The sequence below is a fragment of the Kogia breviceps genome, chromosome 16 (assembly GCF_026419965.1).
Source record: "Kogia breviceps isolate mKogBre1 chromosome 16, mKogBre1 haplotype 1, whole genome shotgun sequence".
Lineage (NCBI taxonomy): Eukaryota > Metazoa > Chordata > Mammalia > Artiodactyla > Physeteridae > Kogia > Kogia breviceps.
The window spans coordinates 61,391,227-61,463,315 of record NC_081325.1 but is presented as its reverse complement, the minus strand read 5'-3'; the positions used below and the strand labels follow the sequence as shown (position 1 = coordinate 61,463,315).

Sequence of the window (72,089 nt, the reverse complement as noted above, 5' to 3'; positions counted from 1 at the left end):
GTATTTTTCTAAAAGATTGGAAATCGGGATCTCAAAGAGATGCTAACATACCTATGTTCATTGCGGTATTATTAACAAGATGTGAAAACAATGTAAATGCCCATCAACAGATGAATGGATAAAGAAAATGTGGTGTATACATACAATGGAATACTCTTCAGCCTTAAAAATGAAGGCAGTCCTTCAATATGGGACAACTTGGGTGAACCTTGAGGGCTTTCTGTTAAGTGAAACAAGCCAGTCGCAAGAAGACAAATACTGCATAATGCCAGTTGTGTGAGATATCTAAAATCGTCAGTCTCTGAGTGGCTCCCACACCAGTCCAATTCTAAACTCACAATCTCAGGTGTATTGAGGAAGGCTGCTCACCCACCCTTTGGCTGCAGCCAGAGCAGAAATAGGGCTGTCCGTGCAGGGGTGAAGCAAACCTGCAAGGCTGATCGTGTTCTGTGCTGGTTTCCATAGTGTGCTCCCCTAATTTGGCCTTGGGTTCGAGCAATAGAATGTGGTATATTATTACCTGCCATATGGGAGCACAGCTAGGTACCTCCAGCAGTCCCTTAAAATGAAGGACCTCACAAAAGACACACATACTTTAAATACACAATTTTCCCAGCAGATCATCCACTTCATGTAAGTTCCTGTAGGAATATTTCAGCAAGCTGGAAGATAAAAATATCCTTTAGCATCAGGCACTTCAAAAATTTTAATGAGATGTTTTTAATTGGCTCTTCAGCTTTCATTTTTTAAATAAGGCAGCATTTCCTAACAACTCAGAGCTGGCATAGCTTTTGGTGGCGAAATGTAAGAAATGCACGAAGTTCAACCCTTTAGTGTAATAAAGATCAAGTTGCTACTGATTTTCAAACCATTTGAAGTTATGTCGTAAAAACTTTGTTGATGTCTACTGCATACAACTGATCTTACTCATGTAATATTTTAAGGGCAATTAAATGTAATATTCATCCCTAGGAGAAATTGTGGACTAATTGTTGTAATTTTTGTTCGTTTTGAGACCTACAGTCTGGATGGCCCCACCCCCAACCTGGTGAGAATAAAATAATATTTTAAAAATGGAAGAACCATGGAAAATTCAATTAATTTTCCTGAGTCAGTTTTCTTCATCTTTAAAATATAAGTGTTGGATAAGTTGATCTCCAAAGTCTAAATGTATGAAATTCCAAGATTCTAAAATTCTGGGTATAAATTTTTATTTTCACCTTTGCTATCTAATAAAACCGGAAATTAATATTTTTCAGTGGTTAAGTTGATTAGCTAGTGTACTGAAGACAATTGCAGAGGTTCTCCATAGCACAAATCTGAATGTTATTACCACCAACATATTTTTATTGTTGTTCGAATTTACTGTGACTTCGAAATCATAACCATTTTACCTTAAAATGGTAATGGTGTAAAAAAAAAGTTCTGATTTAGTAATTTCTTCACTTTTTACTTTAAATATGTTAGAAATGTAAAGATTCTATATGGCAGGTAGCATTAATATTTCAGGTGTATCTTTGTACAATATGTTATGTCTGTCACTTTTAAACATTGAGTTTGAAGAACAAACGTTTAAGACATTTATGATAGTCAGGATATTTTAAAGGTGGAGGGGAATATATGGGTTTCTCTGATCCCCATGTTTTACAGGTGAATAAACTGGGACTTGTTTATGCCAAAAGAACACAGGCGTTAATGTATGTCCATTGTCGATTCAATTCCGGACATTGCTACTTACCAGCCCTTTGACCCAGTGCAAATTACTTAAACTCTCTGAAGCTCAGTTTTCTAGTCTCTAAAATAGAGATAACAAGACCTACCCGTAGGATTGTAGGGAGTATTAAATAAGAAAGTAAGTGTGTTGTCCATTTAGGTTGTGATGAATAGAGGCTCTGACAGGCTGATGTAGGTAACAATGCACGTGCTATCTCCGGATGGCCTGGTTCTCCCAACTGTCACAGCCCTGAGGAGCCACAGGAAGAAATCAGCCTGGCTTCAGGCAGGGCCTTTTCTGTCCTTTAGCAGCAGAAATTCCATAGCCTTTTGCTGGTGTTTTACCTTCAGCAATCTCTCTGACCTCTGTTCCTGCTTTTTAATTTTTCCCCTTATTGTTATTAACCAATCCAATTGTCTTCACAAATTTATTAAGTTCTCAGAAAAAAGAAACCGATTGACAGGTAATCATCACTTCGTCTGTTTAAATGAGGTTGTTGATGAATTAAGTCGGATACGCCCATTTCACCAAGCGGAAATGGGAAGGGAATTTACAAGTCAGACAACATAGCTGCCTCATTCAACTATACATACTGCGATTGAAGACAGTGAGTGTCCTCACCTCCACTTGTTTGGTGCTATACACCTGATCTGAGAAGATTTTTCTCATTCAGTCCAATTTTAAAAAGAAAAATTTATGTACAGTTGAACTAGCCATTCTTAAGTGATTCCGTTTTTTTCAGAATGATCTTTCTGACATCACTGCCATAAAAATCCACATGTGCTTTTTATAGAATATTGATATAATTTTTTTTTTTTTTTTTTTTTTGCGGTATGCGGGCCTCTCACTGTTGTGGCCTCTCCCGTTGCGGAGCACAGGCTCCGGACGCGCAGGCGCAGCGGCCGTGGCTCACGGGCTTAGTTGCTCCGCGGCACGAGGGATCCTCCCGGACCAGGGCACGAACCCGTGTCTCCTGCATCGGCAGGCGGATTCTCAACCACTGCGCCACCAGGGAAGCCCGATATAATTTTTTTTTTCATTTAAATACCACTCACTCTTTTTTTTTTCTTTTTTTTTTTTTTTGTGGTACGTGGGCCTCTCACTGTTGTGGCCTCTCCCGCTGCGGAGCACAGGCTCCGGACGCGCAGGCTCAGCGGCCATGGCTCACGGGCCCAGCCGCTCCGCGGCATGTGGGATCCTCCCAGACCGGGGCATGAACCCCGTGTCCCCTGCATCGGCAGGCGGACTCCCAACCACTGCGCCACCAGGGAAGCCCGATATAATTTTTTTTTTCATTTAAATACCACTCACTCTTTTTTTTCTTTTTTTTTTTTTTTTGTGGTACGCGGGCCTCTCACTGTTGTGGCCTCTCCCGCTGCGGAGCACAGGCTCCGGACGCGCAGGCTCAGCGGCCATGGCTCACGGGCCTAGTTGCTCTGCGGCATGTGGGATCCTCCCAGACCGGGGCATGAACCCGTGTCCCCTGCATCGGCAGGCGGATTCTCAACCACTGCGCCACCAGGGAAGCCCCAAATACCACTCACTCTTGAAATCAGCATCTTAAAGGTGAAGTATTGAATTTTAAATTCTCAAATTACTGAATCATAGGGCTTCAAGGGATCTTGTTTTGTTTTTAAATTTCACTTTTCTGGCAGTTAGGAGGACTGTACATAAAGTATCACAGTCAAATAAGGTTATATCCTGCTTTGAAAATTCCCCCAAAGGGCTGTAGTATGTAGCTCATTTTTTCAATAATAGACAGCTATTTGCCTTATCGGAAGCATAGGAATCTAGGATAATAGTTTACCATCTCGAAGCTTTTGAAGATAACATCTTCTGTCTTTTATTATTTAGAAATTTCTGTCAGCCTAATTATTGAACCCATGTAAATAATCTCTTTTTTTTTCTGGTTGCTTTAAATGTCTTGTCTATGATGGTTACTGTATAGATTCACTATTGTCTTTCATCCTCATCATCTATCTATCCATCTCTTAGCCTTGGATGGATCTTTTGTTCTTTGAGTCATAAATTACAATCCGAATATTTTATCACTTCAGGAACAATGTCAACCATTATCTTTTTGTGCAATACTTCTGTGTTCTTTTTGTTATCACCATCTAGAACTTCCATTAGCTATATGTTGGAACTTCTCATTTTGTCTTCTTTGGCTTTTAAATTCTCTTTTACTTTCCTAATTCTTTATCTCTGTGGTACATTCTAGGTAATTTCCTAAGGTCTGCCTTATCTTTCAGTTCAATAATTGTGTCTTAAACTGTGTTTTATTTGCTGTGTAATCTGCCTATTAAAATGCAATTTCTGTGATTATATTTTTCAATTTTAGAAGTTTTTTTCCGTTGTGTCACATTCTTTTCTTAAGGTTTGACTCCTCTTTTAATAATGCTTAAAATGTTATTTCTCAAGGATTTATCAGATTCTTTTTTATATAAAGTTTGCGGGGTTCTAATCTTTTTGGTGGTTGTCTCGGCTAATCATTGCTGATGGTGTAATATATATATATATACATATATATATATATATAAAAATATATAAATTTAAACCTATCTTTAGCATTGCATGTTTAGAGTACCTGTAAGAATATAGTGAACTTGGATGGAAATTTTAGCCCTCCAATACAGTTTTGTTTTTGCTTCTACCAGACACCCAAGAAGTAATCAGATGCCCAGGATCACTTTCGTTATTGTTAATTTCTTGGCTTGGGAGTTCCTAGATAACCTGGTAGAAGAATTTTGAAACCCAAACCCATCCAAGGTGCTGGCCCATGGTTTGTTTTCAAAGGAGATTTATTATGTTTTTAATTTTTTCTCCACCAAAACCCATGGCAGAGACTGAGTTTCCTTGTTATCTTGTGGAGTTTGTGAGTACATTTTTTTTTCTCTAGTCTACTTCTCACTGAGAATGAAACATTTGAGGTCCCAGATTTATGCAGGGGTTTTAGCTCTAATTTCCTACTTTGCATGGGCCCAAGACCTTGTTTCTTGCCGCTCATGGATACTTAAACCCAAGTTGTATGTTTACAAAGACTGTCCGTATCAACCACTCGTAGGCAAGGAGAGATACCTGTTGGTGTATTCACTTACTGCATTAGTTGTCAGTTCTCCTTTGTTTCCAGTTCCTGCGTATTTCCCTTTCTTAGACTTTCAAATATGCATTTAGGTGAATTTTATCTAGCATTTCTAGATGTTTGTGCCTGGATAATTTTTAGTATACCTATTCCACCATCTTGTCAGAACATGTCATATAGTTATTAATGGCTGTTCCCTTAATTAAGTACTTGAAAAGCCAAATGAAGCTTTAAAATTACCTCTTCTTAGGCAAAATGCCATGTTCCTTCTTGGCTTTTCTCTTGAAGTAAGTTAGTTGTATTTACCATTTATTGAGTTCTTACCACATACTCACTGCTTCAGTTATGTTGCTTTGGTTAACCGTTACAAAGTAATGAAAGGTTGGGTTTATATGCATTTCATAGGAGAGGAAATTGAGACTCGAGAGGTTAAATTTTCTAAGGTCACATAGTTGGCAAATGGCACAGGCAGGATGTCAGTGAAGGTCTATTGGATACAAGAGTCCTTGCTCTTAAAAACTTGTCTATATGGTGCACTGAGATGACCATTTTGAAGGGACAACAATATTTGATGTGTATTATCTGATATGCTTATTTAAAAAATTTTACCTCCTTTTATATTTGGCTTTAGAATATGCTATAAATTTGTATATGTATACACACATGTATCAATATATATTTGTTTATTTAAATAATGATCTTCTTGTTAATGTTTGGCTTTAGAATGCACTTTATTATTTTAAAAGTGTTCTCCCTAGCAATGTTTCCTAGGCAGATGTTAAAATCAATCAGTGCATATTTATCACTAATGGTAATTCACTAAGTACATTATATTCTTTCATTTACTTATATGACAAGGCAATGCTGGCCATGATTTAATGACTCATATCCTCATCTACAGGATAACGCCTATCATTTTCAGCCTGTCACTTAAAGCCTTCATGAACTAGTCCCACCCACCCCCACCACTGACCTCACCAAACGTTGTTCTGTGCTTTTGGAGTGAGAGAAGATGCAGGAAGAGCCCCTAAGCATGCCTCCCCTGATTCCAGTTTAGGGACTGGGTGGGTTAGGGCCAGTTGCTGAGGGAGAGAATGCAGGAGGTGAGGACCACGATTGGAGACAGAAGGAGAAAACGCATTCAGCATTGCGCATAGTAAGTTTTAGCTGCTAAGCTTGGGTGGGACGTTCAAGTGGAGATGTCTATGAGGCAGTTTGGTTCTGGAGAAAAGGAGAGAGAGTTTGGGGCTTCATCTTCTCAATCACAGTGAAGTTCCTGGGTACCAGGAACTGCATTTATATTTTTTATAATGTCCTTACTCTGTGCCTTGCTCAGTAGGTGTTCTCTGCCTAGCATTAGAATCTTTGGAGTTATTTACATTTTACTTCCATGTATTTCCAGAACACCCTACTTACCAATGCCTTAGCCCTTATCACATTGTATACCTTAGCTACTATCACACTGTACTGAAATCTCCTGCTTAATTTTCTGCTCTCCCTACTGGACTATAAGTTTCTGGAAAGCAGGGACAGCAGTTTCATTTATTACTATAAAAGGTACCTAGTGTTAAATACATACTGTGGAATAGATTAGTAGATACTTCCTAAGTATATTTCTAATTCAATATGGAATTAGGAAAACACATGAGGTAAGGAAGTAAGCCAGACAATTGTTACTGAGAAATGAGTAGTAAGAAATAAAGGCATTCTCTCCTGACTGGCCCAGGAGGAAAGTGCCATGAAAGTAGAAGCCCTCATGAAATGTACTTGTTTGGAATTATTTCTTACTCTTTACCCTGAGAATGAACCGGAGTAAGCTCACTTATTTCTGCTCTTATTATGCTTTAGTGCTCTATACACACCAGTTCCGTATTCATTTTTCACAAGGTTAAAAGGGTTATTTGGAATTGTACAGAATGTTCTTACACTGCTATGAAAGGAATGCATGTTGGCGACTCCCATTAGCATTTATCAAAGTTTATATGCACCTAACTGAATGTAAACAAAATGCTTCAAATTCACATTTCTTATAAACCTTGTTTATCATTAATAGTTTCACTATTTAAATGATAGGAACATGGACATGCTTTAAAACTCTATTAGTAGTTTAAAAATGTCAAGAAAGGTAAAGTTTATGTAGTCTGCCACCTGCTAATGCCTGTAAAATCATTCCTGCTGAAGATACCGAATTGTTTTCCATTATATTAACACTGCATGAATAAAAACCCAAGCCTTTTAAATCACAAGTTTCATAAGGTGTTGATTGGCCTGGAGTGGGATAAATTCAGACAAATATTTATGGTGCCAAGAGTTGTGTATATAAATATTCTCCCTTGGAAATGTTTCCAGTCCACTGTTGAACTGCCAAGGTGATGTAATTTAACAGGTAGAGCAATGAATAGAGAGCCAGGGGTCACTGAGTTTGAATTCTTTCTCCATTCTCACTTTAATATATGATCCTGAACCATTTGGAGCTTTCCAAAGTCAAATTCCTAATTTGTGAAATGAGGAAAAATTAGCCATACACTTGTTGGGGCATGAGGGCAGGGTCCATGGTTATAAAAACTTCTAAAGTGTTGAGTTATTAAAATTCAGAACTGCATAATATTGCCATTTATGAAGAAATTGGTTTGCATTTATGGTTAATCTTCACAGTGTATTTGAGAACTGTAATTTATAATAATACCAATTACCATTTATTGAATGTTTGCTGTCGTCCAGACACCATCCTGAGTGTTCTACATGCTACATTTACTTCTTGTAACAAGTCTTTGAAGCAGGTATTATTCTTCCCATGTAATAGGATTAACATTGCAGGATGTGATGTGCTCAAGATTGCTCAGTTTGAGCATAGAACAACCAGGATTCTAACTCATGTGATTCTGACGCCAGAAGGTTGGGTTCTTACCCTCTATGCCACATTGCCTTCATGCTTTACAAGTGTGGTCTCTGAAGCTTAGAAAGGTCAAGCTGATCGATGAAGATCACAAGTTAACCTGCTGGATGGTTTGAAAACCCAGAGTGTTTGATGAGGGAGCCCTAGCTGTTTCTATTATTACTTCTCTAATACTAATGTGCATGGTGTCTTTCGTACCCTTTCTCCATTGGACTACCAGGGTAATTGGAGTCAGCATTCTACTGAACGCCCTCACCTCTCTAATCTCAAAAATCCAATCTTGCTAATGAATTATACTTTAGTGGATATGAAGGCAGAACCAGTTGCATTTAAATCTCTTTGGAATTCAGTTCCTTGTGGCTTACGTGGGGGGCTAGGACAGTAGAGTCTCCAGGTTTTGAACCTTTGTTAGAGTGTAGCCTCTTTGAGAGAACATACTGATTTCATCTATTGAGGCTCTGGTGCCTAACTTAGTGTCTGAAACTTTGTAGATATACCAAAACTATTTGTAAACTTTTAATGAAGTTGCATCAAATTCATCAAGACTAAATCAAATAGATTTTCCACTCTACTTCAATGCTTACTAAAATGGCAAATATATATTTCCTTTATAAGATAAAGGGGATTAATTATAGTGCCCAAATAATTTCCTTGAATAGTTGATTACATCTTTGTTCATAAGACAGAAACGTGAGCTAGTGTCACGGCCACACTGCTTAGGGAGATACACTTAGAATCATCCATTTACTACCTTTTGAGGAGTATTTATGATGTGTTAGGTATCATGCTAAAGAGTGTGTGTGTGTGTGTGTAATCATCATGCAACAACCCTAAAAAACACAACAATGTTATCATTCTTGCTTCACAGATCAGAAAACTGAGGCCTGGGAAGTCTCAGTAACTTACATAAATCACATACCCAGTAAGTGACATAACTATTACTTGAAAGCAAGTCAATCTGGTGCCAAAACCCATACTGGGTCTACTATACCATTCATATACAAAATGTGAAGATTAATTGCCTTTATTAGAAGGAGTTCAAAGACAATGAAGTTCATGTAAAAAAAGACTTAGTCATGTCAGATCTTTAGTTATCTTAGATGTTAAATAATTTTCCCCTGCACAGTGCCTGGTGTATTATAGGCATTCAGTATAATGTAATTAAATAAGTGAAAAATCATTGTTGTTGAACAAAAATAAGGGTTATAGGTATATATTATTACATTTATTGTATTCCACATACATATTACTTGTACTGTTGATGCATATGTATAGGAATCACATTTTTTCTTCATAAAAATAGCATAGAGATGTTACTATTTGCCACAGAAATCAAGGATTCAAAGATTTCTTCTTCATTTATAACATTTCAAGTTATAATTACATATTATTTTTAAAGAAGTGATTTGTAGGTCATCTGCAGTTTATTTTTATATTTAATACCAGTAATGAGTCAATTTAATAAGGTAAAGAGATTAAAGTGGAAAAAATCTATATAAACTTTGGCATGAATGTTCTCATTAAAGTATTAAATGAAGATTACTGAACAATGCAAAGGAAATTAAATGACCTTTGTTTCTCAGTGTTTCATTTTCTTATTTAAATTGCCAGTAAAATTAGAAAGATAACAGCAACTAACTAAATCATGTTCTTTTCATTCACAAAAAGTGTCCACTAATATTTAAACACAAACTTATGAATAATAGTGCAACTTATTTATTAGTTAAGCTCCATTCCAGATTATTCCATTTTAAAATGATTCCTAGATGCCCTAAGGAAGAATATAGATGCTACAGGAACTTCAATTTCATAAGAAGATCAGTTACAACTAAATTGGTCCAGAGGACTGCAAATAAGAAATAAAATCTTCATATAACCAAAATAACATTTTACTGTTTATTTCCTTCCAAATCTTTTATACCTGTTTCAACAAAGACTCCTAAATTATACTGGTTCATTTTATTAATTTAAAAAACTAGTCATCATCTTTTTATTAAAATGACAAAGGTTAATATTTGGCAACAGTATAATCAGAGGAAATGGAGAATGTTATCTTCCATTTAGTAGAAATTTATTAAGTAGCTATGAGTAAGATACTTAACCATGCACTAAAGAAATTTTTTAAATACTTAGTTTTGATATTAATAACGTGTGAATTTATTTTAAATCTGTTAATATAATTACAAATATATGCATCCAATATAATAATACATAATTATGCAGAATTAATTATATATAATATAATATATTGATGCCTAAGTAATAAGCAATCTAAATGCAAATACTTAACTTTGAAGACTTAGGGGACAATTCACGTGTGTTTTATATCACAACAATCTAGACTGTAGCAGATGTCAAGTAGCCAAATGATTAGACCATTCAAACATTTTTTAATGACTAAATAGTCCCAATCTTGGGAATAGAAGGGGGTAGTTTCAGGAGAGTGAGAAACAGAGGAAATTTCAGATGGGAACAGCCATGGTGATTTGGGGAATTCGAGTCAGAAATCAATCATGGACCCCAGTCAGGTCCACAAAGCACCAGTGTCCAGAGAGTAGTTATCAAAATGGAAATAGGGCTTGGAGCACAGAGAGAGGGGTTGAATGCAAGAGGTCTCAAAGCACTTCCACATACTGGTGGCCAAGAAGGAGTGGTTTAGAACCAGAGAAGAAGACCGCAATTGGAACCTATGAAAAAGGGAATGTCTTGACAACTAGTAGCTAATTATATTTGTCTTCCTTTTCCCCCTTCCCTCCTATCTCTGCAGAACCATTGTTTCTCTGCATTTATTTCCAGGGTGATCCCCCTCAACATGAGTACAGGATTCTCACTGCTTCCATCTTCCATGTCTGGACCACTGCTTCCTAATTATGTCTTCTTTTTTGCATCTTTATCCTCACTCTCTTTTCTACCTCTGTCTTCTTTATTATGACAAAGTCAGGCCTGTCTCTGAAAACTCTTCCACAAGTATTCCTAATTTTAAAGGGAATCTAGTTTGATTCTTTTTTCATTCCCTGTAAATATCCACACACATTTAACTCAAAGTGCTTTATTATTTTCTGTAACTTCTGGTTTGCATAAACGCTAAAATAATGTATATATTAATCATGCTTTGCCATTTACCTATCTTTGGTTTCTGTGAAGGAAAATGCCACTATTTTTAGTTCCTGATCTTAAAATAACTCACTTTGAAATGCTGTAAAACCTTAATGAATATCTAAATTCATATAAATTATTTAAGCTATAATTTCCTATCCTAAACAGTCATTAGACTAACATGCATCCTTAGATCTCTTTCCAGCTGTACCAAATTAGCTTTTTTGAGTCCTTTTAGTTTATGATTTCAGGCAATGCAGAAAGTATTGCTTTCCTAAGTTGTATTCTAAGGTTACAAACAGCAATCTGACTTTAAAATGCATTTAGAATGTTTCCTCCAGTTAGCATTCATGTAATAAAAGCGCAGTTTTATTCAAAGAATTATAGAATGTATAACATCGCCTGATTTTCTTATTTAGAGATGACAAAACTGAAATATAGGAAATTGGATGAAGTGCTCAGGGTTTCAAACGGAAGTCTGTATTTTGGGATGCCCTCTTTTCTTTTCTCCTTTAAGAAATCAAGTGCAACAGCATGGTTTTGTTTGAATAGTAATGACTAAGAAATCAAGCAATCGAAATGGTGGCATTGTAAAATTAAAATATTACCTTAGATTTTAATTTTTTAACTACACAATATCTAAGAATTTATAAATTCTAATATATATTTTTCAGAGCATCCCTGGTTTTATTTTTCACTGCATTCTTTTTCTGAGGGTTTCAATCTCCAGCAGATAACAAGGAAGAATCATCTTCATCCGTTCCAATAAATGCATTTTCTTGTTCTTATATTTTCTCTTTCTAGCCTTTAGATTTGGGCTCTGTCTTTCTGTTTCTATCTCACATCTCTTAGAGATTCATTCCACATACTTCACTCTGCTAGTTATTAACGTTTCCTCTCTGACAATTCCTTATTTCTCTTCTCTTGAAAGGGAAACCCTGGTGCTGTCATTACTTGTTCTTTAGATTTCCTTCAGACCTCCCCGTTGCCAGCTACCCAATTCCCAGTTTGCAAAGAACCTGTGGATGGCAATATTTCTTTCTTCTTTTTATTTTTACTCAAAATGCTCAGAATGCTGTTTGCATAATAATGATGATAGGTATATTGTATTTATAAATTACCCTTCATTTGGTGATCTCAATGTAATTTATGTGCATAAATTCATTAATAGTCTCAATTTTCCCATGAGGTGGTGGATCAGTGTGTTTTTTCTCTCTATGAGTCAAAGGGAAAGGAATCAGAAAGACAGGATTTGGAACCACTGTTAATCTAGAAACACGATGCTGGTGCAAGGTCTAATAGGACAGGTTTTGGGGGGACAACACAAAAATCTGTGTCAAAACCAGACTTCACTAATTTTAAGAAAATGATACGAAATGGAGTAAAATTACCAGAAAATTAATTTCATTTCAAAAACACTCTACTTTCAGTTTCCCTTCCCCTACTAGCACTTCTAGACTCAGACAAGACATTTAAGGGGTAGCAGATCACTTTCTTCTTGCCTTTTTTTTTTTTTTTTAAGATGTTTTCCGACGTGGACCATTTTTTTTAAAGTCTTTATTGAATTTGTTACAATATTGCTTCTGTTTTATATTTTGGTGTTTTGGCCACAAGGCACGTAGGATCTTAGCTCCCTGACCAGGGATCAAACCTGCACCCCCGGCATTGGAAGGCAAAGTCAACCACTGGACTGCCAGGGAAGTCCCTTGCCATATTTAAGGTGGATTCAATTTAGTCTTGTTGGCTTATTACATTGCCCTATGCATTTGCATTTCAGTCTTTTTATCTCAAGATGGGTCCTGATTATGATTGACAATGAAAGAATTCTTGGAAGTTATCTTAGATTTCCTGAAAGCAGAACTTGAGATGGCAACTTTTGAACAAGTGGTTTATCGTGGGAGTACTTGCTGGAGAAAGGGAGTGAGGGAAGCAGGAGAGGGCAGGGAAGAAAGCGAAGCAAAAATTTCAGATGGAAACTAGCTTCAGTCTATTCCCAGAGGGAGCCTCGTGGAGCAGAATTGCTTCACTGAGTCAGTCCCACTCTGAGGCAGGGGCTTGGCTTGTACTCGCCTGTCAGTCATAATTTTGTGCACCGCCCTCTGGGGAGAGTGTAATCACCCAGGCAAGGAAGTTCTCCAGCGCAGGGGGCAGGTCTGAGCCCTCAGTAACCTCAAAGAAGCTGAAGAATGGGCACCCAAGACTGGGAAAGAAGATTAAAATATATGTATCATATAGCTTTTATGGTGTAGCAAACTACTTAGGGACTTAAAACTACAGTGAATTATTACATTTCACATTTCTTTAGGTTGGCTGTTTGGTGGGGACTCAGCTGGACAATTCTTCAGGTCTTGGGAGGTTTCAGCTGGCCTCAGCTGGGTCTTGCTCACATATCTGAGGCCTCTGCTGGAATGGCTGAAACAGTTGGGGTAGCTGCAGCTCCTCTTCATATAATTTCTCCTCATCTAGCACAGGGATCTGCCAGGTACACCCTGTGGGCCAAATCCAGTTTGCTGCTTGTTTGTGTAAATAAAGTTTTATTGGAGTACAACCACGCTTACTTGTTTACATATTGTCTGGGTCTGCTTTATTAAAATGATGGTGTTGGGGCTTCCGTGGTGGCGCAGTGGTTGAGAGTCCGCCTGCCGATGCAGAGGACGCGGGTTCGAGCCCTGGTCCGGGAAAATCCCACATGCCGCGGAGCAACAGAGCCCGTGTGCCGCAACTACTGAGCCTGTGCTCTAGAGTCCATGAGCCACAACTACTGAAGTCCGTGTGCCTAGACCCTGTGCTCGGCAACGAGAGAAGCCCGTGCACCGCTACTAAGAGTAGCCCCCGCTCATGGAAACTAGAGAAAGCCCACATGCAGCAACGAAGACCCAACGCAGCCAAAATTAAATAAATAAAATAAATAAATTAAAAAATAAAAAAAATAAATTTAATGATACAATCAACATCATTTTCCCCTAGTAATTACTATTATGCTCATTTAAGTAGATTCCAGTGTAGTTGTTTTTCCTTTTACATTATGCTTTGTGTATAAATATAAGTGAGATGGGTTAGTTTATGTATAACAAGTATCTAGCTAATAATTTACTTTGCCTGTTATTTATCTCTGTCAAGAAGAATGTCTGCCTCTTTCCCATTCTTGGTTCATAGCCATTATTCTAATAATGTTAGTTCTGCATTTTAAGAATTCCACATGGACTTGTTGAAAATTGCTTAGAAGTACTTCATACCAGAAGGTTAAATCTCAAAGAATTTTGGTCTTGGATCTAGCAAGCTAAATTACTCCTAACAACATTATATTAATTAATGTCAGGTCAAACTATTTCCTTTCCTTTGTGCTCAGTTCCAAGTACCCCAGCAAGTGATCTCAGCTGTGCCAACCACAAACTTATTGGAATGGTAGAGGTTGAATGGACTTAAACTACTTGGTATTCTGAAAATAGCTACTTAGTTACAGATTTGACAACATTTTATCAGCTTTCGGAATCACTTTTAACAGTAAATCAACTCTTTCTTAAAAAACCGGTTTGAAGTTGCCTGGATACCGTTTATTCCTCTTTTCCCCAGATACTTGTATAAATGTGGTAGGATGGAATTAGTTTACATTCAGAGACAGATTAGCCCTGGATGATTTTTCTGCCCTTTGGAAACAGTGATCATGCTTTTCTTGTCAGTCTTAGCAGGCTAGCAAGGAAGTCAGAGCTGAAGGCAAAAGGGAAGGGAGGATGTTAAGTGGATAAATCGTGGTTCGCTCACCGCCCACCTAGGCACCCTCTGTTCTGGTCCTGAGATTCTGACCAATGCACTGCTCAAGTTATCTTTCCATACGCCCTTGGGGTCTGAGTGGAGCCCTGTTTCAGGCCCACTCACAGTGTGAGAAAGGTCCTTGTGAAACTGATTAACCCAACTGATGGTCTACTTGTGGTTTAGCACACTAACCGAAGCATTCTAAGTTTCAGGAAGCTGGAAGTTCAAATGAGCTTAACCCATAAATTGACTTCTTCTAGGTGTGAAATATATGTGGCTATTATAGCCATAGTTATCTAAGAATTTCTTAACCACGTTGATAGGAATGAGTTCGTTAATATTTGAAAGTCTCATTAGAATATCGTATCATTAGCTAAGCCTTAGATGATAAAAATGCAATAATATATAGAATATTTCAAATTTATTTATGGTATATTTCTAAAGAAATGTTTTATCCAAGGGGAGAAAGGTTTAATCAATACACTTTTCAAGAAGAAGAAATAGAGGAAAAATCTGAAAAATCTAAAGAGATTTAAATAGAAACCAGAATAAATATTGATTATATCAACAGGTTATCACCAGTGAGTGATATTTTGCCTTGTACATTGTAGGTTATAATGAAATCAGTTTTTTTTTTAAATTTTATTTATTTTATTTATTTATTTATTTATTTATTTTTTTGAAATCAGTTTTATAATGAGTCACCATATCTACACCAAAGGTGCCTGGGACTGCCATGTTGGAACCTGAGCTTTCTAAAATTTATCTCGAAACGATTGCTGCAGTTAAAGGGTGCTAGTCGATAATACAATTTGTGCTGCCATTTCTGTTAGTAATTTTGGAGGACAGCACTAGGACATATTCAGAGTCTAAACAAAATTTGGATTTCTCCATTGGGCATTAGATGGCAGTATTAATCAAGACATTCAGAGCTGACTTGTGTTACAACTATTTCTAAAGGTACTCATAATTCTCCTAAGAACGTTTCATGAAATAGCTATTTATCCTTCATTTTCTACTTCTGCAAAGGGAAAGCATAAAATGTACCACAGGTCTGGTTTTGTAATCTTTTGCCTCTTCTATTTACTTTTGTTTTAGGGAAGCTGCTAAAAGACAAGTGACTTTATTTCCAGTTGGTTATTTCTAATGTTAAGTGGTCAAAATGTTTCTTTTGTAATTTTTAAAGTTTTTCTCTTCTTCTGGATATAACTGCATATATGTCATGAATAAAATTTCAGAGTTAGAGAATGGCCAATTTTTTTATGGGCTTTAAAAACTAATATATTATTATTATTATTTTAATTTTTAAATTTAATTTTATTTAATTTTTATACAGCATGTTCTTATTAGTTATCTATTTTATGCATATTAGTGTATCTATGTCAATCCCAATCTCCCAATTCATCACACCACCACCACCCCACCTGCCACTTTCCCCCCTTGGTGTCCATACGTTTGTTCTCTACATCTGTGTCTCTATTTCTGCCCTGAAAACCAGTTCACCTGTTCCATTTTTCCAGGTTCCACATATATGTGTTAATATATGATATTTGTTTTTCTCTTTTTGACTTACTTCACTCTGTATGACAGTCTCTAGATCCATCCACTTCTCTGCAAATGACCCAATTTCATTCCTTTTTATGGCTGAGTAATATTCCATTGTATATATGTACCACATCTTCTTTATCTGTTTGTCTGTTGATGGGCATTTAGGTTGCTTCCATGACCTGGCCATTGTAAATAGTGCTGCAATGAACATTGGGGTGCACATGTCTTTTTGAATTATGGTTTTCTCTGGGTATATGCCCAGTAGTGGGATTGCTGGGTCCTATAGTAATTCTATTTTTAGTTTTTTAAGGAACCTCCATACTGTTCTCCATAGTGGCTGTATCAATTTACATTGCCACCAAAAGGGCAAGAGGGTTCCCTTTTCACCACACCCTCTCCAGCATTTATTGTTTGTAGATTTTCTGATGATGCCCATTCTAACTGGTGTGAGGTGATATCTCATTGTAGTTTTGACTTGCATTTCTCTAATAATTAGTGATGCTGAGCAGCTTTTCATGTGCTTCTTGGCCATCTCTATGTCTTCTTTGGAGAAATGTCTATTTAGGTCTTCTGCCCATTTTTTGTTTGGGTTGTTTGTTGTTTTAATATTGAGCTGCATGAGCTGTTTTTATAGTTTGGAGATTAATCCATTGTCTGCTGATACATTTGCAAATATTTTCTCCCATTCTGAGGGTTGTCTTTTCGTCTTGTTTGTAGTTTCCTTTGCTTTGCAAAAGCTTTTAAGTTTCATTAGGTCCCATTTGTTTATTTTTGTTTTTATTTTCATTACTCTAGAAGGTGGATCAAAAAAGATCTTGTTGTGATTTGTGTCAAAGAGTGTTCTTCCTATGTTTTCCTCTAAGTGTTTTATAGTGTCCATTCTTACATTTAGGTCTCTAATCCATTTTGAGTTTATTTTTGTGTATGGTACTAGAGAGTGTTCTAATTTCATTCTTTTTTTTTTTTTTTTTTTTTGCGGTACGCGGGCCTCTCACTGATGCGGCCTCTCCTGTTGCGGAGCACAAGCTCCAGATGTGCAGGCCCAGCGGCCATGGCCCACGGGCCCAGCCGCTCCGCGGCATGTGGGATCCTACCAGAACAGGGCACAAACCCACGTCCCCTGCATTGGCAGGTGGACCCCCAACCACTGCGCCACCAGGGAAGCCCTAATTTCATTCTTTTAAATGTAGCTGTGCAGTTTTCCCAGCACCACTTATTGAAGAGACTGTCTTTTCTCCATTGTATATCCTTCCCTCCTTTGTCATAGATTAGTTGACCATAGGTGCATGGGTTTATCTCTGGGCTTTCTATCCTGTTCCATTGATCTATATTTCTGTTTCTGTGCCAGTACCATACTGTCTTGATTACTGTAGCTTTGTAGTATAGTCTGAAATCAGGGAGTCTGATTACTCCAGCTCTGTTTTTCTCCCTTGAGAATGGCCAATAGTAAGCATTATTTATAATGATCACACGTAATCTTATTTTAAATGTACCATTTACAGGGAGTGGAGTGCCACCTCTGACTAGAGCCTCTGCTCATCCGCCAAATAGCTGTGTCCATGGGCAACCGATTTAACCCCCATGCCTAAAATTGCTCACCTGCAAAATGGTGATAATACTAGTTTCTATCTCACAGTCATGTTGTTGAGGATTAAGTGAATTCATAAACATAAAGTGCTTAGAACTGTATCCGACACACAGAAAGCACTATGTAAGTGTTTGCTGGTAACAGGGTGGGAGATGCCACTGTAATCCCAACACCTGCTCCCAGAGTGTCTTTCTATAAAATCAGTCTGGTTTCTTCTGTCTCAAGTATTTTGCAGAACACACCAGTCAGGAATGACATTTTAAAAAGTGAGCTCTCTTGGCTACTGTCGCCAAGCAGGTCGATGTTCAATGGAGCCAAACAGATGGCATCATGGTTTGCATGCCACACAATGGGGGATTCTTTTCAGCAGTGACCAAACTCAGAGGTGACTCTTCCTACCAGAAATGTCATGGAATCAGGTTCCCCCCATGCCCGCAGCAGAGCAGGGCACAGGACGCAGACCTGGCAGCAGGCACAGAGGTGTCAGACTAGCAGCCATCAGAGAGGACCAGGAAGCTGCAGGATTCATGAGAGAGAAACCATTTTCAGGGACATGAGTAATCCTTGGCAGGCATTCAGAGGGCCACTTTGGAGGACAGTTGGAAGATCATTTACCGCGGGAGACAAAGACTTGGATATTGAATAGGAACTTTTGAGATATTGCAGATAACATCTGAGACTTCTCAAGCCCCAGTCCTGGGAGGCATCCGACCCCCACGAGGGGCAGGATAAGAACATTGTGAGGGACTCCAAAGATGGTACGCAGAATCCAGAGATCAGAAGAGAACCGTAGATCAGATGTTTAGCATCATATACAGCTAATGGTTTTCACCAATTCTCAGTGAGGAGAAAGTATATTTTCCATGATATGTATGATGAAAAAAATAACTAGCATTTAAAGAAGCTAGGTACACTTTATGTGCATTATTTCACTTCATCCACAATATAAGAGTAAGGTATTCTTTCCTATTTTGTTCCTCAGGAGAAAACTGAAGTTGAGGGATATTAAGTAACTTCCCCAAGGCACTTCAGTGTCAGGGCATAAGTTAACTGATTAGTAAAACTGAATATAAGGTTTTACTATGTTGGTTCAATCATTCTCCATTAAGTCTTTTATTGTTTCCTAAAGCTCTAAGTTAAAGAACCCTTCTAGGCAATTTTACAGATACTCTTGTACTGTTACTGATACAGAAGGACTGAAAGGATTCTACCTGATGATGTCAGTAAAGGTACTGGATCCAAAGACAGGGAAACAAAATAGGTAGCTTTAGAGAATACTGCCTTCATAGGACTGACTGTGGTCTGGGTGTGTTACATGTATGTGTGTCTGTACCCACATACACACACACATGCACACACATACATACATTTAAGTATATATTTGTATTTATATATTTATATGAATGTCTATATTCATGTATATGGATCTTGCCTTCTTTATGCCTACTATAATATCCAATCAAAATTAAATATAAGATAGTTTTCATCATTCTAAGGCTGGGATTTCAGGAGCTCTGGGCTTAAGGTCTTATATCTTTTAATTTTCTAAGACATAACATTCATTTCAATGTTTAAATTTGACCTTGTCTGCCCTTATAACTCTCATTCATCTATATTATCAAATGGAACAACATCTCATTCTAATGTTAATATCTATTCATGGAAATTAGGTTTTTCATGTAAACATTCCTAACTTAACCTTTCTAATAGAGAGGTAAACCTCATGTAGAAGGGGTTTTTTTTAACTTGAAGTAATCTGAATGAAAGTATCATTTTAAAGTCTCCCTGACATCCCCTTTCATCTTATATTTCATAAAATGTATCATTAGCATTCAATAAAGCTGCCAGTGATTTTTTTCATAATGCTTGTGTCTGACACTAACGAAAAAAATATGACTCATCTGCCACAGCGGTTGGATGTAATGTCTGAAACCACTGTTTACAAGGTCCATTAGTGTTTACAGCTCTGCCACTTTCCTTCATGGTCTGCAAAGCATTTTAGTTCAGACTGCGTTTTTTCTTTCATAGCAACCACTTTTCTATAGTGTGGATACCTCTTGAACTTAGAAACTCCAAAGGGAGTTCTGATGTCTTCCATGTGAAGGCCAGGTGATACATTAGTGTTGCCGGGCAGCAGAGCCCTGTAGACTGATTTGTTTGTGGTGAGTGGGGAGACATGCATCCTGAACTCCAAAGTCAAAATAGTATCACAGCTGACAATGTCTGGTTCCTACTAAACAGTTCGAAAGCTTGTTTTATTTTTTCTATTGTTAAATTGTTAAAGAAACAATTCTTGGTGCCATTGCCTCCTCAGATCCTCCATACCTGCAAACGCTTCATGCATGAATATATATGTATATTGGAAAATGTGATTTGGATGGAGTGGTAACTTGAGCTGAAAACATCTATACAACTTATCTATAAAATGAGCAAAATACTTGCTCATTAAAAAACTTACTACACAAGATGTCAAGCAAAACCAGGAATACAGTGAATTAAGAAAGACGCCTACAGAGAAGGCCCTTGCAGGGTCCTGAGGGGGAATATGCCTCCTTAAAGGTCAGCCTGAGGAGTCTCTCTTGCTTTGCCCTGGTCTCATCCCTCACCCTCCCACGAGGCTTCATCCTACACCTTCATGCATTCATATTATTTTCATGAAGGGCTATTGTCATTTAATAGATTTTTTAAAAATTACTTCAAGTTAAGGTTGTGTTTTTACAACTACATGCATAAACGAGACTTCACATGGTAGCTGGCTCCAATTGAATTTACCTAGGTACTCTGTACTTGACAATGCTGAATTTCTAGATCTTAAAAATATTAGGGTTTCACTGTAGTAGATTATGTGGGTGTTGCTACACCTGTTCTTAATTTAATGGCAAGTGAGGTGTTTGGATGGCAGGAAGTGACTTTGAAACATGACCATTAATTCTAGTGGGATTAAATTTGAGGAAACAGACGTTTGCTTTTGAATCAATGGCTTCTTGTTTCTTTCTCAGAAAGAGGCTACCAAATCTCAAAATAATTGCCTTTTCCCAAAATTACAATATGACATTTGGGAAAAAAAAAAACTTAAAACACACACACACAACAAAAACTTAGCTTCTTATTAAAATACATAATACTGTGCTGAAATGCAATAATTTCATATTAATTCTGGATTAAAAGAATCACATATTTTAAAGCAGATTGCATGCTAAATGGAGTGCAACTTGTGAACATATCTGTTATTTAGGATTTTTTTCTTTTAATAGAATTCATTTTAGCCTCACCACAGCCAAGTAGTATTAGTAATGGCTGTCAGCCAGCACCTAGAAATAACATCATTCAGTAGAAATGGATGCTGTAATTCTGGACTTTAAAATTGAAATATAAACATACATGTATAGTTTGCTAAACTTATGAAGAATGGTGAATAGGGAGGTGACGCAGGTGAAGAAATAACACTAACGTTAACCAACAATAAGCTTCTCCAATGAAATATTTATTTTGAGTGGTTCAAGATATGCCCCATTTTATGCAGCGATACACTGTTTTATCAAAGACAGACATTACTGGCTTCCGCTGCTATCAAAAAGTAGAGCGTTCCTATGAAACCTTTCGTAAGCCGAAACGGCTTAAAGTGAAGCATCGAATTGCTTAGGACACATCTTGCTAACGGATGCACAAAATAAATCGAGATGAAGCCCAAATGCTCATAGATACAGTTCAAAGCTATGGAGGCTAGATGCTGAGATGCGGAGCGTAGTTCCTGGGGAAGGAGCTTGGCGGTGCCACTCTTGCTGCTGGGACACACCCTGCCTCTAGAGCAGCTCCCTGCAGAACAGATGCTGAACGCAATTTTCACTTTTCATCTTTTTTCGTAAAAATGAAAATCCTTTTTGGATTTCTTTCAGTTATTGAAAACAGGTACTAGTGCAGAACTTTCATAAGAATAAAGTTAGAAAGCAGGGGATACCTGTGTTTCATTTAAAAATCACACACACACACACATATATATAAAATGTTCATTATTTTAGATGCCCCAAAGCCTTTATTTTATTCAGCCTCTTCTTTATCTGACAGTTGGTACAGTTTCTCCAAATACCAACCTAGCACATATGTGGAGAGCTGGCATTACATCTTGGGGAACGTAGGCATTTAAAACATATTGAGTACATACACATTTAAGCACCTACTGTGTGCCTGTCACAGTACTTCAGGTGATAAATACAAAGATAAACACAGCCTCTATTTTCCATCTTCAAGGAGCTTAGGGAGAGCCAAACTCCACACAAACCTCTGTGTAGACGCAGAGCTACCGGACGGGGTCTGAGTAGGGACCTAGCTGCCGTCACAGTCCACTTTTCCAAGGGGACTGCTGTGGCTCACATGTGCCGCGTGTAAGGCCTGGCCTACATATCTGTTTGTTTGATGCTAATAATAATGCCTGTCTACACAAAAAGAGGGAAAACGGACTCTGATCTCAAGTGATTTTAACACATCCTCTAGCAAGCCTGGTCTTTCACATGAATGAGAAGAAAATGTATTTCCCTCTCTCTATTCTTTATACCTTCCTACCCTGTCTTTCCCTGCCCTTCCCAGCATCTCACTATTTCACACAATTTCTCAGTGTCCTCTCACTGCCTGTGGCTGGTGAGCTAACAGAGTCTCCACCATATGACCCTCTAGTCTAGAATGGGGCCTTTTTCTGTAAGAGGCCACATGGTAAATACTTTTGGCCTTGTGGGCCACCTAGGTGTGCGTACAGTGTTCTTTGTTTGTTTACAGCCCTCTAAAAATATTCCAATCTTTCTTAGCTTTCTGGGCGGCACAGGTCAGCCAATCCCTAGTGGTTCTTCAGCACCCCAGTAACCTGGAAGGCTTGTTGAAATTGCTGGGCCTCACCCAAGAGTTTCTGATCCAGTGATCTGGGGTGGGACGGGAGAATTTGCTTTTCTAACTAGCTCCCACGTGATGGTAACGCGGCTGCTCTTGAAGCCACACTTTGGAAACTGCTTTAGAGTAACCGTTCGGAATCATACCAGCCTCTTAGCATCACCCGAGGAACTAAAAAAATCAACACAAAACGAAAAATCCCAAATTATGTCTAGGCCCATCACAGGACATAGGAATAGCTGCTCTATTTTTAAATGGTTGATATATACCCCAGCCCCAACCCTGGTACTTTGTGTGTACACACACACACACACACACACACACACACACACACACACGAACCCCTCCATTACATCTTCCTGTTTCCTAGGTGATTACGACACGCAGGCAGGACTGAACGCCATTGTTCTATGCCTTGTGGGACTCACCCCTCCCCACCAGAAAGTGGTATGTCCTGGGTACTCTTTCCCCAGGAACTCAAAGCCGGGCGTTTATTTAGTCCGCTTGAGAATTCTGCCCAGAACCGGTGATTCTCTTGCACTCTATTTTCAGGTGTGCGTGGAGGGGTGGGTGGGAGATGCCCAAAATAATTTCCGTTGATTCTCTCCAGCAGCTTTAACCTTTGCTATTTCTTTTTCAACCCTACTTCGAAGGTGCTTTCAGGAATGTGCAAGGTCAGGAGTCCAGTACGGCAGCGGCTCCCTCCCACCTTTAAAACCACTGTCTGGGAGGAGAGCTGCAGAGGGGTCCAGAAAAGAAGGTACAAGCGAAGGGGAGGACGCGGAAGAAGGGCGCAGCAGGTGGGGCAAGAAAGGGAGGCGAGCCCAGGAGGCCGAGAGGTACCGGCAACCCTGAGCCCCCGCCCTGCTTCCCTGCGCACCGCGCAGCGAGTCCTGGCCGCCTAGGAGAGGTGGAGAGGGGCCGCCTCCGGCCGGCTGGGGCCGGCTCGCTGTCCCGCCACCCCCCCCCCCCACACCCCACGCCCAAGGAGGCCGGGTGTACTAAACCGCAGACCCAGTTCTGATCGCTGACTGTCCGCTCCTGGGCGAAGACTGGTCCCCGCGTTCCCCTGGCGGGCGCTGGGCACTGCGCTCTCGCGGAGGGCGCGTCGGGCCGGCGGCGGAGACAGAGGTGCGCCGGGTCGGAGGCGCTGGGGCAAGCGGCCGGGCAAGTGGCGCCGTCGTCCGGAAACTTCTTCCTGGAAAGCCCCAGCAGATCCGCCTTTCTGCTTTTTCTTGCTTCTCGTTTGCTCCTTGCCTTCCTTCTGGGTTGCGCGGGAGGAGCTGGGCTTAGCTGATGAGGGACCCCTGGACCCGAAGGAGAGTGTGTGTGTGTGTGTGTGTGTGTGTGTGTGTGTGTGTGTGTGTGTGTGTGTGTGTGTGTGTGTGTGTAATCTGGCTGCACTTGGGAGCTGGGCATACTGGGTCAGAGCCTTTAAATTCAGCAAACCTTGACTGGTCAACTTCTGAGAAAGGCTGGAGTTGCAGTGGGGTCCAGCAGATAAGGAAATGCAGCTTGCCATTTATTCCTCTCAGTCTTGGGCTAACTCTGTGTAACTGGGTTGGCAGATCTCTCATCAGAAGATGGAAAGTAAACAGAATATTTGGGTTTAAAGTCGCCAGCCTGTGGTCTGTGATGACCCGTCAGATATGACCTTGTCCGTGGTTTCTTCCTCTGGAGTTTTATAGTACATGGTTAATCTTTCCTAATGGTACTTACCGCACCAAATTTGATTTTTTTAAACGGTTATTTCTTCGTTTGTATACTGAGTGCTTGGACACAGGAGGGACTCACAAAGTGTCACGGAATGACTGTCCCGATGCAGTAATTCTCAAACTTGAGCGCGCGTGTCAGAATCGCCTGGAGGTATTGCTAGCAACGAGGCTCCAGTCCCACCCTTGGAGTTTCAGATTCTGTAGGTTTGGAGGCCCAGAGAATTCTCAGAAGCCTGAGAATCTGCATTGCTGACAAGTTCCCAGGTGCTCTTGATGCCGATCTGGAGATGACACTTTGAGAACCACCGTTGTAGGAATTGATCCTCAGTCCTCACTGAATATCAGCATTAGATTCATCTTTGGAACTTTAAAACACAAACAAAACAACAAAAAATATGACTCAGCCCCAGTGCCAGGTATTCTGTTTTTTTTTTTTTTTTTTTTTTTTTTTGTGGTATGCGGGCCTCTCACTGTTGTGGCCTCTCCCGTTGCGGAGCACAGGCTCCGGACGCGCAGGCCTAGCGGCCATAGCTCACGGGCTTAGTTGCTCCGCGGCATGTGGGATCTTCCCGGACCAGGGCACGAACCCTTGTCTCCTGCATCGGCAGGCGGATTCTCAACCACTGCGCCACCAGGGAAGCCCGGTATTCTGAATTAGTTGGTTTGTCATGACACCGGGCCATTTTGATATGTTTTAAAATCTTCTCTGGATTCATTCTTAGGTGATTCTCATCTGCTGCTAAGGCTGAAACCCAGGCCACAGCACCGGCAAATACCACCATTAGAACCACCCATTTAGAGTAAGACGTTTTTCCCCAAGGGGTGTAAAAAGCACATCCGCTGCCTCATGAGGGGATCAGTTTGATTGATTTGCTTATCCTGAAAAATGGGAAATGAGACATATCTAGTCTCACATGGGGAAATACTCTGGAAAGAAGGAGGGTTTGTCTTGCAGGCAGATGATCCAGAGAGAGGATAAAGCAGACAAGGATAAAGGACAGTCAAGTAGAGGTGACCTCATTAAGGATGATGCTGTCGTGTGGGCCTGAACTTCATCCTGCCTGCATCCCCATTCCTCCAGAAAGAATCTTCTGGAATCTAGACATGAACAGAAAAAGAGACTGGTAACTATAGGTGTGAATAAAGGCACATCTACTGAACCCCCTGAGGGTCAGAACGCAGGAGAGAGAGATCCTGTCAGTCTGGAAGAGACGCCCCTGGCAAGGCACAGGTCATCCAAGCGGGAGGAGAGGTTTCATAAACCTTAATTCACACCTGCTCTCCAATCTGTGAGTTCTCCTGCTAGTGGAACAAGCTTCTCTACCAATCTGAGAGTTGAAATATAGCCTCTCGTTTTCATTTTGATGTGAAATTTTGAATTGCTAGTGAAGCGGAACATATTTATATGCTCACTGTCAATTTTAATTTACTCTTCCACGACTTGATTATTCAGATCCTTTGTTTACTTTCTAGGGGAATGTTTTTTCATAGTAACGCTTAAGAGTTTTATGTGTTTTAAAGACAGTGATTTCTTTTGTATACATTTTTATATGTTTGTCATTTTTCTTTGAATGAAAATTTAGTACTGAAGGTTTATATGTTTGCACAATCCCATCTATTATTCATTTTTCCTTCTGGAGGTTCTGCTTGTCATTATCAAAAATTCTTTTTCGTTTGTTAGATAAATTAGATAAATATTCACTGTGAAATTTGTATATTTATTTTTCATTTAAGCTTCTAGTTGGTCTGGAAATAATTTTGCTCTAAGAGATGAGGTAGGGATTGAGTTTTGCTGCCGTTTTCAAATGGAGAGTTAGACCCAACACAATTTTTATTAACAACTTGTCTTTTTTCTTGATTTGAGATGCCACCTTTATCTGTAATTATACCTAAGTGTATATATATATATGTATATATATACGTATATATATATACATATATATATATATATACGTATATATATACATATTCTGTCTCAAATATCAATCTATCTCTTCTCTGGCCAGTACCTCCCTTTTAAAAATTATTGTAGTTTTTTTAAAAAGAGGATTTTAATATTTCAAAGAGCAAGAACCTCCTTATTTAAAAAAGTTTCTTGTGTATTCAAGCTCATTTATTCTCCCAAATGATACGAGTTTGCTTTATTGCCTTCCCCAACTCAAAAATTATAATTATGACAATTTGGAACAGCTAAAGATGTTCAAGAATGTCATTCAGATGGAGGGAACAGTGTCAAGAAAATATCCCTTATCATTTTCCCACATCACTGGGAAAATACCGCTCGTGGAGAGTTATCAACAGGTTCATAAGAGATTTGCTTTATTTTGCTTAGGAATGGCAAGATAGTGAATATTCGAAGTTGCCTTTTGACTAATACATTAGTTTAAAAATAATTAACTAACCAAAAAATATGACTAGATAGACTATAGAATGTCTTCGAATGTATATTATTTGAGATAAGCTAAACTGCAAGGGATGGAGGTTTAAAGAATATGGAAGATGAGTTCTTTCACAGGTAATATTTGCAGGTCGATAAGGCAACTATACTCCTCAAAGTTATTTGGTACCCAGGTTTCTGCCGGTTTCATGTGGTGCATGGCAATCAAGAAACTGGATTGCTGTAATGTCTGAGTTACATCAAGAGAGAAGGGAAGAGAGTGCATGGAACAGATAAGCTCAGGGTTTTAAGGCACGGCCTTATTTCATTATGAGACTGAAAAGGCATCCGTCACTTCTGTTTATATTCCTTTGCTGAAAGTGTAGTCATGTGGCCACACCTAACGGTGAGTAAATTTAGGATGTACAGTCTTGATTGGGAGGGGACATGCCCAGGACAACTGTTTAAACACATAGTGGGAGAGAAAGATTAGATCTTGATGGCCAGCCTGCAGTCACAGCTCAGGAAGAAAAGAAGCTTCTGTGCCTAATCCTGTTTGAGCTTTCTGAAATGAATCCCACCTTCCCACACAAAGGATGTATCAATATATGAATCTTGATTCATTTAAATGAAGGATGAGTCCTGGCCAGACTGCATCTCCCTTTCCAGCTCTTCTTTTTCTCATTCTTGTTTTCCTGGTTCTTTGACTTTGCCTTGGATTCTTCTTATATGGAGGATAGCATTCCCCACTTAGCTCCCAGATAATATGATAAGATTTGTACTTGGCAGAGAACCTGGTGGCTCCTCTCTCACTTTCCACCCTGGTCATGACGTCCAGGTCTCACTCTCCGGTTTCACATTTGTGAGGGAAGCCAAGAGTTACCCCTCTCCTGTATCTTGTCTGTCCAGAGGGCTTGTTGATTCCTTCTTCAACCACACCTTGACAGGAGAGAGGGGCCTGAAATCTGGCGTGGTATTTTTTGATGGTAAATGAAATATTCAGCAACTTGCTATTCAAAAATAATACAGAGTGAAAAAATGCAGTTCAAGCTTGGGGTGTTCAGATATTGGTAACACTGTTAGTAACAGTGGGAGAAACTGATAGGTAGTTAAATGGAGGTTTGAGTAAGAAAATAAAATAAACACGACATTTGATCTGCTCTGCTAAAACTTTTGTTTCTGTGCTGAAAACTAGCCTATATGTGGTGGGTGGATAGAAAGACATCATTGTAACGCATCAATCACATAGGTCAGTCCATGGGTGATTTGCCCCAGCAGGTTACTGTTTTACACCATCAAGTGATAGCAGCTGAACACAAATACAGTAACACAGCTGGTGTACAGGAATAGAGTCTGTGCGTGATGTTCCTTACCCTACGCTCTTCCTGTTGACTCAGTGTGGCCACAGGACACGGGCTTTGTCTTGGAAGTTCCTATGTTGCAACTCTCCCCAACATTTGTCCATTTTGATCTTGTTTACAACTCAGCAGCCTCAACTCTTCCTTATATCCCCGTCCGCCAATACTTTCACTTAGTATTTCTTTATTTATTAGGAATGTCAATGTCTTTTTAACAGAGCTAGTATTTTTCTCAAAATCATTATTGTTTCTGCTGGCATTCTTGTTATGGATTGAATTGATAGTGAGTGGTCTGCCCATAATCTCATTTTTTGCATAATCTCTGGTTATTTTTCATGTATGATTTTGCTGAGTGTGGGGTTTTTTTTTTAGGAGTGGATATATTGCCTCATAGCATAAATTATATTTTGTAAATGCAACATGACCTGAGAAATGAAGTCAGCTGGTGATCTTGCTGTAGCATTTGATTTGTATTTTGTGTATATTTTGTTTTTCTCAATAAGAAAAGAACCCTAAAAACTTAGGGTTATTTAAAAAAAATTATTCCTTATAAGGCCCAGCTTAGGGCTGTGTATTATATGGCTTCTAATGTTATTTACTTCTTGTCCATCTGCCTTCCTGGGTGTGGGGAACTGAGAGTCTCACCTTTGGCCCAGAACATGCCTTTCCCTGGGACAATGAAACCACTTTTATTGAGGACAGTGGCATGTAGAACTTACTAAATGGTACTGTGTGTGACCTTGGTACAGTGACTTAATGTGGATAGTTGATGTGCATCTTTTCCTTTGTAGATTTAATAATAATCTATTAAATCAGATTAGGCATCCTAAGTCAATGTGGGCATCCCCCGTCACACATAGTTAGGTTGGTACATCTTCTCTGCCTCTGAAATGAGATGGGTGGCTGTGTATTTCAAGATGCAGGACCAGCCAATGTGTCAGCGCTAGAAAAAGCAAGTGGGTACAGTATTGCTGTAAAGCACTCTATTGGCTGAACATCTAAACTCCTTGCTTCCCGTAATTCCTATTAATGTTACAAAGAGCCAAAGCCAACTCTTTGCTTTGCCAATCCATAGCTGACTTTGCTTGTCCCTTATTACGTAAGCAGTTGGAAGGGCAATGGTACAGGAAGCTTGAGATGACCTGTAAAAATTGGCCAGGAGTCATTTGGAGTGATAGCTTCCGTTTCTCCAGAAACTGTTGAACCAAACTAGTGAAATTGTTGGAGATGTTGGATAGGCTACAATGGATTTGTCTGTCTGGCGTTTCTGCTGCTGTTCTTGGCTGCTTTCCCTTGTCTGCTGCTGTCTATACCGATGCCTGTGCAGCAGCAGGAAAGGGCACAGTGATCTCAGGGGCATCATATCTTGTGAAGTCTCAGGCCACTTTTGTCTCTGTGGAAGCTCCTAGTGTACCCATAGGCATGATAGGTTAAGAGTAATACATATCCTTTTGCTTGAGTGGCTGATGGTTGAGATGGTTGCTTCCATATTTGCTAAACCTGTATCGGGAAAAGCAAACACACATGGTCTCGAGTTAAGTGAGAAGGTCGTACACTGACATTTAGACCAAATCTGTTAGCAGCCAAGCCAATACTTGATATAGATTTAAACTCCATTTTTATTCAATAGAAGTCCTGTGTTTACTATTATTTTTTCAAGCAAAGATTTACAGCTGTTTAAGTATGTAATGTTTTCATACAGTTTGAGTGAAATTATGTTTGCCGCTGTGTGAAATTCTTCCCGGTATTCTAAAATTAAAGCCATTTCTCGGCAATTTTCACACCCTTCCCCCAATAAGAGGGGGGGGAAATATTTTTCTGTCATTTAATGAAGCCAATGCCATTTAAGGCAGTTTTGTACTAATTAACTTGGGTATCATGGATTTTCTTTTTTTTAATAATTAGACCCTAGGTCTGACAGTAGGAAAATAAGATTTGATCTCTGTGCCTTTTTAGTAGCTGTGAAGCACATGAAACTGTTTGAATTTGTTTAATTTCGTTGAAAAGATTTTCCTTTCTCACCCCATTGCCTTATGTCTCTTGGGGGGGAAATCCCTTCTTTAACTAAATACATAGATTTCTGGGTACAGATGAAAACTTCTTGATATTCTGTTTACTGGTAATGGAAAACCAAACTACATTATGCATGGTGGGATCAGAGAACATTCCCCAGAAGGGGCTAGACCAGGACTATTTGATTTCCAACTGAAAACCAGAGTTGAGGATTACTGACTCATTTTTGCCTTCAAGAGTATCCATTGCCATTTTCAAATAGTATTTTTCTTGAAGATTTAGCATGGCCAAATCAAGTAGGCAAAAGACTTCTCAGCCTCTCTCTGTGTATCTAGATATGAAGGTAGGGAGTGTGCGTAGATGTATGTGTCTTAGCCTGGCACCAAGGAACCTCAGCCCTGCTCCTCAATGAGGTTTTCTATAACACCACTTTCATTGCATCTTTCTTTTTCCTCCTCAAGAGTTTAGAGCAGTTTCTCATGGGCCGTCCTATTTCTGTCTCTCTTGGTGTCCAGAATTTCACTCCACCCAATTTCTATGTCTTTGCAACCCCTTATCAAACTGTCTGTTCCATCAAGTAGCTTCTTCATTGTTCCCTGTACACATCATGCTGATTTCTCTTTTTACTAGAAGTCTGGCATATATTAGGTTTACTTGTCAGATGAATGAATAATTAAATGAATTCCTGACTTAAGTGCTTTGCTCAGACTGATTCTTAACAGGCCTGGAATGAAAGGAAGAGACATTCACACTCTTTTCTGTATTTGGCTTCACATCCTCAGTGCTCATCTCCCATCTCTCTTCCTTCCTGAAGCCTTCCTTGGTAATGGTCTAGCTCTTTCCTTTCCCTTAATTCATCCTGAAGGTATCTATTATATATTTTGGTACTTAATTTTATGTTTCATTTAGCACTTTAATGAACAATTTCTTATATCATTTGATTCCCTATTTCACAGAGAGTTTTAACCACACGAAGATTTCTGAGTGCTGGGACCTTACCATCTTTTTCTTTCATATTCTCCAAGGAATTTAGTGCACAATATCAAGCACATAATATGCCCTTGATAATAAATACTTAGATAATTGAAGTGAATGATATTGATTGATCTCTGAATGTGATTGATTTGTGTTATTGCTACAATGCAATCCATCACCTGTCTCTCTCTACTATTACCACTAACCCAATAAATCACGTTGTCTACACATGCATAGCCATGTGTGATTTGCACACATACACACACACACCAAAGAAGCAGTTGTCTACTGGAAGATTAATTTCTAGGTGGTTTGTGATGCTGTGCAAAAGAAAAGGAAGTAATTCGTTGCAATTTCTACTCAACCTCCTTCCCAACCATGGGAAACTTCCATGAACGGTCAAAAATGTTCTGCCCTCTCCATCCTGGGCAAGCCTCTGTTGTTCAAAAGTTGTCCTGCATTTAATGACTGCTCTTCCATTTACAAACTGTATAACCTTGGGCAAGTGATGGAACCTCTCTAAACCTTGATTTCATCCTTATAAAGTGAGAATAATCATGTCAGCCTTTTAAGGCCACTTTGGGGATTAGTAATAATGCCAATAGCAGTCACCATTTATTGAGATTACTCTGTTCCTGGCAGTGTGCTCTGTCCGTAAGTTTTCTCCTTTAATTGTTACAACATCTTTGGCATATACTAGATGCTCAGTAACAGTGGCTATTATATTTCATACCTTGGCTTAAATACACACTGAGTCAGATTGAAGATTGCCAAAGACTCATTTTTCATTTCCCAGGATTGGCAGAAAGGCTTAATGCAGTCAGGCTACTACTACCAGGTGCCTGTGGCCACAGGCCAGTGTAGTGGTTGGTCTGTGTGGAGGCCAGACCCTGGGTCCTGCCATCCCATCCTCATTATGGCCCTCGGGCCCCGGGCGGCTTGCATATCACAGCAAAATCTGGCTTAGGAAACAAGAAGGTACTGCCCTGCGTTGCTTGAGAGCTGATTCACAGTTCAGAAGAAATGGCAAATCAATTTCATTAAGCACAAAAGAGCTCACTTATGTAAAGTGGGGTGACACTTCAAGGATGGAGAAGGTACAATCTGAATGCTGAGAGCAGGTCTTGTTTCCTCTGAGCTAAACACTGGAATAATGGGACTTAGCTTTTAACAGGAGGGATTTAGATTAAACTTTGGTTAAGAGTTTCTCGATGGTGAAAGTTTTGAGCTATTCGAGCACGTGAACAATAGCACGTTCAGGAACTTATCTAGGGGTTTTATATTTTCTTCACAGATTTCAGGGAACTTCTAGGAAGCAAAGAAATGGCCTGGATGACCTCAAACAGTAATTTCCCAGGACAGAGATTTCTTTCCCCCTCGTTTCCTCTTCCCCTTCCTTTCTAAAACAAAATTATATTTTAAATTTTATTTCTTCCCTCATTTCATCCAGTTAAACATTTGACTTTGGGGTGGGGCCTGAAGATTGGTGCTTTTGAAAAACTCTGCAAATGATTCCATTGTGCAAACAAGGTTGGCACCTGCCCCTTGGGTAGAACGAGTCCCAGAAACCGGGAGGGACTGATCCTGTGATGGGATCCAATACTAGAATGTAGTCCTATTTCCTGGCACCTGTGGTTGCATCTTCCATTGTGATCCACAGAGCTGCGGTGAATGGAGAAAAGCTGTCTCCCCTCCACTTTTACAATAATTTTATAAAGTTCCCTAATGGAGTGATCCTAATATTAGTTTCTTACAGGTACTCTGACTGGTACATCTTCTATGAACCTCTTACTGCAACCCCTCATGAGAAAATCAGTTGTAGAGCCTTTTCTCTTACTGTATCCCACCAGAAGCTTTGCCTACTCATAATTAAGAACACTCATTGAGATAATAATCAAGGATATTTTTTATGTGCCAGATTCATTAGCATCCTCACTATACAAATATGCAGGTGAGGCATTGTTAAGGTTAAGAGAGGTTAAGTAACTTGTCTAAGGTCACACAACTTAAGAATGATAGAGCTTGATTCAAAGCCAAATCATTGACTTTCGAGCTCATCTTCATGGTAGTGGGGTCTAGCCACAAGGGAGCTAGAGATTGGTGGCCAGGTGGTTAGCAAGAGATGAGCAGGACAGTAGCACTCGAAAGGGCTGTTGGAACACTTATGTTTTTTAACACAACATGGAACTGAAGAATGCTTTTATTCGCAAGGTAGCAGCCTCAGGAGAATGAGGCTCAAAATAAAGGGAGGCGACTAGAACAACTGCGGAAATCCGTCAAGATCACCGGAAGCAGGCTTACATCAGGATTCTCCTGAGCTCTGGGAGGAAGAGGAATCAAAAAATCAAGAATTTGTTCAGAGGAGCTGTGTGTGTTGGGAGTCCCGTGAGAGGGGGATGGAGCCCCACAGTGGGAGTGGTGAGAGTGGCTGATGTCTCATGAGCACTTGCTCCTGTATGCAAGTGGGATGCATTTCTCAAATTTCATCCTCAGAATAATTCGAAGAGATGAATAGCCTTTTCACTTCCATTTTAACGATCACACATATGAAGCTGTAACAAAATTACCCAAGTTCAAAGACAATAAATATTATAACTGAGATGTAAACCCTAGACTTCAGAGCCTTAGCCCTTCACCCCACACATGATTGCCCCCATCCCCAGCCTGGGGACTCCAGCTTCCTACTCCTTCCTTTTGTGTGTGTGAGATCAGATCGGTCAGGAAAACTGAATTCTAACTATTTCCATTTATTAATTCAACTAAGTTCAACTGCTAGCACTGTCAAACATTCAGTAGTTATGGAGGGCATTCGATGTGTCTGGTTTGGTGGGAGGGTAGAGAAGAGACTTCCGGTTTTGAGGAAGTCCTCTACAGTCTGTGAGCCGTGGTGAGATACATGGCAGTTCACTTTCTCCCACGTCCTAGAAGTGATCATGTACCGCAGGCCCAGTCAGCAAGGAGAGGTTCATGCCTGGGGCTTTGAACTTTCAGATCTTCAGGGGAGAAGTGGCCAGTGAGACGTTTCCCACAGACGTCTTGAAAGCATCAGAGGAGGCTTAGCTTGAGTTCCCCCTGGGAGCATTGTTAATAAGAAAGCACCCTAATCGGGCTGTTCAGTGGGAACACGGAGCCCCCCTGCTCTTCCTTGGGTGCTGTCCATTTGTGAGACTCATTCTCCAGATGCCTTCTACCTCCCTCAAGCAAGCCTTTGAGATACTAGATACCCTTCAGTGTTTTGTTTTCCTGCTTAAATTTGAATTAATTTCTGTTGCTTGCCATGAAGGACCCCTACTGAGGCTGACTGCTGCACTTTAGAACAACTTATAAGCAGACAGATTATATACAGGAAATATACAGACTCGATATATATATATATATATATATATATACACACACACATATATTTCCCTTAATTGTTGTTATCTTACACTTCAGCTCCCTCAAAATCTTGGTCATGTTATAGAAAAGTTTTTTCCTTCTCTTCTAATTCACTTACATTTATCTCACTTTCCAACTTTCTTTTGATCTACTTTCCTGATTTATTCATTTGACTGCTTCTCCAGATTTCTTTCCCAGCCAGGTGGGCCACATATGGAGTCTTTAATACTTCCGTCAGCTCTCTCTCTGGGTATTCTGCACCTTGGCTTACCCTAATCATAACCACGATCGCCTTGTACTTTTACAAGGAGTTCGCTTATTTCATTTATTTAGTGCACTGTTCAGTTAATGACTTAGTCATTGTCAGCTGAAAGTTTCTGCACTGTTTCAACCTGGAAATAGAAAAAGAGAAGTGCTGCCTTTTTTTTTTTTTTAAATCTCTGAACTGGTTTGTATTGACACAGAAAATGAGTATTTTAATTTTTTCATTGCTGTTGTATCGTCTGTGACCTCAAGTTAGATCCTTATAAATTCTTTCTCTTGTAACAGCGCTTCTAAAACTTGAGGGTATTCAGGGACTATCTTTGATTATTATGACCCTGACATAAAGGACGACATGAGCTGTCTTTGAGTAAAATAAAGTAACGAGGAGAGAAAAATAGGCTAGTTCAAACTACAAATAAATAGCTGTTTTTGCCTCTAAGGAAGTGGCATCGTTTCTCTGTGGAGACTTTGTTTAAGAAAATATTTAAAGGTCTGACCTTGGGAGCCAATGCCTAGATGATTTGGAAGGAGACAGCAAAATAGAAGATTGGTAAATTGACTGCAAAATGAAGAGAAATTGAATGGTGGGAGCTTCCTAGGAGAAGTAAGAGGGACAGATCAGGACTTGCAATGTGGGAGGAGGTCACCACCACACAAGGGTAAATGTTCTGTAGCACAGGAGATAGTTGAGGGATTTTAAGCGTGGAATGTCTAATATTTAATTTAATTCCAAACCTCCAATAAAGAGTGCTACGTGTCCCCTTGATTTAATGACCTTCTGAGGTGTGAATGGGTAGGGGTGATTGCCAGCCAAGAGAGTAGCAGCCTCAGATGGGATAATGAAATAGTGCAGAGGGAAAGTGACTTAGTAATTGACATGAACCAGTTTCTCTTTCCCCAAATAGACCAGAGGAAGGAGAACCTTGAAAGAGGTTAAGGGTGGCCTGGAAGTACTCAGGTTGTAATTGTTACTACACAGCCAACGTTTGGGGGAAAGAAATTGACCAAATAGGAAAGCAGAAAAGGAGACATTAAGACAAGTATAGCAAAGACAGGATTGGCTCGATGAACAAAAGCAGAAAGAACTGGAGCTTCTCCTGTTTTCCCCCCGTGTTTTGCAATGCTGCGATGTGGCAGGTCTATCACTCCTCAGTAAATATAGCTCTTAAGTGTGCAGCCAAGTGGCATTAACTCTGTTTAGCACCATCTAAATGAGATGAGCAGGTTCAAGGTATCTTTCTCCAAGAGCCTTAGTCAGAATCAGAAAATATAAAAGAATATTTGAACATCTAACAGAAATGTAATTAAGCATCTTTAGAATGTAAATTTCTTAGTGGGAATGTTTGTGTAATGGAAATTATTTCCTTATAGATGATGGGTGGAGAGGCTACTTTATATTCATGTTTATAATTCCAAATGTATGATTTATATGACTGTAGTCACAAATTCTTAAAAAATTTTTTTATCCATGTATAATTGACATATAGCATTATATTGGTTTCAGGTGTATAACATAATGATTTGATATTTGTATTATTGTGAAATGATCAACACAATAAGTCTAGTTACCATCTGTCACTGTACTAAGTTAACCTTTAGGGTTTCTCTCTTGGCAATTTTCAAGTCTGCTGTACAAAATGATTGACTATAGTCACCATGCCATATATAACATCCTTATGATATTTATTTATTTATTTATTTGTGATACGCGGGCCTCTCACTGTTGTGGCCTCTCCCATTGCGGAGCACAGGCTCCGGACGCGCAGGCTCGGCGGCCATGGCTCACGGGCCCAGCCGCTCCGCGGCACGTGGGATCCTCCCGGACCAGGGCACGAACCCGCGTCCCCTGAATCGGCAGGCGGATTCTCAACCACTGCGCCACCAAGGAAGCCCTATGATATTTATTTTATAACTGGAAGTTTGCACCTCTTGATCCCTTTCACCTGTCTTGCCCATTCCTCAAACCCCTGGCAACCACCACTCTATTCTCTGTATCTATGCTTTTGTTTTGTTTGTTTTGTTCTTTAGATTCCATATGTAAGTGAAAGCATACAGTATTTGTATTTCTCTGACTTATTTCACTGATAATTCCCTGAAGGTCCATCTGTGTTGTTGCAAATGTCAAGATTTCATTCTTTTCATGGCTGAGTAATATTCCCTTGTATATATGTACCAGCCCTTTATCTATTCATTCATAGATGGACACTTAGGTTGTTTCCATATCTTGGTTACTGTAAATAATACTGCAGTGAACATGGGGGTGCATATATCTTTTCACATTAGTGTTTTTATTTTCTTCAGATAAATACCCAGTAGTAAAATTTCTGGATTGTATGGTAGTTCTATTTTTAATTTCTTAATACAGCAGGTCTTGTTAATCTCTTTTACGATCAAGAAACAACCTTCCAATTTTAAAAAATGTCATTAAACTCCATGGAAATGAACAGCATAAACTGGTTAGAACCAACTAGGTCCAAGATGGTGGAAGATTCGGCTTCCACTAGACCTTGAGCCTCATTATACACTCATAACACATTAGCATGTAAATGACATACCCACAGGTGCCATGACAGTTCCCAGGCCGACCATAAAAGGTCAAAAAGTGGGTGGTGGCCCAACTCCTGGAAATCCCCGCCCCTTCCCTGAAGTAGTTGGAATAATCCTTCCACTCATTAGCCTATGAAATTACCCAGCCTATAAAAATAACCGCCCCATATTTGGGGGCCTCCCACCTTCTGAGATGGCCCACACTCTGTCTGTGGAGTGTGTATCTCCCTGATTAAACCTCCTTTCACTTTACTGTGGCTCACTCTTGAATTCTTTCCTGCGAGAAGCCAAGAACCCATACTTGGCAGCCGTCTCAGGGACTCACCTGAGACCTGGGACATCATCCTCTTGGTCCCACTTTCTTTCCTGCAGCAGAACTACTTTTAAAATTATGAGCAGGGGCTTCCCTGGTGGTGCAGTGGTTGAGAGTCCGCCTGCCGATGCAGGGGACGTGGGTTCGTGCCCCGGTCCGGGAGGATCCCACGTGCCGCAGAGCGGCTGGGCCCGTGAGCCATGGCCGCTGAGCCTGCGCGTCCGGAGCCTGTGCTCCGCAGCGGGAGAGGCCACAACGGTGAGAGGCCCGCATACCGCAAAAAAAAAAAAAAAAAAAAAAAAAAAAATTATGAGCAGGTAGTTTTGCTTCCTGTCACCTTGTCCAGTCTCTACCACACACTGCAGCTACTTCAAATGTCCCCTAGCATGGAGATGATCACGTCTCTCTTCTAACCAAGAACTTACAAAGAGTGATTCTTCCCTGTGTGTGCATTTGATTGGCAGCAAATAACAATTATTCGACTTATCTTTTAATTTTGTATCCTGCTCTCCTCTCTCCTTAATAATTTTTTAAAATTTAGGTGAAATTCATACAAAATAAAATTAGGTATTTGAAAGTGAACAGTCCGGTGGCATCTGGTACATTCACAGTGTTGTACAAACACCATCTCTCTACTCCCAAAACATTTTCATCACTTTGAAAGGAAACGGCATAGCCATTGAGCAGGAACTCATTCTCCCCTCCCCCGAGCCCTTGGAAACCATCAGTCTGCTTTCCGTCAGAAAATGGATTTGACTCTTCTGGGTATTTCATATATTTGGAATTATGTAATATGTGACCTTTTTGTGTCTAGCTTCTTTCACTTAGCATAATGTTTTTGAGTTTCATCACTGTTAGCATGTATGAGTACTTCATTCCTTTTCATGGCCAAATAGTATTCCATGGTATGGATATGCCACATTCGTTGATCTATTCACCCATGGATGGTCCTCTGGATTGTATTTAGATAGTGTGAATAGTGCTGCTATGAACATGCATGTATATATAGTTGTTTGAGTACCTGCTTTCATATCTTTTGGATAGATACCTAGGAGTGGAATTTCTGGGTCATAAGGACATTTTATGTTTAACTTTTTGAGGAACTGCCTAACTATTTTCCACAGTGGCTGAACCATTTAACATTTCCACCAGCAACATATAAGGGTGCCAGTTTCTCCACATCCTTGACAACACTTGTATTTTTAAAGAAACTATAGCCATGCTAATGGGTGTGAAGCAGTACCTCACTGCAGCTTCAATTTACTTTTCTTTAATGGTTAACGATGTCGAGCATCTCTTCATGTGCTTTGGACAGATGTGTATTTAATTTAAGTCCTTTGCCCTTCATTAACTGTGTTGTTTATCCTTTTGTTTTGGGGTTTCAGGAGTTCTTTGTGTGTCCTATTTACCAGATCCTTGTCAGATATACGAATTACAAGTATTTTCTTCCATTCTGTTGGTTACCCTTTCACTTTCTTGATAATGTCCTTTGATGCACAGAAGTTTTAAATTTCTGCTGAAGTCCAATTTATTTTTAATTTTGCTGTTTGTACTTTTGGTGTAATAGCTAAGAATCCATTGTCAAATCTAGTGTCATGAAGATTTGCCTCCATGTTTGCTTCTGGGGGTTTTAAGTCTTATATTTAGGTCATTGATCTCTTTTGAGCTAATTTTTGTATATGGTGGGAGGTAGAAATTTCCCCCTCATTTTTAGATCATCAGGCAAACAGAAATGCATTCATTCAGAATAAATTCCTGTCTCCAAGCCTTTATTATTCTTTCTGCCTCCAACGGCCTTACTTACTATTGTCACTACCTGGGTTTATATTAACAATCATTCAATGTGCTTCACAAATCCCAACTATATTTTATATTCTTTCTTAAACTCCTACAACTTGTCTCCACTCCCCAGCTTACCAAAATTAACAGAAATCATTTGTCTTTTCTCTGAACTCCCATAACCTCTCTTAGGACACTAATTCATAAATCCATTTATTCATTTATGCAAGCAGTTATCCACACATTCAAAAATATAATTATTGGGCATCTACTCTGCTAATTACTAAACTCTTTTCAAATATACTATGTACTTGTGAGCCATATTATATCACATATATTTATGTAAAAATATATACATATAATATATACATATATTATGTATTTATGAAGATATCTTCTTTCTCCTACTGGGGTGGAAGTTTTAAAACATGGAGACATCATCTCATTGATCTCTCCATCACTCTTTGGTCTCAGCTCAGCAAACTGAGTGAATTAATGAAGCTCAAATTCAATCATTTTCTAAACATTCTACCATTGTCTGTACAAACAACTGTCTTGCCCCTCACAAATCTTTCGCTACCATGAAGGACTCACCTCAGCTGCAGTTTGCAGCAGCACACTTTCCCCAAACTTCTCAAATTTCCTGCACCCTCTCTCCTTTGGCCCACTACTCATCCTTTCTTGGTCAATGTGATTTGCACTTTCTTCAGGGTGGGAATGGTTGCAGCAAGACAACCATCAGCAATTTCCCAGCAGTGAAACCAAAGAATACAGGATTATTTCAACTTACTTGCTTACAGAATTTATATAAATGATTGTGCCAGGCTCATTTGAAGTTTTAGTAAAGCCCTTTTGCAAAGTGCTAATATTAGAAGTGGTTGATATATCTTTTAAGTATTTTTTCCCCAAATATTCCTTATGTAAAGATTAGGGGAAGTTATGATAGTTTTATTGCGGGGGGGGGTGTGTGTACATGTGTGTTATATGCTTCTTTTAGGTCAACCATGGTGAAAAGGTTTTCAAAAAATTTTTTCTAAATAGTCTTGAAGCAATGAAAATGGCCATGGTGGATACAGGATTGATAGCTTCTAACACAACATCTGACATTTTAAAATTATTTATTTATTTATTTTTGCTGTGTTGGGTCTTCGTTTCTTTGCGAGGGCTTTCTCTAGTTGTGGCATGCGGGGGCCACTCTTCATCGCGGTGCGCGGGCCTCTCACTATCGCGGCCTCTCTTGTTACGGAGCACAAGCTCCAGATGCGCAGGCTCAGTAATTGTGGCTCACGGGCTTAGTTGCTCCGCGGCATGTGGGATCTTCCCAGACCAGGGCTCGAACCCTTGTCCCCTGCATTAGCAGGCAGATTCTCAACCACTGCGCCACCAGGGAAGCCCAACATCTGACATTTTAATCACATCCCACATTGAATAAAGACACATTGGTGGATCTTTTCTAGATCTTTGGATTTTTTCAATTGATATGTTTTGATGACCTGTTTTCTCCAAGCTACAAAGCAGTCCTCAGATAGAAAAGGTCTTAATTTAAATACTATTTGCTACACAGCACTGGTAAGATAAAAAAAAAATCTATTCTTGTAAAATGAGAAAAGATAGAGGTATTCAGAAAACAAATACTGCTGGTGTGCTGAAATATAAGGCACAAAAGCCATGATTTATTTAAATACTGTATTCCATTTAAAGTAAAGTAAAATCCTGACAGTAGTGGTCTTAATTAGGTAGTTATTTTCTGTTTCTCTTGCTTCCCAGCAAAACTTTCCAAAGCACTTGCTGATTTTTAGCAATGCATTAGATGGCAGTGTTCACATAGTTTACAATGGCACTTACTGCCATCGTTTTATTGCACAGAACCAAATATACACCTTCATTTTGGATTTTATACCATTTCAGCTCTGTCTCTAAAGCTGCTCTTCTCTTGGAGTCCTTTTATGCCTTTGGTGCAACGAGGGAAAAAAACATTTATAAGAATGTTAGTAATCGTGGATATCCCAGACAGGCATAAAAGCATGAATCCTGATGCCTTACTTAAGCCATAAGGAAATATGGCAGATCATACCTGTTTTTCCCTCACGAGTATTTGAAGTTCACCGAAATACACATTACTGTCATTGCTGATCTGAAGCCACCATGCTCACCTGAAATTAAAGCCAGGTCTTTTTTAGTAAGAAACTTTTAAGGTTTGAATCACAGTTTTATTAAAAATTGTTTCCAAAAAAAACCTTGTTTCCAATTTAAAGGTCTTAATTTCACTGTTGCTGTTGTTTTTTCTTATGCCTTTATCTTTTGACTTATTATTGACTCTGAGCCTTTGGCTTTGGAAAAGAAAACCTCAATTCTAACCCTCCTTGTGCTTCTATTTATTTTTATCCTCAAATCCAATGAAGATAATTGACCAAGTCCCAGCCTGAGTAACTCACTTAGAGCTGAGTCCATTTCACACATGGACCAAATGCCAAATAATTTAGTATGTCTTAAATGCCATCAGGGAAATATCTCAAAGGCCTAAATCAAGAAGCCTTTTTAGCATTAAGGCATAGCTTTCTTTTAGAAATTTATTTTAAAGCAAACCCACATCCTCAAGTCACTGTTTTTCTCCAAATAGTTGAATGGTCTTCCTTCTCCAATTTCTACCACCCAGCAAAATCTATCTTCCAGTTTTCCAGAAACACAGGGACCTCTTGACCCAGGAAGGTATGATGCCATATGTTAAATCCACTTAGACTAAATTTAGAAGCATCTCTTTCCCTACCTCAAGTGAGATCAAGCTGTCTGCATGGAGAGGATAGGCAGGAGTTCCAGAATTAAGGGTTTAGAGGTCAGAGGAATAAAACAAGCTTTGTGATACCCGAGATTTAACCCTTCTTATTATTTCCAGAAACACCAGAGGTTTTGGCTACACCCAATGATAATAAACAGTTAAATGGAATAAAATCCTTTTGGAAGGTGGAACTCTCAAAATGAGTCTGTTGAATAAATACCCTCTGTGAATGATAATGTATACCTGATTATAGTTATGAAATTCTCACATAAAATAAAGATTGGCCCAATGGATTCTCTTATCCTATTTTGTAGATGAGGAAAGTGAGAATCAGAGAGGAACTGCTCAAGTTTGCATATCTAAGACTAATACCCACATCTCCTGATCCTGGATCTACTCTTTCCATCGAACTCTGAAAACTCAACCAAGTCCAAGACAATTTTCTTTTCTGTATAACAGTCTGGATTATGTATGTCCTATTTAAACATTGGCTCAAACTTCTCTTGACTTATTAGCTCAAGGCAAACCTAGAAGTTATTTTCTCTTCTGGTCAGGAAATCATGAGGAATAGCTAGAAAGGCCCACGTACTTCTTAGCTGGCTAAACTGCCGTATTATTTCCAGGTTAATCTGAATACTTTTAAGAGCCACTTTTCTCTGGATTTAAAGATTTTGAAAGCGGTGGGTAGTGTTTTAGAGAATTCATCTCTTAAAGGAAGACTGAAGCAGGAAAATTCCCTTTAGTGAGAGGTTCCATGAACAAACAAACAAATTTTTTGTGTTTGTGGTACGTGGGTCTCTCACTGTTGTGGCCTCTCCCGTTGCGGAGCACAGGCTCCGGACGCGCAGGCTCAGTGGCCATGGCTCACGGGCCCAGCCGCTCTGCGGCATGTGGGATCTTCCCGGACCGGGGCACGGACCCGCGTCCCCTGCATCGGCAGGCGGACTCTCAACCACTGCGCCACCAGGGAAGCCCAATATATTTTTCTTTAATACCCACCATATGTCTGGTTTTATTCAGGGACTAGAATTTTCACAGATTATACAAATAACAGCTCTGCTATTGCTTATTTTTTCTAGGTGATAACATTTTGGATTGTACTAAATAAAGTGCTAGGGAAAAACGTAAAACCATCCCTAATTATTAATAGAGACAATTCAGTGATAGGTCTTTGGTCAGTGTCTGTAATACTTTGGAATTGAGTTTTAGAGTGTGGACTGTTTTACATCTAGAGATAAAGGTGATTGCTTTTAGGGGGTTTCAGTATTAATATTTTCATTTCCTGTTGTCTTTTTCTCCCTTTGATTTTTTTTTCAGGCTTTGCTTAATGACTTATCAATCTAAAACTGAATTTTAAAATAAGAGTCCAGCAACATTCTTTCATATTTTTCTTTTCTTCTGTATCTATCCCCTCTTAGGACACCAGCTCTCCCCTATCTCAGTGGTAGAAATGCAACTAGACCCGCCTAGGTTAGTGCCCAGAGGGAAGGAAGGCGCTCCCTTTCGCGTCCAGGCGCTGTGCTAACCTGTTACATATGTGCTGGGGTAATATTTCAAAGTGCTAATTGTCCAGTATAACTGCCAATTCTCCCCAGCTTGGCAGCTAAATGGAAAAGCAACGTGGCCTTGGGGACGATTTACAGTGGGGAACAAAGTTCTTTAGCTTTTAAGTTCAAAGGGCACCATCTGGGTATGAGAAAGGAAAATTTTTGAAAAGGAATGCAGTCAGGGAGAACAGGTTTTTCTTCCTAATTTGAGACGGAAGAGATAAAGGAGCCTGGAGCTGGCAACCAAAGCCGTCCAGTTCCCCAAACACCGGACTCGATGTTACGTTTTTACTTTCCTTCCTCAAAATGCGTGTGCTGCAGCTTTGTTTCTGAGGCCACCCAGAATCAGCAATTTCGCAAAGGGTAACAGATTGAGGTTACTTCTTTGGGATTTGTCACAAAAAGGGAACAATTGAGTACCATGGACATTGACCGAAGAATTGATTAAACATTTTGGTTGAAGTGTTTACAGAAATACTGTTTAGTAGTGGACTTAAATCTTCCTATTCTTCGTCATTTGTGAGTTAGTAACCACAGGTCTTGCCTCAGCCCTACCCTTCCTGATCGTTCCTTCTTTTGGTTTTACAGGGTTTATAGGCTCCTGATACAGTGACTTCATCTTCAAGGAGCAACACTGAGGGTTTTCTAGCCTTTGTAGCCAATCTCGGTAAGTTCCCCATTTTCTTTCAACTGCGCTCTTTTCTTATCCAGCCCGGGCTGCTCATCACCTACCATCTGCCTTTCTGTCGTTCCTGGCCCTTCTCTCCTTCACACCCCTAGCCCCAGCGCATCCAGCCTCTGCAGCACATTACCCTGGGTCGCACGTCTTTTTCCACGGAGTTCCCTGGCAATATGCAGGATGGGAGGGGTTCTTTATTTCCTTTAGAAAGCTGTCACTTTGGGGATGAAAAGTGTGACTTCTAGGAGTGACCAGTTTAGCATCCTGCTAAGAGGAGTTCTCCTGCTTTCCTCCTGCCCCAGAAAACAAACCCAAACCCTTTCTCTTACTTCCTGAGTTTCTACTTTTAAAGTGTGCCTGCAGCAGCCGTCTTCGGAAGGGTAGTGACCACTGCTGCTGGCATTGCAGAGGGAGATAGGGGCTTTTACATCAGTCCCTGTTGCTCCTGCAGTGTTGGCTACTGCAAACAGAGCAAGTGGCACTGGATGTGAGGGTCTTAGGTTCACACAGGGCCAGCCCTTACGCAGATGTCACTTTGGACACCAAATCGTTTGTCTCTGTCTCAGTCCTTCATCTGCAAGACGGATTCTACTGCCCCTGAATTAGGATACAATGAGATGAAAGATATTCCAGCTTTTTCAAGATAAAGATGCTTTTTTAAAAAATGCAGAGTAGTGGTATTATTTTGCAGAGACAGTCTGAGAAAAATATCCACTATCTTTTATTAAAGACTAATAGACTCAAAACGTATACACTAGTTAGATTGGATTTCAAAGCAAATCTGTTTTAGAAGATAAGTAAAATCTGAAGTGTTTTTGACATCTTCATTCTGTACAAATTATTTAAGCCAAACAATTTTTGTAAAACTGAGCAAATTGTGTTGATTATAAATCAGATTCTACCTTTTACTTAGAAGGTAACAGTTGGGCAAATTAGAAGTCATTGTGTAAGGAAAGTGAGCACAAAGAAGAAAGGCTGTTGGATTCTTTGCTACTTAATGAGAGATCTTGTTTAGTTCCAGCCATTAGGAAAACTCATCACTTCTTATATTTGCTGGTGACAATCAAATACAAGAAAACACAGCTTTAAAGAAAAAAATCTAAATAAATACTTTAGAGGAGATGCGGATCCTTTTACATTTCCTCAGATGAAAATACTGCCAAGTTGGTTAGAGGATATTTATTTCATTCAGGAAATCTCAGTCAAATCTTTCCTTCTATTCAAAAAATCGGAATTTAAATGAAAAACATGCCTTCATGTCACAGTGATGTCCTACGTGGCCTACATTTCAGAATTAATAGATGATATACATAATTTCTTCTATCTTGTTAAAAAACTATGATCAAATCCTAAGTTTGTTTCTCTCCAAATGTTGTGATGTGGCAGGAAAAGAGGAGAAGATTTGGTCAGGGATTAAGGCTGAAAGATTGATGAAGTCCAGATAGCTGCAACATGAGACGGGAAGAGGGGCAAGGTGCCTGTGAAAAAAACCATCTCGAGTTTCTGCAGGAAAATGATGCCGAGTGGGAGGAAGCCTAATCTGCCTCAGAAATGCAAAGGCATCTCAAGTCTCTGCTAACTACGCTCCTGGGATGAGATGCAGAAGTATCACAGCTCTCACTTCTCCCCCCACCACGGACACTTGCACGACTGCCGCGGAAATTTAAAGCTCTAAGCGTAAGGACATCAATATTTCAATTTAGAATTTTATACCTGATTAAAGACACAGCATCCCCCTCCCTTTCAGTTTGTTCCATGTACTGGTGGGTTTTGGTAAATATTTCTATCTTCTGCATAGGGTTATGAATAGCTTAGAGGTCAGGGAAACCCTCTCCCCTCTTTTCCCACCTTTAATTGTATCTCCGGCAAGACTTACTTATGGTGAGAGCTTAATAAATACCCTTAATTAAAATTTAAGAAATGAAATGTATCCAGTTTACCAGGTGTTTGTTTACTGTACAAAAATTATAAACACAGGTTCACAACCAGTAGAATGATACTGATCATAGGGCCGACTAGGCAGAAGCATACATAGACAACTGAAAAACATGTAATGAAATATCAGAAAAATAAATACTACTTTTAAAAGAAAAATCTCGCTCTGGGAAATACTAGAAGAAAATATTTGCTTGCAGCAGAGACATGCAGGTTTCTCTATTTGCCCCCTGCTCTCTGGCCCCCAGGCTTTTCTCTGCCTTGCTTCATACTCTAGGAAGACAGCTTCTATGAACGTAAGTTTTTATTTCTCTGAGATAAATGCTCAAAAGTACAATTGCCGAGTCGTACGTTCAGCGCATGTTTTATTTTGTCGGACAGCTCCATTTTAACCTTTCCCGTAGCCCTGTCAATATTCTCTTAACCCTTTGACGTAGCCACCTCTTGCCTCTTTGAACTGATACACTGAAATTGGAGAAAAATGAAATGCTGGAAATATAAGAAGTCTCTGATTTTGTAAAAGTTGTTTCACCATGTGATCTCTGCATGTAAGTATATAGGCCACCGATTTTTTTTTTTTTTTTTTTTTTTTTTTGCGGTACGCGGGCCTCTCACTGTTGTGGCCTCTCCCTTTGCGGAGCACAGGCTCCGGACGAGCAGGCTCAGCGACCATGGCTCACGGGCCCAGCTGCTCCGCGGCACGTGGGATCTTCCCGGACCGGGGCACGAACCCACGTCCCCTGCATCGGCAGGCGGACTCTCAACCACTGCGCCACCAGGGAAGCCCTAGGCCACCAAGTTTTTAAAACTCACAGCTGTAAACATAGGTCAAGAAAGGTGAACAAAGAAAAATCATTGTCTTTCCCCACCTCTCACAAGAAATCCAAGATAACATCATCTTCTGAAATACATCAGCAAAAGCTTAACTTGGCTCCGGTTATACCTATTAGCGATTGTCTTCCATAGGTCATGTGGATTCTACACAATGAAAAATAAAATAAAAACATCAAAAAGCTACAAAACTCAAATTAGCAGTAAAGCGAGAATCACCCACCTCTATGTGAATGTGTGGTATCACAAGCATATCCAGCATTGCCAAGTACAACTGCGTAAGTTGTTAGAAAGGGCGGAGAACATACAGCATGTCCAAGGTCTGGTCCTGAAATAGTGGGAGGATCTGAGCCTCTCTTCTAATTAAAGTGCTACATATCATTAACCATCCATCCATTCATTAATGCATCCTGCAAATATTTGTTGGTCATCTATTGTGTAAAATGCATTGTATGGGGAAGTAGGTTATCTCTCTATGCTCCCAGTTAATTCTCTGAGGACAGAGTAATTCATCAGAAGTAGCTTGAGATATCATCCAAACACTAGTGAATGTGTTAACAAACTTGAAAGAGGAACTCTGTACTTGAATTTAGATAGCTGCCCAATTCTGCATGAGAAAATAATGGAATCATATAAATTCACCCCAAAAGAAAAGCTTGATTTTAAAAGGTATTGGTGGCAATGGCACAAGAAAAATACTGATTTAAAAATTTTTCTTACTGAGTTTATCATTCATGGATGACACAAACCTAGATGTAAAACTGCTAGATCTTACATTAAAATTGCTGCCTTACAAATACTATAAATGGCATGTTAGTTTAATACATGATCAGAAGCTTAACATGATATAGGGCTCTAAAGAGTAGTGTAGATAAGGAAACAGCTCAAAGATAAAAAGAAATACAGATATCCTTATTACTCTCCAGAATGCGTGGCACTAGAAAATGGGCAGGAGCCAGAAGATGCTGGACAAATTCAGCCTCTAGCACTTTCCCACTGTGTGTAATCTTGGGTAACTCACTGCCTGGGTAGGCTACCTGTCTCTGTCTCTCTCTCTGTCTCTCTGTCTGCATGTCTGTCTCTTTCTCTGTAATTCTAATATTTTTCCCCAGTTTTATTGAGAAATAGCTGACATACATCACTGTATAAGTTTAAGGTGTATAGCATGATGGTTCGATTAGCATATATTGTAAAATGATTACCACAATAGGTTTAATTAACAGCCATCATCTCATATAGATACAAAAAGAAAAGAAAAAAATTTTTCTCCTTGTGATGACAAGATCTGCTCTTTTAACAACTTTCCTATACAACATTCAGCAGTGTTAACTATAGTCCTCATGCTGCATATTACATCCCTAGTACTTATTTATCTTATATCTGGAAGTTTGTTCCTTTTGACCACCTTCCTGAAATTCCCCCTCATCTATCTCTTCCCCTCCAAAATTTAAAGTAATGAGATATTAACCCCTGCCTTTCTAAAGTGATTATAATTCTTACTTCACCAGATTTTTGGAGTGGCCCAAATGAGAAGCTATATATGGAAACACAGTTAAATACATGCCTTCATGATCAAATAGCATGATTTCGTACAAACAGTACACTTATTCCAATCAGTTTTTTCTAACCATTAAAATTCTTGGAAGTGCCCTTTTGAAATGATATTTTTGTGATCACTTTCTGTGCTTCAATAAAGAATCAATCTCATTATGTTACAGCTGCACTTCCTTTTTGGTCAGAACACCTTTCCTGGGTTTAATCACCCACTTTACTCAACAGCTTCAAAATTACCTTTGATTTTCTTCAAAAAGTTCACACCCTCAAAGAAGTGAACATTTGCCATTACTGAAGATATTCAAAAGAAATTCCCCACATTTTCATTTTAACTTTTTAGTGTAAATAATATATGCATATAGATAGCTCCATAAATCCTAAGAGTAAAGCTCCATGAATTTTCACAAAATGAACATGCCAGGGCTTCCCTGGTGGCGCAGTGGTTGAGAATCCGCCTGCCAATGCAGGAGACACGGGTTCGTGCCCTGGTCCGGGAAGATCCCACATGCCGCGGAGCAACTAAGCCCGTGAGCCATGGCCGCTGAGCCTGCGCGTACGGAGCCTGTGCTCCGCAACGGGAGAGGCCACAGCAGTGAGAGGCCCGCATACCGCAAAAAAAAAAAAAAAAAAAAAAAAAAAAAAAAAAAAAAAGAACATGCCAGTTAGTCACAGCCCAGTTTCCATGTCAGAAAATAGAACATTGTTAGCATCCCAAAGCCCCCTTTTTGCCCTCTTACAGTCTTTAACAATTCTTTTCTTCCCCAAAGGTAACTACTATCCTGATAGCCATTAACATAATTTATATAGATGAACTTTATATACACAGGGTCACAAAATATGCCTACTTCTGTGTTATTTACTTAAAATGGATAATTATCCAAGTTGCATGTATCTAGGCATGTATAATAGATTTAATGTCAAATGTATCAATGATTACATCACATATAAGTGGCCTAGGAAAAGTGTAAAGCAATTTAATGGCTTTGCAAAACTTTTTGACAACTTCTGACAAAACTAAGTGTACATCTATCCTATGACCCAGAAATATCAACCCTGTTGATATGCAAACAATTTTTGCATCCTTTAGCTTTCATAAAATATTTTTATAGTTACATTTTCCTTCCTTTAGCTTTTTAGTTACACATTAATTATATTAGAAATCATAACATCAATCCTTGACCTATAAGAGTCTAATATAAATGGAATCTTTATTACTTCTTAGACTATATGAGGATCTTAGAACACTTTAATAGCATTTATTGCCACGACTTGCCTTTTGAATTATTGTTGTCATGCATTTTAATTCTATAAATACTTTTTATCACACAGTGTGAAATTACAATTATTTTCAGTTTATATTTATTTATTTAGACATACATATTTAAGATTTCATAGTTTTTTATTCTTTCCTGCATTTCTATGCTTCTATTATAATTTTCCTTTTGCTTGAAAAAATACTTGTAATACTTCTTTTATGCAAATCTGTTGGCAACAATTGTTATAATTTTAGTTTGTCTAAAAATATCTTTATTTGTCTTCATTTTAGAAGAATATTTTTACTGATTACACATTTCTAAGCTGGTAGGTTATTTTTCTTTTTAATTAAAAGATGTAACTGCATTGTTTTCTGGCTTCATTTATTTCTATTAAGTTATTATTATAAGGGTCATTTTGCTCCTTGAAAATAAAAACTTGTAATTTTTCTCTAGATGTTTTGAATGTTATCTCTTTTCTTTATATCTTTTTTTTTTTTTGTCACATTTTGGTGGTTTGCCTAGGTGTGTTTTTCTTCGTATGTATCATACTTGAAGTTCATATTGCCTTTTGGATCTGAGGCTTGTTATTTTTTATTTATTTTAGAGAATTCTTGGCTATTATATCTTCAAATATTAATTCTCTCTCTTTTGCTCTTGTTTTCCCCTTTGGGACTCTAATCACACATATACTAGATTTTGACATCTTGTCCAATATTCTCCTAGTCTCTTTTCTAGCTTTGTTCTCTCTATATTTCAATCTGGATATTTTTTCTTTGGATCCATTTTCCAGGTCATTTTCCTTCCTTCAGTTGTGTCTAACCTATTATTATGCCTACCTATTGCATCCTTAATTTCACTTTATCTAAATTTTAGTTCTAGAGAGCTCATTTGATTCCTCCTTTGAATAGATTTCAATTTTCTTACAGTCTTAGTCTATTCAGGCTGCTATAACAAAATACTATACACTGGGCTGCTTGTAAACAACAGTGATTTATTCCTTACAGGTCATGAGGCTGGGAAGTCCAAGATCAAGGTGGTGGCATATTTGGTATCTGGTAAGTTCACACTTCCTAGTTCATAGATGACCATCTTCTCACTGTGTCCTCACATAGTGGAATGGTCAAGGGAGCTCTCCGGCATCTCTTTTATTAGGGCATGAATCCCATTCATGCAGGCTCCACCCTCATGACCTAATCCCTTCCCAAAGGTCCTATCTCCTTATATCATCATACAGGGGATTAGCTTTCAACATATGCATTTTGGGAGGATGTAAACATTCAGTCTATAGGACTAATGATATTCTTCATTTTTTTCAAATATTTTCTTGACCTATTGTAAAGTCTGTACCCCATAATTCCATTATCTATCTTATATCTGCCTCTGTCACCTATTTTCTCTATACATCTGATCTCAGATTTTTTGGTTCTCTTCTCTGTGTTTACTTTCTCTCCACGATCTTGGCCCCTCAGTTCCTGGACTCCAATTTTTCTCCCCCCAGCCCTGTGAGACTGTAGAAAACTCTGCTTATCTTTTCTGCCCCTTCATACCCACATTCTCCTCAATTTGTCAGCCTTTATATCTGTGCTGTTTGGGAAGGGCAGAGAGATCAAGGGAAAAATGACATAAAATGGAGGCTAATCTCAGTGAGTGTCTCTTCCGCTTGCGATCTCGGCCCCATAAGACTGGCTGCCCCGATTGCTCTCCAAAACCTTCACGCAAATTCTTAAAAAGTATTTTGTCAAGCTTGTCAAGTTGTTCTTGGTGGGAAGACCAGTCTACACTAGTCTGCAATAGATCGAGTTATTTACCTTCAGTGTTTCTGGCAAAGCCACATGACCTACTAGCTATAGAAACTCTGGTTGTACAATAGTCCAAAAAGCCCTTTTAGCTTCAGGGCAGAGGCAAACTACCATCAAGAAAAGCCTGGCCAGCTGTTGTTCCAAGTCAGCCATAAGCAAAGCTGAGAGAAAAGCAAAGAAGTAGGTCCTTGGCTATCCCAACTCCCTTAGAAAAAGTAAATACTTGACAAAGTCTGCTCTGAGGAGCAGTTCTGAACTATGCATGGAAATTTCAAAATGGCCGAATTTTCACAATACTTTTTGTCTAACTGTTATACTATAGAAATATTATAAAACATGAGGCACTACCCTCTCACCTACAGAGAGAAGTGGAGACTGATACGATCATTCCATCAACTTGGGCTGTGTCTATGCTATTAGTTGAAATATCTTAATCATCACATCCCCTGCCTCTCTCCCAAATACACACACACACCCCTTCTAAAATGCCCCAAAATTCGTATGTGTAAATTTAAATATAGGTTACATCAAGAGGAATACCACAAACACTAACTTGAAAAGATATATTCACCCCGATGATCACAGCAGCACTATTTACAATAGCCGAGACGTAGAAGCAATTTAAGTGCCTATCAACAGATGAATAGATAAAGAAGATGTGTTGTGTATATATATATATATATATATATATACACATACACACAAGGGAATATTACTCAGCCATAAGAAGAATGAAATTCTGCCATTTAAGCAATGTGGATGGACCTAGAAACTATTATGCTTAATGAAATAAGACAAAGACAAATGCTGTATGATATCATTTAGATGTGAATCTAAAAAATAATAGAAATGAATGTATATGCAAAACAGAAACAGACTCGCAGATGTAGAAAACAAACTTAGAGTTACCAAAGGGGAGAGGGAAAGGGGGAAGGGGCAAATTAAGTGTATGAGATTGATACGAACTACTATGTATAAAATAATAAGCAACAAGGATATACTGTATAGCACAGGAAATTATAGCCATTGTCTTATAATAACTTATAATGGAGTATAATCTGTAAATATACTGAATCACTGTGGGCTACACCTGAAACTAGTATAATATTGTAAATCTACTATACTTCAAAAAATAGAGAAATACCACAAACTTCTGTTTCAACTTTAATTGGACTAAAATACTGCAAGAATTACTTTTTATTCTGAGTTTGTTTTTTTAAAGAAAAAGCAAAAATAGAATTTGAATGACTGAACACTAAATTATAATTAACAAGATAGTTGATTAATTACTGTAATAAATCAGAGTAACAGAATTAGAAAATAAGTTTATAAAGACAAATATTGTTCACTCATTTCCTTTCAGTTACAATGAATTTCATCCCTTACTATCTTAATGTATTCTAACTTCTGGATTTCTCATTTCGCTGGATTATTGAGATTAACCTCAAAATCCTTAGAAAAAGAAAATGAACAGCAAAAGCAACATTTAAAATACTGTGAACCTTTTAACCATTAAATATACTTTTGAAACTAGCATTTACCAACATTTCAGTGTCTACTGTTTACCTACCAATTGTATAATAATGCATTTCTGCCCAGGTAATTTTATCCTTTCCTTCTTTATAAAAATCAAGTCCTATTTTAATTGTGGTAGAGGATTTTACTATTTAAACAATCCTGTAATAAAAGCATGAGGAAAAAGAATTTCTTTGGTAAAGTCAGCCCTTCCTTTTTGTTTATGTTTTTCCAAGTTTGGAATATCTATTATTAAACTGAAAAAAAAAATGAAGCAGAACTATTTTTGAGCAGGTATAAATTTTAAGTAATTCTGAAACCCTTTGCAAGAATTGCATTATATTTGAGGTAATATGACGGATTTTTGAAAACACAATTAGAGCCTTTGATATTAATGAATGCATATTTAGCTAAATTAACATTTATGGGTTGGTTGTCAAGGTTGCTATTTCCTAGGAGGGACATCTGTCTCCCTGTGGTTCCCCCTATTGAGAGGCCATCTTCAAGACAACATTTTCCCCTTAAAGCTTGCAGTAATGTGAATTCATTTTTTTTTTTTTTTTTTTTTTTTCGGTATGCGGCCCTCTCACTGTTGTGGCCTCTCCCGTTGCGGAGCACAGGCTCCGGAAGCGCAGGCCTAGCGGCCATGGCTCACGGGCTTAGTTGCTCCGCGGCATGTGGGATCTTCCCGGACCGGGGCACGAACCCGTGTCTCCTGCATCGGCAGGCGGATTCTCAACCACTGCGCCACCAGGGAAGCCCATGAATTCATTTTTAATCATAAGGTTAAACGTAGTCTTATGCGTCTTCTAAGTTCTCATTCTCTTTATTTGCTTTCCTTTGGTAGTTGTCTAAAGCCAGAATCCTGCAGCTTATTCAGAAATGTTTAAGTCAGACTGCGAAACATCTCTTCCTGCAGCTTTTGAAAAACCATTTCTCAGATGTATAGGAATTCTTGTTTGTCGAAAATCTGCATGAATCTAAAATTAAACACAACAACAGAAATTCATGTTGAAAAGAATTTGTAAAGAAGGAAACCATGGCAACGGAATCATTTATTTTTAAACCGCACCAGCCCTTTTCTCTACCTTCACCCCAAAACTAAGCACGCTTAAGCCATAGCTTTCTCCATGCTGCTTTATTCCCATTGTAATTCGGCAACAGTCAAAAATAGCCACGGGAATTGTTATATTTATATTACTAAATACGGTGCAAGCCAGGCTTCTTCGTGTTTACTCACTCACATTATCCTGCAAATGGCCTTGGAGGAAACTGCGTGGTTGTCAAGGGGGAAGCTCAGGTAATGCATCCTTCAGGGGCAACACCATTGTTAATGCCAAGGACAGGCTCTTTAGTGGGGAGATTAGAGTCCTGATTTAATTTCTCAGGTATCCCACATCTTATCGGAAGTGGGCTGACCTTGCTGGGAGAGAGCAGGTGTAACTGCAGCAAATTCCAGCATGGTTTCCCTTGGCTCCCAGGGACCCTGTCTGTGCACGGTATCTAGAAAGCTCTGTTCCTGCTATACCACTGCCTTTTACATCAGTGCCCGATGTCACATCACCATGCCAGGAGAACTTGCACTCACAATGGACGGGCTTTCTTTAAGCAAACTTTAAACAAACTTCAGGCAAAGACTGTTTGGTTAAAATGTCTTAAAGAGCTCATCAGACATTTTCAGGTGATTGATAACACTGGAAAACACAAGCATATTTTCTATGGATAATTTCAAAACCAACACACTTTCCAGAGGGGTATATATTTGAAAATCTACTAGCCTCTTTTAACAAATATCAACTGATAGGGTACGGTATTTGCAATGTGTCTTTCCTCATTCCTTTGTCTTTTCTGATTTCCGTTAGTTCAGTCGCTTGAAAAATTTCGGGTGTCTGAAGATAAGGGTTCATTCCTCATTGATTCAGTTGAGCTGTTCAACCCAGAAGAGCCCTAAGAGAAATGCAGACTTTAGTTGTGAAGATCAAAGCCTTGAGTAACAGAAATAGGCACAAGAATACATTTGAAGCCATGAAGGGCATTAACCCAATAAGCCAGTTGAATTGCTTGGAAAATTGATCTTATATTTTCCGAAATAGATCAAAATCTGAGAGTTAAAAGGATGTTGACCCACTATCTGTGGACCACATTAATTAGGTGAGCAAGTGACAGGGAACATTTTGAAATGTCTGAACCCACTCTGGGGAGGACGTAAGTATTTAAACTCCTTTCTGTTGTCAGCAAACACCGTAATGAAAAGAATGCTGAAGTGAGCATAAGGGTAATTGAAGATCTGTACTTGAATATTTTATTTATAGTTAGCCTATTCTTTTTTAAATTTTTATTTTATATTGGAGTATAGTTGATTAGCTAGCCTATCCTTAAACTGATGTTTTAAAGTGTCTGATGTATAATAAGATAATGAGAATTAATGTGTGAAGCAATCAGGGAAAGGAGAAAGCAGGGAAGGAAACAGCTGAGATTAAGCTGGAGGAGGCCTAGGATGCAAAAGGTATGTTTCATGAGGTGCTGCCCCGTTGCCGGGAGAGAGCCATCGCATGGCCCAGAAGCTTTCTGGCCACCATCCTAAATGGAAAACAAGCACTTACATGATTCACATTGTCCATGAGCTAAATCTGGAGCAGTTGTTCAGAAGAAGCATAATTATTTCTGGTACTTAGACCTGAGAGAAATTTCCCCCTCTCATGGGTCCTCGTAAAAAAGCCAGTGAGTCATCTGGTGAAGGTCTGGGAGAGCATCTTCCCCGGGGTGGAGAAGGGGGGCAGGGACATTTCATGGAGGAACTGCCTGCTATCAGGCCCCCAGGGTCTTGCCTCCACTCTTTCACTCAGTAGTAAATGAAGTCACTTAACCTCCTGGTGACAGAGATGCTTCAACTGGAAAACAAGGGCCTGGGTGAACTCTTGGGCTCCATCCAGCAGTAAAATTCTGTTTCTTGGATACTGATCGCTGCAGTATGTCCTTTAAAAGCTCTGCTTGCTACAATTTTTCATCTTAGAAGGCATATTTCAATATTCTTGAGATAAAACTATGTATATGTGTTTGTGTGTACGTATTCATACTTTTTATTCATGGATCCACTGTTCCAGACAGAGTCCAGGGAAACAGAATCCACACCATTAATTTAAAAAGGGAACATTTAATACAAAGAATGATTAACTGGTAGCAGGTACATAGCCTCTAAGAGGGCGTAAAGGAGAACTCAAAGAATCTCCTAGTGCTGAGAGACAGTACTCAATGAAGTAAGACCACTGGGGTGAGAGGGGGTATCCTCTCCAACATAGATGTAGAATTCATTGCTTACAGTGTGGCTGGACCCACTGGATGGCAGAGAAGTTCACTGAATAGCTCCAGGACAAAACTGGTCACAGCCAGCTGGCAGGGGCTGGAGAGAAGGGAAACCTGCAAAGGGATTGAATTCAGAAAGCCTTCCACTGGGGTCCCGGCAAGACTTGCTGGAGGGCTGTGCTACTGGACCTCCTGAACACACACCTCTAGCAGCTGCATCTTAGGAGGAAGATGAGAGGATGCAACCAAGTCAAGAGAAGTCTTTTCTCTGGCACTGTCCCTCCTCTGACACCCTCTACTGACAAAGCTTAATATGCTGCCAGCTGGCAAAGGAGAAATCTTCATGGGTTCCAACTCCAATATCATAAAGCAAGGCAACAAAGGGTAAATTTGCAGCCCAGAGGCAATTAATTGATCATGGGCATACCTACCTTTCCTTAAGTCATTAAATTCCAAAATATGTAGTGTGCAAATGCTCATGACACATTTTATGCTACAGTATAAAAAAAGCGATGCATTTTGCAGTGTTCAAAGTGTTGGAATAACAAACAGTAGCAGTGAGGCCTAGGTTATCAGTCATTTCACCAACAGTCACTCAGTAAGCCAATAATCATCTGAAAAATATTTGGGGTAAATGTTAATTCATTTATTCAGGCAGCCAACAAATATTTTATGAGTACAGTCGGCCCTCTGTACCTGTGGGTTCCACATCTGTGGATTCAACCAAACGTGAATTGAAAATATTCTCCAAAAAAAAACTTCCAGGAAGTTCCAAAAAGCAAAACTTTGATTTCTCATGTGCCAGCAGATATTTACGTACCATTTACATAGTATGAGGTATTTAAAGTAATCTAGAGATGATTTAAAGTATACGAAAGGATGTGCATAGGTTATATGCAAATACCATGCCATTTTATATGAAGAACTTGAGCATCCGTGGATTTTGTTATCCATGGGGGTCCTAGAACCAGTCCCCTGTGGATACCAAGGGACAACCGTCCCTACTATATGCTAGGTGCTGGAGATACAGAGAAAGGTAAAAATGAAAAAAGCCCCAAGGACTTTGCAGTGATAAGTGCTCTGAAGAAGTTGCATAAGTGCTGTGGAAGAAAAGTTAGGGAGACATTACCTACCCGTGAAAGGGGAGAAGAATGTCATCAGGAAGTGCAAGTGAAGGTGACTGGAAAGGAGTTAATTGCCCAAATGGAGGGTGTGGTGGGCAAAAAGTGTCCCAGGACCGGGCACATCAGATGCAAAGACCTACCATGGGAAAGGACATATAGTCAAGGAACTGAGAGAAGGTCTGTGTCCCTAAGGCATGAGGATCCCTTCTTGGGAAGGGGTCACTGAGAGTGAGGAATATTCCAGTGGAACACCTTCCACTTCATCTGTGCCATCTGTTCTCCTGGGTCTCCAGCCTGTTGGCCCGTGCTGTGGGTCTGGACTTGCCAGCCTCCCTATTCGCGCAAGCCAATTCCTTATAATAAATCTCTTTCTATCTATACGACACTTCCTACTGGTTTTGTTTCTCTGGAGAACCCTGAATAACACAGGTTTTGATAGGTACGAAAATACCACGCAGGCACTTTTTAAGGATTTTGTCTCTATCTCAGTGGTTCACAACCCCGGGGAAATTTGAGGACATTTGGCAATGTCTGGAGACATTTTCAGTTGTCACCACTTGGGGAGGGTGATATTGGCGCCTGGGGAATAGAGACCAGTCTCTATCTTCTGAAATGAAAGAAGACAATCCCCACAACAAGGAATTATCTCATCCATATTGTCAGCAGTAGCAATGTTGAGAAACCCTGCTCTATCTGGATGGATAGTGACTGACATATGTTAAGCAGAGCTGCGCGTGTGCAGTGTGGGGGAGGTGGTGGGAGGTGAGAGCAGTGAGACTGATGTTTTACATTTCGAAAACATCTTGCTCTTGAGAAAGTCCATAGTAGGGGGTCTTGAGAAATACTGCTGTCAATATTAGCCTTGTAAAACCCTAAGTAAAATTGGTTTGTTTACTATCTTTCATAATATTATTATTTAAAAGTCACAGCTGTAAAAATTCTAGACCCTGTCTTTCAGGAAGAAGGAGAAAATGAAAGACAGCAGTATTTCAATGACTCAAAGTAGGGGAAACAATTAAAACATGGATAATGTCCATCAGTTAGTTATCCAAATGATGTATCTATTGACTCAACTCTCAGACTCAAAAACATGTTTGGGTAAGAATTCAACAAATTCCCTCAAATTTCCATATGGTTAATTAAGTTTTATTGAAGACTAGCTCTACAGGAAGTCATAAATATTCCAGTGGAAAGGTAACAAAGACTAAATTCTGAGATTTCTAATTTGAAGCCACAGGACCCTTAGCTGAGATCTGAGGGGACAAGATCCTGGTTGCTGCAGGAAGTTTTTGGTATTGTGGTGACAGAAGTGAAAATTAGGAAAAAGTACATTCGAAGAGCACAGGATGTCACATAGATGAAACACGTTCAGAGAGCATAGTATACCTACCACTCCATAGTTTGCTGCCCATTCACTTGACCTCAGGAAGGATAACATTTTAAAAGTTGGATACCTTTCTAATGAATTTTGTCTAGAGAGAACAAAAACTATAGACTGCAGATATACTTCTATAAACAGATTTGTATTAAGATTTTTAAAAGAGATTTTGTTTTCAGCTCTGTTTAAAATGAATTAAAAATACTGAAAAATCTTTGTTGCAAAGATTTTAACGAGACTTGTTTGAGTACTTGGCAAACCCTTAATTTTCCTTCTAAATTCTAATTGAACCAGGTCATTGCTCATCTAGAACTAACTTCATCAATGTGTCAGTTTTCACTGTATTTTCAAAGTAGCAAGCACTTCTTTTGATCCTTAGGGAATGAGAAACTATCAGGAAAAAAAAGAAATTGGTGGATTTCTACTATACAGCCAGTGAAAACAGCTAAAAATTAAACTGTCCCCAAAATAAATATTAAAATATTCTATCTTAATGCAAAAAAAAAAAAAAGAATCTCCATGCGGGCTGGGAAATAAGTAACCACAAGAGTCCTACTGTAATAAATAAGTAAATAATAAAAATTTAAAAATCACTCTTAAAAAAAAGACTAAGTAATATTTGGGACTTAATACTGTATATATTCAGTAACTGACTGTTCAGTCCAGAGGGCTCCTGTATACATGTTTACAACTATGGACTGCCTTGGTTCCTCAGCTGCACGTGAGCTGGTTCCAATTCTACATTTTACTCCCAGTGTTTACACATATTCACCTTTCACTCACAATCCTGATAAGGGGAACTGAATTTCTTTGGAGATGGAAGCAATTTAGATAGTGGTTAAAAGGAAGTGTTGATGAACACACAGCTGCCGGGGTGATGTCTGCAAGTTGTAATGACCGGCCTGCAAAGAATCAGACGCGCAATTTATAACAGCACCAACCTTCCCACCGCTTGCTACATCACATTTTAAATCAAAGAAAACTAAGATTTTAAGAGAGGGAACATGTGGTCAGCTGTTCACACTGTAGTCCCTGAAATCAATCTACTCCACCGGAGGACGCTTTAAATGTTAGCCATTTTCCTTCGTGCTTTGTGACTTTTTTGTTTTTGTTGTTGATACTTATCTTCTCTTGGCCAGACTGTTGGCTGACACACTATTTTTAAACATTTATATGACTTCTTCTTATGCATTCCAGAGGGGGAAAGACCTTTTGTTATAGGTAGTAAAAATCAAGCGAAACAGAGAGTCAGGGTTGTGATTTGCCAAGGGTCAAAGGTCATGACAAGTGAATGACTCCAGAGGCCTTGAGGTCAAAGGTGCAACTGCAATCCCATAACCTCCACTAGGTTTTTTACATCACAAAGGAGAACAGAGCTTTTCTAGCTTCTGTGAAGGAATCCATAGGCATGTTCACATTTTTCCTTGAAAAATTATTTTGAAATGATTCTGCCCATGATTATTTTTCCTCTTGAAACCAAGTGGCATGAAATAAGCTTTTATATAAATTGAATGTCTCCTTAGCCTTTTATTAGTATTCTATATCGGCAACCTAGAGGAGGAAGAACTAACAAAGATTAGTATGTGCTTTTTAAATGGAAAATAACCACATTTTTTTAGAAGATCAAAACCCAAACCAAAGAAGTACATTTATCTTTTTTGTTATTTTTTCCAATCCATGTGTATTTATTGAGTGTATCTAAAAATCTGTTTTTCTTGCAAAGCTAACAGCAATAGTGATCTCTTATGCTTTCTATTTGGCATATATCTTTATGCTAAATTCTGAATACAGGTCCCAAATAAAGTTTTTGTAATGGGCACCATTCTGGTACTATTTTAATGTGTTTTTTCTTTCTTTTTTGGCTAATTTAAAATAAGTAAATACCAGGTCCACTGTTTAGGTCAGAATGTCTGTGGCCGATCTCATAATATATTAGTAGCTGGAGCTTCATCTATAGCATGTAAACGGAAAGAAAAATGCAAAACCTTATTTTTCAACTCCATTGGTTTCTAACCTCTCACGAGCACTTAATTCCACACAGAGAAGGAAATAGTCACGCTGTAGAGTCCTGTGGCCCATGAAGGGTAATTGGATAACATCTTTTGAAAGATTTACAAGGCTGCCAAGGATTTTGCCAGCTTTAAACCTGATTGATTCAGTGTGAAAAGATCTGAACAATTCTGACCTAAAAGTTTAAAGGCAGACCTTTCCTGTGAAAGTATAATTTAAAGCCTGTAATAAAATTGTATTGGAAAACACCACATTGAAGAACACAGCCATAAATTGCAAAACAGCATTATGTTAAAGGATATTTTTTTTCCGTTAAGTCCTCTGAAAGAACCCTAATTGTTCACCAGATACTTTAATAATGAGGTGTTTTGGATTTGGCTTTTTTTTTTTCTTGGAAAAAGTCCCTAAAGAAAGACAAAATTAGCCAACTATTTTGCCTCCCTAACCAAAAAGTTTGACTTCTTGCTTAGAAATGCAGATGGAATTTCTACACTTTTTTCTTATTAGGTAAAATAAGGAAAAGTGAAATTTCATTTATCTTTAACAAAGAGTAGACCAAACGGACTTGTTTCATATTTTAATTTTTCAAAGTGCAGATTCTCATCATATATTTATTTCCATCTTGACAAAATATATATACACATAATTAGCGCAATACTTTGTGGGTAGGCGCAAATGCTTGTGATGACTCAGACAGATTAATGATTAAACATCTTCCAGCTAATTACTCCAGGCCATTAATTATTTATCCAAGTCCATAAGTCTATCATCTAGTTTAGCCTCTCTCTTCTACTGCCCATTTTAGAAAAGACAGGCTTAGAAAAATGGAAGTGTAAAAATTTCAAATAAACAAAATTAAGTAGAGTACATACATTTTTTTTCTTTTTCTTTAAAATCAGGGAAAAATTGAGACCATGGTATTTAGACAAAAGCCTGTTTATCTTTAAACAATACCTCCCTTGTGACACGAACACTAACTTTGCATTTCCTCCTCAAATTTCAGTTTGAAGGATTTAGGGAAAAATTCCATGTGCCCACTAACCTGTGATTTGAGCAATACGTCATTTGCCTGTTGATTCTTTGAGCCATGTGAACTGGTCTTAGATGTTTAAAATAGGAATCTTGATTTATGGGTACTTTTGTCACTACATATATATTTACATGTGACCGGAAATAATTGCTTTCTATGTAAATTTGTGAGCATACTAACTTTCCAACGAATTGAAAGCCCTCCCATCTTTTAAAAAGGCAGAACAAGAACAGAACTGTGGCACTAAGGAAAAAAAGCTTCAACTAAGAAACACGTAAAGGAGGAGCCCTCTTCTGCGTAAAATAGTTGGTACCTAGAAGAGGCATTCAGAAAGGAAGGAGGGACAATGTGCTGGGCTCTCAGATTTCTTTCCTGAAGAATTAGGTAATTAGTTAGCTCAGGCTTTCACCCCCTTCCATGCTCTAAGTAGAGTTCAGTGTCTAGGAGGTAATTCAACAAGCCACCTGAAAATCCTGTCTTGTGAATTAAAAGAGTTCCCCTTTATTGCATAAAGAGTCGAATAATTTCCACTGTATCAGCTTCCAACTGGCTGTTAGCAATTTCTGCCGGATGCATTACTTCATTGGTCTATACCAGTACTCTAAACTGGCAGGGTCCCCAGAAGCTCTGATTCAGAACGTTACAGTTAGTTAAGCTGAAAATTGTTAACTACTGGAAAAATATCCCAGGGTGAATGAAGGGACAAATTAGGATTTGGCAATAAAAATATTTTTGATATGTTCAAATCACATCAAATATCTTTATACAAAGTCATCTTTCAAGAACGGCTAAGAACAGAGACAGCCTTTTCTAGTGGCCTGATTTTGGGTTCTGGTGCCACCTAGTGGGGCAGGGAGGAAGAGAAGATGCAAAAGAGGACTGACCCTAGTCATCAGGAGATCAAGACGATTGTCTTAATTTCCTTCATATCACTATGTATATATATTTTTAAAACGTTATCACTTTCTTCATGCAGTACTTTTCAGCACTCCCCGTCATTAAAGGACTGAGATCGAAACCCTCTTTTGCTGACATTCAAAGCCTCCTGCAATCTGATTCCAGTCTTTTTTTTTTTTTTGATGTTTCCCAACAAACGGGATTTTAATAGCCTGAAAAGAAAAATTTTTTTAACATCTTTATTGGAGTATAATTGCTTTACAATGGTGTGTTAGTGTCTGCTTTACAGCAAAGTGAATCAGTTATATCTTTGAAGTGCTACTCAGCAGCCATTCTCCATGAAGTTTTCGTAACAGCCAGGCTGGTCTGCTCCAGACAACATTCCTTACCTTTGCTCATGTTGCCTTTTCAGTCAACATAGATTCTCTTACCCTTTTAGAATCTCATATTTAGAAAGATCTTATGGTTAGATTAGATGTCTTCAATACTAGCACCTCCCAGAAAATTCCCTCTTAAGAAGTCCTCCAACCTCTTTCAGAGGCAATGAATTTAATCTTATGTGAAATGGCTTGCTATATTTTTAGCTACTTCTGGTACACGGTACTTTCTTATACTGGACCCACACCTCCAGTTCAAGAGCAGGGTAAGTGCTAGATGTAGGTGGTTCAGTGCACAGACTCGGGAACAAGGTGGGTTCAGACTCCAGCTTTGTAACTTTCTAGTTGTGTGACATTGAGTACGTGATAAGTTCCCCAGGTCTTAGTTTCTTTACCTGTAAAATTGGGATAAGAACAGTGCCTATTATCCTTCAGGGTCATGAATCAGCTTATACGTGTGAAAGTGCTTAGAACAGTATGTGACATACAGTACGTACATGCTTTGTAGGTGTCCGATTTATTATATATATAGCTTTGGGAAATCATTAAGATACAGGTGATGGCTGCAGTAATGAAAAGAGTGTACTGAACAATGCATCTCAGGGTGTATACTTGGAGCACCATACCTGTAAGACGCTTCCTTAGCTAAGGTTCCATGGGGACATAAGTTGGGGAGATGCTACGTGCTATATGCAGCCCTGCTGTATGCAGCTATATCCTATATTCTACAGATATATGATAGCTAGCATAATCAAGGCTGTCAACTCCTGACATATAACAACCTACCTTTGTCTATTTTAGCCTTTCCTAAACCTGTTTGACTCAAGAATTCTTTTTTTTCCTCCCAATGTGGACTTTTTTTTTTTAAGTCTGTATTGAATTTGTTATAATACTGCTTCTGTTTTATGTTTTTTTGTTTTTGTGGCCATGAGGTATGTGGCATCTTAGCTCCCTGGCCAGGGATCGAACCCACACCCCCTGCATTGGAAGGTGAAGTCTTAACCACCGGGCCACCAGAGAAGTCCCAAGAATTCTTTTTAATATAACATCTTAACATCTCATTACCCATTTATGTTTTGGGAGAGGGATCTTCAACGCAAAACCTTAAAGGACAAAAAGCAAATAGTGTAAGCCAGGGAAGTAGGCCGGGTGAAATACAGTATGGAGTTGGGTGAATCATGGAAAACTAGAGGACACATGTGTTACCTAAGTACATTTCAATTTGGTTTGTGAAAAAACACCGTGCGGGCCAATGAAAACATAGCTGCAAGCTGAATCTGGGCCATATCAGCAAATTTGTGATTCCTGTAGAACAAGAAAAGAGAACTGCGTAACCTGGGGAAGACCCCATTTTTAGAGCTATTCAAGAGAAGCTAACGAGAAATTGCGAAGGAACAGTAAGAGATGTGGAACCAGGAAAAAAGGATCACCCTGGAAACAAAAAGAGGCAAAACAGGGAGGTCTCTGGGGCCAGAGAGAAAGTGTATTGGTTTCCTTTTGCTGCTGTTACAAATTAGCACAAACAGTGGCTTAAAACAACACACATGTATTCTTTATCAGTTCTACCAGGCAGAAGTCTGACCTGGGTCTCACGGGCTACAAGGAAGGGGTCAATTGGCAGGGCTGTGTTCCTTCTGGAGGCTTTAGGGGAGAAGCCACTGCCTAGCCTTTCCCAGCTTCTAGAGCCTGCCTACAGCCCTCAGCTGGTGGCCCCTCCCTCCAGTCAAGTCCTCTTCACCTCACATCACTCTGACCACCTCTCCTGCCTCCCTCTTCAACTTTCAAGGAATCTTGGGATTACACGGGACTCACCTGGATATTCCAAGATACTCTATTTTAAGGTCAACCAGTTAACAGCATGAATTTTATCTGCTGAATTTTTCCCTGCTCTGGTATATATGATATTATATAGGTATTATATAGATATTTTATAGATATCTATTGTGTAGATAGTATACCACCATACCTATGATCTCTGAAATTCCTATAGGCACCTAAAGTAGCTCCTTTATTACTGACTTAACTAAGAACAAACCCGACTTTGCTCAGGTCTGCGTGAATCACGCAGCACAATGAACACATGCAGATGTCAGCGTACCTTAACGGTGAGTGAAATTCTCCATCACTACGTGACAGAGTTCCAGCTGCGCAGGAAGCAAGACCAGCTGAGCAATGGCAGCGATGCCAAGCTCCACCCGGATTCCACAAGTCCCAGGGATGGAATCTGCCACATCCTCATTCCTTGATATGCCCCACTGGCAGCAGACGTGGGCCCCTGCAGGCCACGGACAGCCAGGAGTTATAAATAAACAGTCAGACAGCCCTTTGCTCTGAATGGCTAATTGCTGGCTGCTGCTTTGAGGCTGCTGCTTGGGGCAATACCGTTTTACTCTTGGAATCCTGGGCATTAATTGTTCAACCATATCATCCTTAATCTAGCCGGCATGAAACCAGGAATTTCGGAGGGAAAATGCTTGAGCTATAAAGCCTATTAATCTTCTCAGACTTTCAAAATAGCCATGCTTCCCGATGCAGAGAAAGGAAAATGCCTGTCATGATTCTGTTGTCTGTTTACAAGTAAATCTTTTATGGGGTCACATTAGGGACATTGTAAGGCTGTGTTATGCTGATTCGAGTTTTCCAAATGCCAAAATGAAGTGACTCATGAGTGGCTTGGAGTGTAGTTTTAAGATCAGGAGGCGTGGGGCATCTGTACCTATGGAATATCACTCACCTTTAAGGAAAGCTCATTATTTGGAAATTTAGGGAAACTGGCAATCAGCCCTGTATTCACTACAGAATTGATTCAATAATCTACGCATTTCTAGTATGAATTGATGATAATTGAAGCCATTTTATTATCTAAGACATTCAAATGATCACTTCTGCATGTAAAATAACATCAAAATAGATGTAAGAGCTATAATTTAATGTTTATCAGATATCTTGTGCTTTTTTTGTATCTTCTCATTTAATCCTCACAATTTCCATTTTACAGGAGAGAAAACTGAGGTACAGTTGATTTGAATCCAGGCAATCTGAGGGTCAAATTCAAGCTCTTAAGCCTTTTTTTTTTTTTTTTTTTTTTTTTAGTTAATAGTGTCTGTGAAGCATGAGTATGTAATATTAGGGAAAAAACTGGCTGGTTTTAAGTGAAAATAAATTGAAATGGAAAGCAATTAATTTCTCTTAATGTGAATGAAGTTTGATCTAAATGCTTATAGAGAAGGGATTTCATGTATGAAAACTTATCAGAAAAAAAAATCCTCTTCTCTGAATAAGTAGTCATAGCATTAATCCTTCTGTTTTTTTAATCTTTATATTTGCATTTTTTATATTTGTTCTTAAAATTTGGTATTTTCTACCAAAACCACTGGTATATTTTCTCTCTCTCTCTCTCTTTCTATACATACAAATAATGGAATATATGTATTCCATTATTTATCCATAAACCAACTGAGAATCATTGCCCTGGCCCTCTTTACTCATCTATAAATCTTTCAGTTCTCTAGTGTTTGGAAAGGAAATATAAGCAATAGAATAACCTGCAACCAAAGAGGCTTTTAGTCAAAGCCTTGCCCAAGCCCGACTGGCTGTTTGCACCTCAGTATCTTCTATATGTAACATGAGAACCATAGCAGAACCTAAAAGACAGGGTTATTGGGAGGATTACATGCAGTAAGGAATGTCAATAGTACCCTCCCTATGGAGGAACGTTAGGATTCGAGGCTTCTAAATCAGCCTGTTTGCTGATGTGCTGGTAAAAGACATAGTCTCATTTTGGGAGGTGCTGGTTAAATTCCAGCCCTTCTCTCTGAGTCAATAAGCTAGGGCTCAATATAAGCCCCACTCAGGCTGACCTGCCTCTTCTGTGTCAGTTATAAACTGCACCTCTAGCAAAGACAGGTTTTCCTCCAATGTGTGGCGGCCTTGAGGGAGAATGAGAAATAGTGAAACAGAGATCTAAGAAAATTAAGTTACTGAAAAATCACTGAAGTAATATACGTTGGAAAGCGCACGATGGCACCATATGTATAAAATTTTCAAACACAAAATTTTTTTCTCTATGGTTATTGTTAACAAGGCTGTTGCCCCAGAATCATACCCCCTGCCCCTCCCTCTAATAGAAACCAATTACTCTTATCTCAGTTTCAGGAGGAAGCTGCAGAGAGAAAAAACAAGAACCGGTTAGGACCAACTAGGCCCAAGATGGTGGAGAATTTAAATTCCAGTAGACCTTGAGCCTCATTATACACTCCTTGTAATGTGTTAGCTAAATGACACGCCCACCAGCTGATGATTGCCATGACAACAACTGGAAAAGCCCAGACAATTGCGGAAAAGGAGAGTTGCATCAGTTCCGGGTTCAAACCACACCCCTGTTCTTGGATAACTCATGAATATTCCTCCTGCCCTTTCCAATTCCCTCCCTTTCTACCTGGACCCTCCTATATATTTGGTGTCTCCACCCGAATTGGGTTAAGAAGTTAGTTTGTGAACTAGGTCCTCACTTCTCCATTCTTTGATCATTGAATAAAGCTTGTGCTGTTCCAGTCTCAGCATTGTTTTTGCTATTGGTGCAGAAATCTGATCAGAAGAGGAATCTCGGGCTTCCCTGGTGGCGCAGTGGTTGAGAATCCGCCTGCCGATGCAGGAGACACGGGTTCGTACCCTGGTCCGGGAAGATCCCACATGCCGCGGAGCAACTAAGCCCGTGAGCCATGGCCGCTGAGCCTGTGCGTCCGGAGCCTGTGCTCCGCAACGGGAGAGGCCACAACAGTGAGAGGCCCGCATACCGCACAAAAAAAAAAAAAAAAAAGAAGAGGAATCTCCCTGGCCGTGACAGGGGGTCTTGGCCCTGGCTATGACCCCAGCCTAGGTCTGGTTGACCAGTTTGGTAACATTTTGACCATGGGTACAATCATTTTTACGTGGCCATGAGACTTACATATGGATTGTTTAGATTTCTTTCTTTTGTATCTTTCAGGAAATTAACCTTTTTTTTTTTCTTTTGGCCTTATAAGATTTCTTAAAGAAATCTGAAAAAAAAAAAGACACTCAAATGTTTCAAAATAACTATTTTGCAGTCCTAAATTTTTTACACTTAGAATGCATTTGAGTATTTATAATTTTAAAACACTTTATTTTAAAATTACTTTAGATAATGTTTTTTGAAACGGCTTTTTAAAAATTACTTTTGAGGACGTTTGTAGCCATTGTGTGGAGCCAGCAATTGAAGAAGGATTTGACACTTCATAAAATAAAAGACTTTTGGCATGTGAAAAAAAGTCATTTATAATCACACTTCAAACTTTAGCTGTTAATATTAACGGGGATAGTTATAGCTGAAAGGGTCGTTACACACATAAAGGAAGTTTCACTAAATATAGTCAGCATTAATGAGAAGTGTTGACAAGAACTGAAAATAAAACTTTAAGACAACTTTTTTGATTTAAAATTCTATATTTTGTGTGTGAATGTCACTTTTGAGGAAATAACACTTTTATGCAACATAATAAAGAAATGAGAAAATAAGCCAAAGAAAATGCTATTTAGCTAAAGTAGCAGGATAGTCTTAAAATAGGCACATAACTAGCCCATGGGACAGCTGGAAGCTTCATCTTGGTCACCCTGTTGGTCTGTTCAGGAGACTTGCCTATCCCAATTTTATTGCAATATATCGTCTTATAGTTTTAATTGAATTACATGAAAAGGATTTTGTCCTGATAAACAATCTGGATATTCTTCACTATAACACAGGGTTAATATTCTTATAAATATTAAACCAAAACATTTAAATTTCTTACTGAAAACATGTCTCCCTTCAGGTCAAGGATATAGGGGAAGGCAGAGTTTGGTTTCCTCACTTAAAATGATAGCCTTGCAAACCCAGTTGTTTTCGTGAGAGGGTTTTCCTAATTTATTTATATCTTCTCTAAGCATATCAGGGAATAAACCTGGAGACCCTGAACTCAGGTTTTCCACAGAGAAGATAATCTTTCCGACATAAAGACACAGTAAACTCTTCTGTCTTCATATTTTTAAAAACCCACAGGATTCAAATAACCATTATTGTTTTCATTGTGCTATAGAATAGCAATATTCTCACAATGACATTTGAATCTTTAAAAGAAGGTTAAATTCATCTCATTATAAATTGAGTGTTTACATTCATTTCCTCAGGTCTGTGCTCTGAGGAATCTGGGAATTGACCCCAGTGCCACTGGATTTTAGATATGAGATGTTGGACAAGTTACTTAAACTTCTCAGAGTTGATGGAAGCATAACACACACACACACACACACACACACACACACACACACACACATGTGTATATATATGCCTATGGCTACCATGGCTCATAGAAAGCATTTATTAAATATAACACAAATTACAGAAATACAGTAGTGATTTAGGCAGCCAAAATATCAAGCTAACTAAAAATATTCCAATGCTCTGGTCATACCACCATTCTCCAAAATGTGCGTAGTTTACTTCAAATGTGTGAGCACAGCCTAGGTGAACCAGGAACACTAGTAATTTGACTGCAGTAATAGAATGAATATGTTAAATAATTAATTGCTTGGCTTTCATTCATTCACTTGAAATATATTTAATGAGCTTCTGCTCATTAAATGCTGCATGCCAGGCAAGGGTCTGGGCAGTGTAGATACAATGGTAAACAGTACTCATCTGTATGGAGCTTACATTCCAGAAGGTAGAGGCAGCTCAGTAAGTAAGTAAACAATCAATTCACCAAGATAACTTCAAATAATGGTAAGTACTTTGAAGGAAACCAACAAGAGTCATATGTTGAGTGATGGGGTTAGATCGACTTTGAATTGGGAGCCAGGAAAGTCCTGGATGAGGAATTGACATCTAAGGTCATAAGTAAGGAAGAAGGAGCCAGCAAGGCACAGGTCTGGGGAATCAGTGTCCCCAGCTGCGTCTGCAAGGAAGCAGAAAATGCAAAAGGCTCTAAAGAAGAAAGAAGCTTGCTTATTTGAAAACAGGAAGAAACCGATGAAGGTAAGAAAAGCACAGGAAGTGAAGGGGGAGTGGGGGATGGGATCTGGGTCATGCAAAGCGTTGCTGGTCATGGTAAGAGTTTGGAGGTTTTTAAGCAAGTGAACGAGATATCTGATTTGCAATTTAACGATTGCTCTGCCTGCTGTATAGAGAGTGGCTATGTGGGGACTTAAGAGTAGAAATAGAAGATGGATTAAGAGGCTATTTTGTCAGAGAAGACATGAAGAGGTTTGGCTTGAGGTAGTAGCTGTGGAGATGGAGAGAGTGGATGTTATAGGCCCGATAACATATATGCTCCAAAAGGGCATAATTTGGAAGTGGAGTTGGTAAGACTGCTTGACATGAGGAGAAATGAGAAAGGAATCAAGAACAACTCTAAGGTTTTTGGCTTGCAGTTGGGTAGTCTGTGATACCATTTTTCTGAGATGAGGAAACTTAAGGAGGAAGAAGATGATGCCATGAGGAAAATTTTCCGAGCCACCTGGCCAATCTCAAGTGTTGGATGTTGTCCATTTCTCCAAATGTGATGCGATGACTTGGGAACTGAGAAACCCTGACTTTTCCTTCAACCTTTTAAAATATCATTCACCTTCTAGCTCATGCCTAAAACTTTATGCAAAAACTTGAATCTTTATGCTTAACATATGTCCACAGCTCCATATCTGCAATTCTAAGATCCATTTAGGTTGAAAAACTAGAAGATTTGCATAACTCACTTGGTGGCAAAACTCATCTGATGTGATCTCATTTGGTGGCAAAATCCAACTTGGATTTAAGTGAGGCCATTTATAGCCTTCATCCCTCTTAGTATCACAATTCACACATTTCAGTGCAGAAATATTAACACATCTGATTTTAGGGTGCCACCCTAGATCTTATTGGATTACATAGGATATGGTATATGTATATTATCTTTATAAAATTAAAAGAAAATTGAGAATTCTGAAACACATCTGTCTCAAGGTCTTAGAGAAGGGATTATACAGCTTGTACTCTTAAACTTCAAATTGGACAGTACTTAATTATGTATTTTACTAATTGGTATTAAAAAATGTTGAATCCTTCTGTGAGAGAAGGGGTTTACAAAGTACACTCTGCTCAGGGGAAGAGAAATTGGGAAAACAAACCTTGCTGACATTACAATCTGTTTAGATCCAAGCATGGAGAACAATGTAGGGGACTCCAAAATAATGGATTTTGAGGGCAGGAAGGTCAGTACTCTTAGGAAAGAAAAAGTCATACAGACAGACAGGTTAAATTAATCAGCAGTTGTTTCACTCTAGTAAATATAGAATTATGTCAAAACTGTTAAATCGTTTTGCCCAGTTAACAAGGAACAGCTTGAACACTTAATGTCATTAATTCTAACTGTACATTTTCCACATTTTAGCTTTTCTGAAATTGGCATATATCTTACAATCGATGTAGTCTTAAAATGGACTCTGATCAGGTAGAAGGGATGATGTGTTATTGCTTGACTGTGCTCGACCTTGGCTGCTGTTTCTGACAGCATGATGGTAAAACTGAAACCCTCAATGTCTCAATCATAAACTATCTAGGGACCTTAATAAGATGGTGTCTTAGTTCACTCAGACTGCTATAACAAAAATACCATAGGCTGGGTGGCTTATAAGCAACAGAAACTTACTCCTCAGAGTTCTGGAGGCTGGGAAGTCCACGATCAAGGCAAGGGCAGATTTGGTGCTTGGTGAAAATCATATTCCTGATTCACAGATGGCTGTCTTCTCGCTGTGTCTTCACATGGTGGAAGAGG

The 72,089-nt window shown here is 39.1% G+C and overlaps 1 long non-coding RNA gene across 4 annotated transcripts; it reads left to right on the top strand.

Annotated features, from left to right (window-relative positions):
* The first annotated feature begins 23,000 nt into the window (after positions 1-23,000).
* LOC136792787 (uncharacterized) lies at positions 23,001-67,844 on the top strand. 4 transcript variants are annotated; one of them, XR_010837207.1, is made up of 6 exons: positions 23,001-23,107; positions 44,186-44,264; positions 45,663-45,953; positions 47,969-48,054; positions 50,857-50,907; positions 67,435-67,844. It is a non-coding gene; the product is annotated as an uncharacterized lncRNA (long non-coding RNA). The 4 variants fall into 4 exon arrangements; XR_010837206.1 differs by lacking the exon at positions 23,001-23,107 and adding an exon at positions 23,213-23,394; XR_010837208.1 differs by lacking the exons at positions 23,001-23,107; positions 67,435-67,844 and adding exons at positions 23,213-23,394; positions 52,014-52,276.
* The last annotated feature ends 4,245 nt before the right edge of the window (positions 67,845-72,089 follow it).